The 72089-nt window shown below is 37.5% G+C and overlaps 1 protein-coding gene across 2 annotated transcripts; it reads left to right on the top strand.

Moving 5' to 3' along the window:
* Positions 1-17041: 17041 nt before the first annotated feature.
* LOC131049542 (tRNA (mnm(5)s(2)U34)-methyltransferase, chloroplastic) lies at positions 17042-68467 on the top strand. 2 transcript variants are annotated; one of them, XM_057983618.2, is made up of 6 exons: positions 17042-17179; positions 58947-59010; positions 65271-65463; positions 67270-67343; positions 67533-67688; positions 67953-68467. In XM_057983618.2, the coding sequence occupies exons 1-6, from the start codon at positions 17104-17106 to the stop codon at positions 68074-68076; spliced, it is 687 nt and encodes a 228-aa protein (XP_057839601.2). In that variant the 5' UTR covers positions 17042-17103; the 3' UTR covers positions 68077-68467. The 2 variants fall into 2 exon arrangements, with proteins under 2 accessions (XP_057839601.2, XP_057839600.2); XM_057983617.2 differs by having other exon boundaries at positions 67521-67688.
* The last annotated feature ends 3622 nt before the right edge of the window (positions 68468-72089 follow it).

The raw sequence follows: 72089 nt of genomic DNA, 5'->3' as shown, positions 1-72089 counted from the left end.
TTCGTTGTGTAAAGGGTGAAGGTGGCTTCCATGTCTTCTGCAAACACTACACACGTCAGGTGCATAGATGAAGAAACCTTCCAGATTTATGTAGGGAATGTTTTTTTAACTAACGAAAACTATATCCTACCAACACATTAAATAGCAACTTCACTACTTTAACTTACATGTTTTTTTAATATTTGCCTCCAGATTTATTCTCTCCCTCTGTCTTGTTTCATTTATTGAGTGATTAATAATCGTGTCCCTTCGCAATTGCAATGCATATAGAATTAATACATGCATAATTGTATACGAGGTGGATGCCAAATTTCACCCTTCACCATGTATACAACTGAGTTGGCTCCCTCCTATCAGCAGATGGGTTCCACATATATATGGGTTGTATATGTATGAATACCTTTCTATGGGGTCCGCATATATATGGGCTCCAATTATGTATTAATACCTTTAAGAACACACACACACACACACACACACACACATTTATACACACATACACACTCACTCACATGCATATACACATATATTTATATGTACACAAATGAGTATATATATACACATATGTGATTCTATATAAAGTCAAATATATATGCATACATTTATATATTGAAACATATTTGCATATATATGTGTCTGTGAGTGTGTGTGTGTGTGTGTGTGTGTGTGTGTGTGTGTGCATCACTATTCATAGATATATATGTCTGTCAATCTGTAGAATACGACTTACTGTGTACTTGCAAACCAATTCAATATTTGCATTCACAGACATGTACACGTGTTTAGCAGTTCCATACCAATCTAATCTTTGATTTCAAAGAACATGTAGAAATGCATGCCAATTACTCTACATGTATGTATATACATACGATAATGTGGATGTATGTATATACAAATTAAAGTAATGTTTTGAGGTCACATGCAAAGTTTGTAATATATTGCATGATGTAGATTGACAATGATACATTCCAGACAATGCACATGGATACAACAGAGTGTGGAAATCTCAAACACAGATCAACGCTATCAGATTGTAAAAAAATATCAATATGAGAGGCAAAACTATCTGAAGGTCCACAAGATTCTAACAAGTGAAGGTCTTGTCGAAACCCTATCTCCAGACGATGTTGATTAAGAAATCCTGAACTATCTCCGTGAAACTTTCCCCACCTCACACTCTGTTATTCCACCCATAGAATGGCCTGTTAACATCCCATATCCATGAAACAAAGAAAGAGAGAGCAAATAGAAGCAAACAAGTTTGTTGGCCAAAGAAACTAATGCAATTTTGAGAAAGGAGAAGGCGATCTTGCGGCAAGAAAAGGAAAGAATGGAGGAATTAAAGAAGAAGGAAAAGGCTAAAAAACAACAACGAGATAATGCAAGGATGGAACTTGAGGCCGAGGAAAGGAAAATCTCGGAGAAGGTCCATGAGTTGGCAAGAAAGAAGTTGTTGAACAGCGAGTCCAGCCTGTCCATGCCTTTGCCCAACTGACACCCTGTTATGTAGGATCTAATTAACACAATGTTGCCCAACTTTCCAACATGCATGAATTATTCACCTACTTCCCCATCGCCTACTTTTCCTGGTACTTAGAAATATATTGCAGGGGTGCCAGCCCCGGATATTGCAGCCCAATGCCACTTGAATTGAGTACTAGTGAGTCAATTGATGTTGATGAGAACATGACACTTGTTGCAGCACCGAGGCCATTAGGATCAGGGCTAAGAATTTTTTTGCCTCATTTTTTCAATTGAAGTTTAACAAGACATTTTGGATAATAGTTCTTGTTCAATTTTGATTGATACTTACACACAATGTGGGGAAATTGATGTAATAGAGACATTGGTAGACATATTGATTGGTGACATACAAGTAATGGGATGATTGATTATTTCTACCAATTTGAATACTTTATTATGTGTCAATGGTTTCAATTGTTTGAGGGTTACATGGTTTCAATGTTTGAATGGCTCAAATGCTTTCAATGGTTACATGTACATTCAATGCTAATTGGTTTGCATAGTTCAAGCGCTCCAATGTTTGAATGTCTCAAATTCTTTCATATGTTACATTTATATTCAATGCTTGAATGGTTTACAAAGTCCAATGGTTTCGGGTTGGAAAAGGAAGTTTGATATGTTGGTACAATTCACTGGTAATGGGATGATTGAGCAAAGGTGTGAACAACTACATGCTACAATTTTTGTCTGTTGAATGATGTTTATGGCAATAGTTTTGATGTATCAATTCAGCACAATTGAGTTGGATGCCCAACTCGAAACCTTGCCAATTGAACACCTCAAAAACCTTGCCATTAGTGTGAGGTGTCTAAATTGTGTCCTTTTGTACCATTGACTGAGGTAGCCACGTGGAATTTTTATACACGGCCACCCAATCCACCAAGCTCTCCCTCCATACTTCCCCCAACCACTTTGAAAATTTTCTTGCAGTGCCATTAACTACGCCTCACCTCACCTTCCATGCATTCAGGTACTCCAATGAGGACACACAAATGTTTGAAAATCTTAATAGTTTTGAATTCTGATGCACCCAATCCACCAAGCTCTCCCTCCATACTTCCTCAAGCCACTTTGATAATTGAAGAGTACAAAGGTTTTCAAACAATGACATGTCCTCATTGTTTGGGAGTAAGAGAAGTGAAAAACAAGATATAAAGGTGTTTTTGGTGAATGCAACACATAGAGGATCAAAGTTGTTTGAACTTAATTGTTCAATCCGCCTAAGAACTATTTCAAATTGAGTAAGGTCCCTGGGTTCTTGTACAATTTCTGCAAGGTTGGAGGCTTTGTGTTCCAATTGTTGACATATTGGCCCAATCATCACATTACATGTGAATGGAGATCAAAGCACACGATGACCTTGTTGTAGCCAGGTCAACGGAGTACTTGGGCAGAGGTCAAAGTTGGTCTCTCAGTCCACGTGGCATGACACGTTGTCCCCAAAGTTAGGGTGCGCACGTACTAGATCCTCACACCAATGTATATACATGTTCATGCACATATGTATATACATGTACATGCACATTCATATATACATGTATATGCACATATGTATATACATGTACATACATACATAAATGTACATGTCCATATAATGAATGTCTTCAAATTTGAGTTGTAAGTCATGTAGATTCATACATGTACATAGACATGTGTAAATACATAGACATGTGCAAGTACATACACATGTGCGTACACATTTCCACATACATGCCATTGTTCATGTTTAAGGGTTTGAGGGTTTCTAATTTATTGTTTATGTATTATTTGAAATAAACAATACTAGTTACAATGAAGCGTGACAAGTATTAAGTATTTCATTTGTGAACATTCAAAATTTAATTTAAAGCATCAGGGACATCAAAACATTGAAACTATTAAAACATGACAACCATTAATGAGCTCATTGAAAGAAGAAGACTAAAAGTATCTTCACAACTAACTTGCAATCAACCAAATAAAATTCATTTAATTGAGTGTAAACCCTCAGACATGTAACCATTCAAGCATTGAATGTACATTTAAGCATTGAAGCAATGAATTGAAAATTGTTAGAAATTGAGACAATGAAACCATTGAAACAGTGAAACTCTTCAAACCATTAAAAGCATTCAAACCCTCAAACCCACAAACCTTGAAACTCACAAAGACTCAAACATTCAAATATTCACTTGAACCATTGAAACCGAGAAACCCTAAAATATTCCAACATTCGACAAATTCAAACATTTGCACCATTGAAACATTTGACAAATTCAATTATTTACACCATTGAATAATTTAAAGCATTGGGGACATCAAAACATTGAAACCATTCAAACATAACAAACTATAGAAACTATTGAAACATGACAAGTATTGAAACTATTAAAACTTGACAACATTGAAACTATTGAAACATGACAACCATTAATGAGTTCATTGAAAGAAGAATAGTAAAAGTATCTTGACAACTAACTCGTAATCAACCAAATAAACTCCATTTAATTGAGTGTAAACCCTCAGACATGTAACCATTCAAGCATTGAATGTACATTTAAGCATTGAAGCAATTTATTGAAATTTGTTAAAAATTGAGACAATGAAACCATTCAAACAGTGAAACCCTTCGAACCATTGAAATCATTCAAACCCTCAAACCCACAAACTCACAAAGACTCAAAATTTTGAATATTCAAATATACACTTGAACCATTGAAACCTAGAAACCCTAAAAAATTCCAACATTCGACAAATTGAAACATTTGCACCATTGAAACATTCAACAAATTCAATTATATGCACCATTGAAACCCTAATCAATCTCTTAAAAAGTGAAACCCTTGGAAACTGAAGGCATTGAACTCTCCAAAGCATTCGAGCATTGAAACCATGTAACAAAGGAAACCCCGAAAACCCTATACCCTCAACCATTTGAGCATTGAAACCATTAAAACAATGAATGAATTCAAAAGCCTTCGAGAAATTGGAACATTGAAACATTGAAACCCTTGAACATTCAATCAATGAAACCCTTCCAACCGAAAACCATTGAACTCTGCAAAGCATTGTAATAATTCCAACATATATCAACTCAAATCCTCAAACCCTCAAATCCTCAAACAAAATTTAGTTCGACATCGATTAGAAGCCATCAATACAAACAACGATGCAAGAAATGTAAACTCGTCTTGTCATAGCAGTGAGCAAAAAAAAGAACATCGGACTTTGAGCAGAGGATTATGATTCCCTTTTGGCATGTAATTGTGTTCAAGAACACATCATGTCGTGCTAAAAAACACAAAGACTTGCGGAAAGACAGAGAATGGGAAAAAAATATCGAAATAGCAAAGGGAAGTAGCCTTCAAACAATAAATTGGAATTGACATGCCTTAGTGAGGACATTTCCTCACTTGGGTTGAAGGGGGAGCTGTCGTTAATTTGCTGCAGCCAGCGCAACACGTCCTTGTCACAGTCGAACCTTGCAAAAACCAAAGGAAACGTCAAACAGTCAAAGGAGAACAAAAAAAGCGAGCAAAGTCCAAAATTTGAAGGAGAAAAACAAATCCTTTTCTTGACCGAAGGTGTGCACGTTCTGGGTCCTTGTCAATTTGATTGCATGCCATGGGGAACGGGAGGTGAGGTGATGGAAACCTTTTAATCGCATGAGCGAAATATGAGGAGAGGAATGCCATGAAAGCCTATTTGCTCGAAAAACGTGATGGGGCAGCTGGATGTAGGGTGAGTGGATGCAAAGTTAATGCATCAGGTTGAAAAGTTTGAAAGTGTTGGTGACGTTTTTGGAGGGAGAGCTCGGTGAAGATGAGTTGCCCGTCTACAAATTTGCCACACATAAACCGCGTTCGAGATTAGCGGAAGATGTGGACAACTAATGGGGTGGGCCTGCCAACGTTCCGGTCGGGGGTACAAAACGACACTATTTCGCCACCTCAAACCAATGTGCACCGGACACGTGGCAAAACAAATGACTGACCTTCCACCTCACGATTTCGGGTTGCCAAGTCATCTATTAAGTTGGACGAAGGTCAAAGTTAGTCTTAGGTCCACGTGGCGATCTTTGAAATTAGGGTGCGTACATACTGGCGCCTCTCCCCTATTGATAAAAGCATGAACGATAAGACACTTTCATCCAATGTAGTTGGAAATGGTCTAGTAGACATGCATTCAAAATGGGGAAGCATAGACAAGGCGCGAGAGCTGTTTGACCAAATGGCTCAAAGAAATGTGGTTTAATGAAATGACAAGGTAAGTGCTATAGAACTCCTTCCATTATTTGAGTTACAACCTATGAGGCTGCATATAAGGACTGGATTATTTGGGCAGCTTCAGTTTGTTTTTCGAGGCTGTATTTTTTGGGCAGCTTCCGTTTGTATATCACCCGACGGCCCTATGAGCCTATGCTGAAGTCTGAGTAGCTGTCTATAAATTTGCCTCAAATCTTTTGTAATTAATGATAAGAGCAATCTGTAAATAGATCTACAAATGAATAAGAATATGAAATTACCTCGTACTCCTTCCACTCATTGATTGGTGTAAATGTAATACTTTTACGTTTACGTTTTCTGTTCTTAATGGTGGATGGTCATATCGGGCGTCCTCGAAACGTGGGAGAGAGAACGTTGGAAAGGGCGGTCATAATCGGCAACCGGATTTTGTCTTTAGACGCGTACATCTCAGAGAGGTCACCGGAGCGAGAGAGAATTGATAGGTTGCTGATGTTTTTGGTCGGAGCCATACTCCTTGCAACATTTAAGCTGCAAGTAATCGACCCGAAAATGCTTTGTGGAACGTCGTCGACTCTTTTTCCCCTAATCACTATTGCATATGTTCGGGTTGCAGCGGCAATAGCTTCCATGATCTATCACCAATTAATCTAGTTTGTTACCAGACAACGTCTTGTCCGAGAGCTTAATAGGTTTGTTGCAGACGCAGGAGATGATGAATAACCGTCGTCTATTACACCGCTTACTTAACATATATATGGAATTAAATCCTAGACGAGTGCAGTCATTAGGATTGTGGTGCGCTACAAGGGTTAGGTTTCTGTTAGGGTTAACAGTCTTCTCACTCGGTATTTGGATCTCCAGCAAACTTCTCTTCTGTTGAAATGGGTGGGGTTTCCGTTAGGGCATACTTGTTCTTTTGATGTCTTGTAAATGTCTCTTTTTGAAATAGGTTGGGGTTCCGTTAGGGTTAACAGACGTTTCGCATGCTCTTTCATAAACGTCTGTTTTGTTAAGGTGCCTTCCCTTTATTTTTTGACTTGAAAATTTAGACGCACTGTAGTCAATTTTGGTTAAATAGGTGCTCAATCAGGAGTTTAGAATTGTTGTAAACAAAAAATTTAATGGTCCATTTTATTCTGTTTGAACAGAGATTGTTATGGGCAAATTTTGTGTGAAATGATGTTCAATTAAGAGCTTGGAAATAATCGTATATAGAATGTTTTAACGGCCAAAATTTAGAATTGTTATGGACAATTTTTTTTGTGAATGAATGTTTCTTTAAGAGCATGGAATTAATTATAAATAAGAATTATAATAGACAAAATTTGAAATAATTTTCTTTATGTAAGATGTCTTCAAAATCATTGGCCTTATTTGGTTCCCATATTTTCTATGGAGCAGGTCTCGAATATTATGTGGTCATGGATGAACTCTGTTGGAAAATGAAATTTTTATTCTATTTTAATGGTTTTAGTTTAGTGATTTTTTATGCTGCAATCATTGCATTCCTTGAGACACATATCTTTGAGGCATTTTGTCAAATAGTTCTCTATGCTTTTGTCAGATAGTTTCCAACTATAATATCTGACAAAATTCCCCCTTGACGGACATCTATATCCTGTTTTAAAGCTCTCATTTTGGCACAGGTGGGGAGGGTGCTGGTTTTACAACCGTCAATTTTCATTTGCTCGAAAGTTTCTAAAGCCTTGTTAAGAAGTCAATTCTGTGCATATTCTGCAGTCATGCATTCCACGAAAACACAGTTTTTTTGTGAGGTATTTTGTCAAACAGTTCGCTTGCCTTGTCTATGCTTCGACATTTTGCATACATGTCTAACAGGGCAGTTGCATCTATAACATCTGACAAAAGTCCTCTTAACCTTTATCATTTGATGGATATCTATACCCTGTTCCAAAACCCCCATTTTCGCATAGGGAGGGAGGATGGTGGCAAATTTTGCGGAGTCTGGTCTTACACCTGGCAATTGCAATCGCTTGAAAGTTTCTAAAGCCTTTTCAAGAAATCCATTATGTGCATATTCTGCAGTCATGCATTAAATGAGAACACTTTTCTGGTGAGGCATTTTGTCAAACAGTTCGCTTGCCTAGTCTATGCTTCCACATTTTTGCATACGTCTAACAGGGCAGTTGCAACAATAACATCTCCTATTTTCGCACAGGGAAGGAGGATGCTGGTAAAGTTTGCGGGGACTGGGCTTACACCTGCCAACTGCATTTGCTTAAAAGTTTCTAAAGCCTTTTCAACAAATCCATTCTGTGCATATTCTGCAGTCATGCATTGCATGAGAACACTTTTTTTGTGAGACATTTTGTTTCGCTTGCCTTGTATACGCTTCCACATTTTGGAAGCATGTCTAACAGGGCAGTTGCAACTGCAATATCTGACAAAAGGCCTCTTAACCTTTATCATTTGATGGATGTCTATACCCTGTTCCAAAGCTCCCATTTTCGCACAGGCACGGAGGAAGCTGACAAAGCTTGCAGAGTCTGGTCTCGAAAAAAATCTAAAATCAACCTGATATTACTTTTGTCCATGTTAAATTTGTAAACACTAAAAAGATTCCAAAAATTATAAATTTAATTTTTAATCATTCAAGAGATCTTATTTGACTTACACTACCAACATTTGTGCTTTTGCTTGCTATCTTTCATTCTTATTATAAACTATTAAATCATAGGCTATATATTTATCAAAAGAGAGGATCTTTGCCCAACAAACTCTTAAAAGATATTTGTCAACATTTTCTATTATTCAAATATAAATTCTATACATCAACCTTGGTGAATTTTAGATCATTCGAAGTAATCAATTTTGTGCATTAAGATTAGTTTTGTAGGTGCAGTTTTAACCTAGAACTAAAAATAGTATAGTGAGTGTGTTAAGATTCCCACAGATACTGAGAGCGGGGGGGTGAATCAGTATCTAACCGGTTTATTGGATTTCTTAACTTAAAACATGTAGAACATATTATAACAGTGTACCGGTATGCAAAAAATAATGCAATAAACAGAATTAAAAACAACCACATAAGAGACACACCATAACACAATGATTTAACGAGGAAACCCAGTGAGGGAAAAACCTCGGTGGGATTTGTGACCCACAATATTCACTTACTGGCCAATAAGAGAATATTACTGCTACAAGAGGGGCCTACACATGTAGGAAGGCCAAGTGCCTAGAGCACATTGCTCAAAATGGAAGTCTCACTGACTTACAAAATGAATTGTATAAATCCAATGTCTTGTACTGCTTCAGAATAGCATCTATAATGTCAGATCCAGTACCGGTTTCTACTCTGCTTCTTACATAAACCCTTAACCTATATTTCGCATAATAGGTCTGCCTAATTACATTCCATATCTCGCATTTTTTTCTTCTATCTACCTCCCTTACAATGTTTTACAATGAACTCTTATATATATGAGTCATTTTACATCATGTCAAGTCGACTTACAAAAGATTTTACGATAATAAATAAAATATATTACAACAGAAATCATGATGGCCTCTGTGCTGGTATGCTTCCTTTCCCTACTGGTGCCGGTAGTCTAAGTGCTGGTGTAGAGTCTGCTTTGCTGGTGCCGGTATGATGTATTGCCGGTGTCATAGGATTGTAAGGTTGCCATCAATGACAAAACCTTTAATCACCTACAATGTCTCATTGGAGTGTGCATATGCCAACAATCTCCCCCTTTGGCATTGATGACAACACTCATGAGAAAATCCAAAAATGTGTCATCCAAAAAAAAGAGTGTCCAAAAATATGTGATCCAAAAATGTGTCAACTCCCCCTGAGAAGATGAGTCTTTACCTGATTATTTTCTCAAACCACTACTCCCCCTTTGGCATCAATGACAAAGGTTGTCAGGATGTCAATAGAGTATGGTTTTATTTCTCAACCCTGCAGCTGGGTGGTTACAATTTGAAAAATGTTTGCCAAAACCAAATTTATGCTTTCCATAAATTTCTTACTGTCTTTCAGTGCTACCTCTGTTCTTTGAACTGTACCGGTGAGTTGCTGCATATGCTCTGCCGGGTGTTTTCTAACCTTGTATTAATGTCTCAGAGATTTCTTTCCTCAAAGATGCTAGATAATCCAGTATGGGACTCAGTCTTAGTCTCAGATTCTTAGCCTTGTTTATTATTGTTTCCTTTTCTCTTTCTAACTTAAGTAATTCATCCTCAAAACTTGTTACTTTTTGCTCAAAGACTGATAATGTATCAGGTGAGTTAACAAAATTGTCAGTAAGTTTATTGATTTCATCCTGTACCTTGCTCATTTTCTTATCTATGTCAACTATCAAAAAGTTTGTTTTACACATGTCTCTGTATAGAGTTTTAAATTCCTTTAATGAGCTGCATAGTTCCGGTAGAAGTGTGTCAAATTCTCTGGTACACTTCTTTATTTGATTTTCAAAGAATTTCTGTTTTTCTTTTTCCAACTTCTCCTTGAGTGCATCTTCCTTTATTTGGTCAACCGTTACTGTGCGGTCAGTAATGTATTTTGACAATGTGTCAAGTTGACTTAAAGAATCCTTGTTATCTATATTACAGTTAGTAGCTATCAATTTCAAAACTGGAATTGTGTCATCTAGAGCTTTATAAGCTTGAGAACTGCAATCAGTTATTTTCTTCAAAGAATCCAAAAGAACTTCAGTTACATCGGTTGATTTGTAACCTGTTGAGGAGGAACCAACATTCTGAATTCCGTTGGTGGAGGAAGTAACCATGCTTGTAGTGACCTCTAGTAGGTCAGTCTGTGTTTCCATTTCCTTAAGCAAGGGTTTTTGTTTCTCTCCTGTTGTCGGTGGCTCTGTTTCCATGTGAACCCGTCCCTGTTCCAAAGCCTGTTGCTCTGCTTGACTCTTTGTTTGTCGATCTGTCTCTGTCTCTGTCTGAGTCTCTGCCTATGGACCTGTGCTATCATCTGCCAGTTTCTCTGTGTTATCAGCTTTGTCAGTCTTACCAGTTGAGTCCTTGTCTACTACAATGTTGATTGTTAGAGTATCAACATTTACTGTGTATAGTACCTCAGGATTAGGATTTGTATCCTCTATGTCCATACTTTCATCTGCCGGTTTATCTTCTGATGTTGTTACCAGTGGAGTAATCAGAGGTGGTGGGGATAAGTTATCTTTTATTTTTAAACTTGGGAGACCACCAACCTTTCCTTTACCCTTATCTTTGTCCTTTTGATAGACTTTGATAGGCTTGGGGTTCCGGTACTCTTCCTGCTTTTCTTTCTCAACAAGAAATATGTCCCATGCATTTTCTGTTTCCTTTGTTACTTCATTCACTCTTCCAACCATTAATGCAATATGCTAGTGTGCAGTAGAGAATACTGACCGATTGGCTTCTGCAATTAGGTCATCTATCTCCTTAGGTGAGTTTACTGGGTAAACAACAAGTAACTTTTCAATTTTGATTTTCTTATCAAGCTCTATAACAGCTTGTCTTCTTGCTTCCAATCTCTTATAAAGTTCACCCGGTATTTCATCGACAACTTCCATTAAAAACTTCTTATAGATGTCCATGTGTAAAATAACACCGTTTTCAACTTGTTCTTTTTCATCTATTGACAATGTATCATAGACCTTTCCTATGTTCTTGAGTTTCCCTTCCTCTGTGATTTCATATAGTAATTTGTCAAGAGGGGCCATGTTTTGTTTAGTCTTCTTCTTCTTTGGTGTCAAATTTTTCTTTGTTGTAGTCTTTCTAATCGGAGACCTCACTGCCTGTTGTTTTTGTCTAGTCCTTTTAGGCGAAGGTGTGGATGCCGGTGAAGGATCCCTTTTCCTTACAACTCTTTTGAAAGTTGCAGGCATGTCACTCTCCGAAGAAGTAGCTACAGGTGATAGGTGAGTCTCAGGCTGCAGAGTTCCTAACTCATCCTCAGTGATACCGGTTTGTTTCAATACATCTTCTTTAATAGCCTTAGCCTGTCTAGAACCTCTTCTCACAACTGCTTCAACCTTTTTCACTCTCTTCTTAGATTGAATTTGTTTTTCTATGGTCTCAGCAGTACCAAATACTTCTTCCTTTGGTTCATTTGGAGCTTCCAGAAGGGCTTTAGCATAAGTCTCAATTATATGATCATCAGTTTCATAACCCATCTCTATTACCCAAATTGTTCTTGGGATAACTGCTTCCATCCAGATCTCATCCTTTTTTATTACAAAACATATATCATCCTTGTACTTGTTGACAATCTTCTGTGATAGTCTAATTCTTTTGTTCATCCTAACCTTTAGTGTTTGAAAATAGTCATGAATGTTCTTTTCTTTGTTTTCACCCATGTTATTGAATAGGCGTGTTAACTGTTTTCCTACCGGTATATCAAATCCAAGGTTCTTATGGCCAATATCGGGAACCTGTTTAGTTATGTGTAGCATCAAGCATACAAGTAGATTTCCAAATCTAAATGTTCCTTTCTTATCCTTCTTGATTTTGCCTAAGTTATCAATCAACTCATCTTTTAACCATTCACATACATCAATTTTCACATTGTCTTTAACCATGTCATAAGCACTTTTTATGCATAAACTGGAAACTAAATTGAGTCTATTTGCATGAGTTGCTTTGTACCTTAAAATCATGCTGACAAATCTCACATTTATATCGGTCACATCATTAACCCTTAGAGACCTTCTATTTGATGTTGCACCAGTTAAGTTCATTACTAGGTCGTTGGAGACCTTCTTAGTTTTGTCTGGCCTGTTACCGCTGGAAGGTAACCCTATTCTAGCTTTCACAGCTTCCTTTGTGATTTTGTGGACTGAATCTAGCCAAAAGAAAGAACCATGTACCCTGCTTAAAACTATCCTAATCACCTCCTTGGGAAATTCAGGAATGTAGAGGATTTCGGTGAATCCTAGGGTTTCAACAATTTTATGTTCAGGCTTCACATTTCCGGAATCATCACAGATAACTGTTTTGTACATGTCCTTGATTTCTTCATCTCCTAGTTCTTCTATGCGACAGTGGATGTAAATTCTAGGGTCTTCTGCATAAACAACACCTTTGGGAATTTGGGAGAATGCACCTATGTTATCATCCTTTTTGGCTATCTCAGGAACTAACTGAATCACGGGCCTAGGGCGTTTGATAACCTCAACTATAGTAGGGTTAGCTATAAATTTAGGTGTAGAGGAGGATGCCATGATAAATACCTTTATCTACCTTTGGAAAGATGAATGCTAAAATCCTTTGCTTCTTCGCTCGAATTGCCTTTGTTTTGGAGATTTCGTGCTCTTTGAGTGTTTGAATTCACAATGAAGTGAAATGGAGCCAAAACCTCTGATTTATAATGCCAATTTCGCCAATTACCACAATTAATGCTCGTCGGTTAAGTAATCACTTAACTTCATTTTGTCGGTATAGAAGTAATTTTTACTTTTTACCATCAACCAAGGGAGTAATAGCATATGTCTCATTTGATTGCCAAACCCTCAAGAAAACATTCTTCAGATCGATGAAGAGCTTCCTGCCGGTGGAGTACTACTCTGTTCTGCCGGTGGAGTGTTGATTGGTTCTACCGGTGGAGGAGTATTCCCAACAATATTTAGGTCTGACTTTCTAATCCATTGTTTTGAGAATTCTTGCTTAACCTCTTCAACTTTTTCTTTACCTTTCAAGTTGGGACCATTGTTGTTTGCCGGTGAGGACTTGCTTCTACAAAATTTAGCAATATGCCCAATTTTGTTACATGCATAACACGTCACATTATTCTTCTGAATAGCTTTCCCATAACCTATGCCGGTTTGTGTTCTACATTGATTAAATAGGTGTCCAAATCTTCCACAAACATAACATCTAACATTCATTCTGCAATTTTCAGAGTTATGACCAACTTTGTTGCATTTTGAACATTGACCGGTGGGTGTATTGATGTTCTGATAACTTTCGGATCTACATTCATTTGCTCTATGACCATACTTATTACAGTTAAAGCATTTTCCATTAAAATTGTAAGCATTAGGTTGTCTTACCGGTTTACTGTGATCCTGTGTGTTTGCAGTACTGGAGCTTTCTCCAACTTCAAAGCCAATTCCAGAAGTGTCACCTTTAGGTTTTTGATTATTCAGCAAGTTACCAAGTTCCTCTGAACTTTTCTTGAATTTTTCTTTATGTTGATTTGCAGTATCTAGTTCTCTTTCTAAGACTTCTTTCTGCCTCATTAGTTCATTGGAGTCATTCTGAGTGTGCATCAGATCTGCCTTCAACAAATCATTTTCATAACTGAGTCTTGTATTTTCATTTGCTGCATCACTTAGTCTTCTGGTCAAATCTTCTTCATTCTTCTTTCTATCTTCAATTTCTTTACAAAATTTCATAGTCATATTTTGCATCTCATTCTTTTGTGACATGTTCTCTTATTTTAGCTTGCATATCTGCTCATTAAGACCTTCTTTTTCATCATCCTCAATTTGCATCTTTTCACAGAGTTCTCTTCTTTTGTTTCTTGCAATGGTAAGGTTTTCTTGAAGTGCTTGAATGATTTCCTGAGCTGCCTTTAGATCATCTTCAGGTTTGATATTCTTCAACTTTTTTGTATCAAAATTTGAGAGAGCTGCTTCCAATTGCTTCATCAAGTTTTCCATGTCTACCGGTGTCAAGATCTTCCTCAAGCTGTTAGGCTTTTGAAAATAGAGGACCAAGCTCTGATACCAATTGTTAGGATTCCTACAGATACTGAGAGGGGAGGGTGAATCAGTATCTAACTGGTTTATTGGATTTCTTAACTTAAAACATGTAGAACATATTATAACAATGTACCGGTATGCAAGAAATAATGCAATAAAGAGAATTAAAAACAACCACATAAGAGACACACCATAACACAATGATTTAACGAGGAAACTTGGTGTGGGAAAAAACTCGGTGGGATTTGTGACCCACAATATTCACTTACTGGCCAATAAGAGAATATTATTGCTACAAGAAGGGCCTGCACATGCAGGAAGGCCAAGTGCCTAGAGCACACTGCTCAAAATGGAAGTCTCACTAACTTACAAAATGGATTGTATAAATCCAATGTCTTGTACTGCTTCAGAATAGCATCTATAATGCCAGACACAGTACCGGTTTCTGCTCTGCTTCTTACATAAACCCTTAACCTGTATTTCGCATAATAGGTTTGCCTAATTACATTCCATATCTCGCATCTTTTTCTTCTATCTACCTCCCTTACAATGTTTTACAATGAACTCTTATATATATGAGTCATTTTACATCATGCCAAGTCGGCTTACAAAAGATTTTACAATAATAAATAAAATATATTACAACAGAAATCTTGTCGGCCTTTGTGCCGGTATGCTTCCTTTCCCTGTTGGTGCCGGTAGTCTAAGTGCCGGTGTAGAGTCTGCTTTGCTAGTGCCGGTATGATGTCTTGCCGATGTCATAGGATTGTAAGGTTGCCATTAATGACAAAACCTTCAATCACCTACAATGTCTCATTGGAGTGTGCATATGCCAACAGAGTGATCTGTCAAAACTTATTACTCTCAAATCTAATTATAGATTTAAAATGAAAATGATAATCTTCAATAAAAAACCTTCAAACCACAAATAAAACTAAGTCCTAAACCCTCTCCATTATTTTTTAAAAATATACTTTAAATATAATTTCCAATCTCAATTAATTAATTGTTTATATTACCTTTTTTATTAGTGAATTGTAGTCTTGGGGATCACTCCCATATATTAAAGTTAACAAAAAGAAATACATCATATTCTATGAACATTGGTGGAATAAAAAAATGGTTTCTTTGAGGCTAGCTCCACCTTCTTTCATATCACTACTAAACATTTGTAGCTATATTACATTACAAGTAAAAAATAGGCCATAACATCGCTGATTAAAATTTATTTGTAGTCAACAAAGAGTAGATGTCTTAGTAGTCATTCCTTCAATGTGAAGCTCTAAATTATTGTCCTTGATGTGTTAATGCCTACAATTTGTTGTATAAATGACACCACTTAAGTTGCTCACTTCTTATGCATCACATTAGAATGTGACTCTCCACTATGTAGAAATAGGAACCAAGCTTTTTTACAACAACTTTGATTAGGAGAGGACAATTCGACATAAGAAAACCACACCATAGAATTGCATTGATTAGGACATCTTTCATCCCTCATGAGAAATCACTACTAAAAAATGTCTTTGTTAAAATATGCACCACCTCCTCTTCCCATAATTCTAGCAATACTCCCACAAACATAAAGGCTATACTAGTGTTCATTAAATATTTGTTATCAGGTTTGTGAACTCCCTCGAATCCAATGAATCTTCCAATGAATCTTGAAAATGATGTTTCTAATCTTTGTCTTAAGGATTCTCTTCAATTGATGCTTATTACAAAGTCCAAATCATAATAGTTCAATTAATTGAAAGAATTGGGAGGGTGATAATATGTCCTTTCATTGTGCCATCCACAAGATTCAAACCTATCAAATCATGATGTAAAAAAATGAGGCTAGAATCATACCTTGAACAACTTTGACAAAGTACATACTACTCTATCCTTACTCTCAATAAATTAATAAAAAATAGATTCATAAATGATATAAAACGGCACTTTAAAAAATACTCAATACTAAATTTATTATTTTAGAGATTACTTTTGGAGGTTTCTTTTTATTTCTTTTCATGCTCATCCCTTTTGTGACAAATTCTCACAATGGGACTTGAACATCATGAAAGGCAATATTATTTCTATTTAAAAAGGAATGCCCATATAATTCCAGTGGTGAAGAAAGTTTCTTCCAGACATTGAGATTCACCGCCAAGGATAGCTGCCATGGCCCTGGCAAGTGCTAAGTTATTTCCGACCGTTTTATCGCAATCGAAATCCATACATTCACGATACACAAACAATCTCCATGGAAATACATTAAAAATGTGTCCAACAATCTTGCATAAATGTAGGAGCGTGGCTTTGAAAGCAAGGTGCGATACGAGGGCTATTGAAACAGGTAAGCTATTTTAACTGTAATGCACACAAACACATTTTGACCCATCGAAATAATTTGGAATGAAATTCATGAATATATGATTCTTGAGCGGCGAAATCTGGTTTTTGTTCATGGTTATGGTTCTCTTATGTTCACATGCACATTTTGGCGAGATTCATGAATATCAGGAGTTTTTGAATCGATGATTTTTTTGTTTGTTGAAACTGTTGTTTGCACAAGTATGTTTTGATACAGTCCACATAGAAATCTGTTTTTCGTTTTGATACAGTCCACATTGAAATCTGTTTTATCGCAATCGAAATCCATACATTCACGATACACAAACAATCTCCATGGAAATACATTAAAAATGTGTCCAACAATCTTGCATAAATGTAGGAGCGTGGCTTTGAAAGCAAGGTGCGATACGAGGGCTATTGAAACAGGTAAGCTATTTTAACTGTAATGCACACAAACACATTTTGACCCATCGAAATAATTTGGAATGAAATTCATGAATATATGATTCTTGAGCGGCGAAATCTGGTTTTTGTTCATGGTTATGGTTCTCTTATGTTCACATGCACATTTTGGCGAGATTCATGAATATCAGGAGTTTTTGAATCGATGATTTTTTTGTTTGTTGAAACTGTTGTTTGCACAAGTATGTTTTGATACAGTCCACATAGAAATCTGTTTTTCGTTTTGATACAGTCCACATTGAAATCTGTTTTATGCTTTTTAAATCAAGAAATCTGGTTTTTTCTTTTTTAACTCTAATTTAGTGGGTATTGTATCTGTCCCTGCCTCGGATTGGTTCGAAATATAACATTATAGTTAGAATATACAAACAGAGCATATTACTGAAGCTCAGTCTCTTGAAAATGGACATCTGAAAACTATGCCAAAGTCCTTAAACAGAGTTAAAAATGGATATAATTAAGACTGTGCAGCGCCCATTCAAAGACATCGACCACCAAAATAGCACGAAATCTGCCCAAATAAACAGTCTGTGACATAAAAACTGCTAGTCAGAGACAACTATTGTAACCTGGGAAACAGGACTAAGGCACTGAGGGCAACTGCATAAACAGAATTAACAAGGATATTTGCCTGGATAGGAGCTACCATTCTTTGCAGCCAACCCCTAGCTCCTCAGTACTGCCACGCACCTTTTATTGATAGCGCCATCAGTTGACGCAAGCCGAACTGCCATTTACTTGCGACAAACATCATCTGCGGCCACTTCAGGCCACAAAACCCCATTGCAAAGAACTCTGTCACCACCTTGACTGGCAACACAGCCTTCATATAGGGCGCATTCTTTTTTGAATTTGGCTGCTAGGAGAGCCTTTTCTCCTCTCAAGCCATTCTACGAAGAGTTTTGTTGGAAATGGGACAATCACGTCTGCGCACAGGGAAGACTTAGAAGGCAAACGTGCTCAGTTACATGTTTCTCACAAACTTGTAGTGCTCCAAGCACTCCTTAGGCCAGATATCCTTTTTAATTCTGAATTCCGTTGCCTTGACCTGAAACTAAGCTCTCTTGTCACCCACCATGACCTTGATAGCATTCCCTTGCAGGTCCTTAAGAATGATATTACGCAGAATGTCAGAGGCAAAATGTTGCTTCTTAGCTCGGCTAAGTTGTGAAAACATTGAAAACAGGCTTTGAAGCTGTAATGTACCTTTGCTGTACCTGCCTTGCCTTCCTGAGATTAGGATCAAATTCGTTACTCCAAAGGTTTGATTAGGGCAATAAATCAGATCTAGGGTTCCTGCAACATTATAGATATTGCAATATATATATGTCAGCAATAATAATAAATTATTTACATAACTGTTACATGAAAATAGATCCATTCTGGACATTGGGGACGCTCCAGGTTGGCTGGGCTACCCATCCAAACCCATCCCGTCTCTTAGGGCTCATAGGGTTACCTGAGGATTGGCCCAGCATACCCCTGGCTGGGACCCCTTATTCTGAATGTGCTAACAAACAGAAAACAGCAGGAAGATAACAAATGTCTACACAGAACAAAGATTAATGATTTCAGAATATGTGTTACTTGGTTATTATTTATTCATCCTGTTAATTGGAGAGTTGGTTCATTACATCTGGCTTAATTTCAGAAACATGGCTATCATTGATTATTGTTCTTTCCTTAATTCATATTATTGCTTGTGAATTATGTTTATCCTTTTCTGTCGATTACTAGAGTACATTTTTACGACTTATAACTGAACCTGATATTGCAGGTTGTATATTTGGCAGGGAAGATATCCTTTGGCACGTTATAGATTTGATTAATTCATGTGGCAAGAATATTTATTTATTTATCCAAATTTGTGATTGATTAGCAGTTAATCTGTACAATTACTTGGATTATGTTCATTCCCATTGATATAAAGGTGAGTTACAGAAAACCAGATTGAATACAATTTGCATATGGAAACACTTTCAATGAACGATAAATACATGGACGCACTGTGACACCCAGACGGACCGGCCTGGGAACGTACCAGACTGCCGGCGATGGGGAGGGGGCGCTCTATATGATTAGGCGCTGGTTCTTCATCGCTGGGAAGAACTAGTGACTCTCCCTCTGCATCGTACCAGCCTGATACATTCACAAGCTATCCTGTTGGTTGTTTAGGCATTGTAATGAAACTGAATTAATATTATGCTGAGTAACATGGTTACCTGTTTGCGGATTCTCCTTGTGATTTTCTCCTTGTCACCTCCTTCTCCCGTGCTTCCCTTGGTGTGCGTGGTTTATACCTTCTGAAACCACACGACCCCCTTGGAAGCATGGCGTCTTTTCCAGAGATGACTTGGAGATGATCACATCCTTTCCTTAATAACATTAGTTAATGAGCAAACACAATTAATCAATCATCCTAATTTTATTAATTTTATTAATTGAAATTTGAGAATATATATATACACAAATCTACTAATGTATTTCACAGTTAGCCTCTAATGATCCCGCTGTCTACATGGGGACATGACAGAAGCTTAACTACTGTGCAGAGAACTCATGTCGAAAGTGCCCAGACTCTTATGCACAAATCTGAGAGCCACGAGGTAAAAAATCTAGAAAGTGTTTTACAGATCTTCATTTGTAGCCATCTACGTTACCAGAAAAGCAATGGGGAACCTCAGTTTCCCATTATGATGGCCAAAATGCATTTCCCTTTGCAAACGGCTGTTTCTAAGCTGTTTCAAGCCAATTTGATACAGAACTAGTTGGAATCAGCTCAATGATACATTCTTTTGTTGGCATGATTTTCTGAAGCATTACTGTGGCCATCTAATGTGCCCCGGCCCTTAATACATGTGATTCTCGACTGTTTACCACAACCATTAAATGAAAAAGCAATTCAGTTTTAATGACTGACGGATCATACCCACTTTGAATAATTGGGAGTCTATCCAGCAGTCTGGAAGCATAGTTGATGGTATTTATTTCTTAATTATATTTTGAATTTCAATTATAATAATTACGAGTTTATTTATTCTGATTTTGTTCCCTTTGATAAAAAATATAAATTTATAATCTACCTAATTATATCTTCATAAAATTAGAAATACCATACATGCTACGGATTCTTGTAAAAGAATTATTATAAATAATTGTTATATAATATATTATTAAATAATTTATAATATTAAAACTCATTTCTTATATGAAACCTCTAAGAACACCATTTCTTGTCATGTTGCTGTTGCCGTTGGTTTCCATTTCTCAATTCAGGTAGCCACCAATTTGACATTGGAAGCGATGATAGCAATGTAAGAGGATTTCTAAGCATGTCCATAGCAAATGCAAAAAGCATAAATGAAAATCAAGGTTGATGGTGGTCCTGAAATAAGAAAACAGGTGAATGAACCTTGCAGAAGAGCTACCACATGGTTTCTTGTTTGAATAGTTAAACCATTTGATTTCCATGCTCTGAAATAATGCCCAGCATAGCCTGAATTATTTGCTTTCATCATGAATAGTATTTTCCATTCCTTACCACAAGGAAGGGTAGTTGCTGAAAAGAAGATCCTCCCTGGCTGAAAATGGTTGGCGAGCAAGTCCGCACCTTTGTTGGCCTCCAAAATTATGATCCCATGAGATTTGATCAAGGAAGTGATCAGAGAAATGAGCTTTATCGAGGAGAGGAGCTGATCTTTATAGTCCTTTAGCCATGATGTTAATGACCACTTGGGAATTGCCTTCAACCACAAGGCTTGGAATGCCAGCAAGTGAGCAACACTTAGATCTCGAATAAAAACATGAGCCTCAGCTTTGTTATTGGTGATCCTCCCAAGGGAAAGCAAGAAAGGTTGTAGAATTTTTCTCTTGGAATCTAAAAAAGCCACCCATTCTCACTGCCTTAGAGGCCTTTTCAAAGTTCAAGTCAATCTCATTGATCATCAAAGGAGTCCACTTAAGTCTGGTCCTTTTAGCGATGTTAGTTCTTTTCTTTCACTACTTTGGCCATTATTGTTTGGAAAAAGTTGTTTCGACCAGTCACCAATAGCGATGTTAGATCAGTGGTAGAGGATCCCAACAACAAATGGAAGGTCCTAGGTTCAACTTCTATCTAGTTGATGAAAAATATAATATGGTATTAGAAACCAGGTCAGCGGAGCCAGGCCAAGCTAAAATCCCTGAGCATCTGCAGTGTGGCTCAAGGGGGGTGTTCAATAATGGGCCACATCTGAACCGAAGATGGACCATTTTAGATGTGGTTCATTTTTCGATCTTTACAGTCCTTTAGCCATGGTGTAAATGACCACTTGGGAATGGCCTTCGACCACAAGGCCTTCAAATTCCAGAAAGTGGGCAACTCTTAGACCCTAAATTAAAACGTGAGCCTCAGCTTTGTTATTGGTGATCCTCCCAAGGCGTGATCTTCCCAAATCATAAATTTTCTACTTATTTGATTATCTCTATTATTTTGTATTTTTCTGTACTATGAACCAAAATAAAAATGAACAGTAAGTGGAAAACAATATGTACTGAATTGTAAACAGTAGATGATTAAACCCTCATTTCAGTGAATTGCCAAAATTAAATCTCAATCAATCCTTGATAGGGAAATGAACTTACATCGTATGCGACAGCACCATACAGGTTCAGCTCTGTCACTTAATTCTATTTGCAGTTATTATACTGCTGCTTTCATGCAATATTCAAAATTTATCAACTGGATTCACACTCAAAAAAATATAGAAATGATATAGTTTTGACTGGACTTCTGAATTGAGCAGATGGAGGTTGTAGCAGCATGTATCCGGCTTCTACAATGATGAAATTGCCTTCCTATATCTTCCGTATGGACTGCTGTATGGATTCAATACGGTTTGCCCTAGTACGAGTCCAAAGGATGACAAAACTGATGGAAGGTGGCTTGAACAGATGCGATTGCAGCAATAATTCTGTCCTTACACTTAGATCTGATCTGCCCTATGTATCTGTTGCCCCCCTTTTTAAATTTTGAGTCACCATCCAATTTTTCCTAAGTGCTCCTTATCGCTTCATGTTTCTAGCTTCCGGTTGTGGGTTCTATCAGTTTCGGAAGTCATGTCGCAAGATGTGTCCCTTTTCTAAGCTTGTCGTGGGGTTAGAAAGTTCTGAGAGTTTCCGATCATCCGACCTCCTGTTGTCTTGTGCTTTGGTCGCTCTAGTGAGGGTTGTGGAAAGTTTCTAAGTTCCGACTGTAGGTTCTTAAGTTCATAGTTTCTTGAGCAACTTGTCAAGTTTCGCCTAGGTTTTGGGGTGCCGCCTATGTGTCAAGTCTTTGTATGGACTAACGTTGTTTGCCTTGTTAGCAAGAATAAGCCGAATTAAAGGACCGTTTTGAAAGGCGAAGTAAATGCAACATTTAAGGCATGTCACATTACTCGAGGACACAGACGAGTTGGCGGATGATTTTTGAACCAGACTTCATTTTTGAGTTTTCACAAGGTGCATTATCTAGCTTGTGTCCATGCAGAGTGTGATACAAAATCACTAAGTAGGCATGCGAGACACGGAAGTAGAGGAATTGAACTTGGAGATTTTTTTGCAAGAACTTGAAGGCAGTGAGAGAGCTCCGTTGCGGGAAATAATTTTTCAGTGTGGCTTGGCTTTCGCAGCTGGTTTTCCGTTTGTCGTTCCTTGCATAGATTTAATTGTTGCATGCTCTGAAAGATACAACCTAGAAACGCAAGAAATTCGAGCAAAGGGTGGTAGGGTTGTCGCACACATTAACTCTGAAAGCGTCTCCCGTGAGTTGTGCCGTCCTGAGAGAGAAGCCTCTGAGAACATGTCTGTTCTAGCTCGTGAAGAGTATTTCTAAATGCATGGGGACTGGTGTATGAACTGCATTGCCAGGAATTGGTTAAAATCTGAAAAGTGAGGTAAGTCTCAATTGCTCGCCAAATTAAAAAGGATGCACTTTAAGGACGAAGTAGCAGAAATTATAGCCCTCTTGCACCGTGTTGTGGGAAATGCTTGCACTAATTATTTTGAGTTTTGGATGTGTCACTTCATTTTGGTAATTTGTGCTCTGGGAGTCTTATTGACTAGGCCTCTATTATTAGCTATCACTTGCATGGACAATTGCGAAATTTCCGTCAGTCCCTGGTTTTTCATGTGTTCATATCTGAATTTTATCCTTGCTAGTCAAGAGTCTGCTTTGTCGGGTTTGGAATTGCATCATCCTCTCCCTGCATTCACACCCATCTACCGAAAATTTCCCCATCTCACCATGCGTAAGGGTATGCAAGCTTTTTCCTGTGTCAATGATGTGTTCTCAATGAATATGGTTAGGAAACTAGAAGGAAACCTTGGCCTACGAATTTTTCATGAGTTTGCTACCTTTGTGACTAAATTTGGAAGTTTCTACACCCAATTCGACAGGGTCACATACCTTAGAGTTGGAGGTTTTGAGAAGGCCTTGCTAAAATTACCTCAATTCCCGTTTGATTATATTGTGTTTCTGGAAGTTTGTCACCAGATTATTGTTGTAAATATTAAATACCTGAACATGGGGAAGAAAGGATACTCCTTCCCATTGTCCACAACTCATTTCTCTTGCAAAACAAATGGCACTGCTAAGCCCGTTGGAACAATTCTAGAGAAATTTCATTTTCTCTCTCTGTCATCTAGAAGTAGTTTTGACAACAAGGGATATGTGAAACGACATTTGTATGGAGCCAAAGGTTACATGCATCGACCCGAGATCGAAGATTTCTGGGAGGATTGTCTAGACGATGCTGAAGTGCTTAAGAGAAGTTTCATGAGGCTCTCTCTGTAGCAAATTCACACTCTTGGTGTTCCCTTTAATGTTCTTGATAATGTGGTTGAAGATAAGGTCATTATTGACCCAAAGTATCATATGCTGACGCGGCCCCCACAGAAATTGATTGGTCTAAAGATGAAGTTTCATACCTAATGGTTCGTATTGCTCCAGGGTTGAGGAGGACATTCGATTGGTTAAATGGTAAGTGGAAACAATAGGTTGGCTCCTTGCAAAGCCAAAGTTGATCATCCCACAGAGAGCAAGGAGCAGTTTCCTCTTCCCTCGTTTCAGCATCAACAACTAAGTCTGCAGATAGGTTACTAAATCGAAGTTCTCAGTCAGGTGGCGATGGGGAGAGACCTGAAGAAACCCCTACCAGACTGAAATCAACCTGTGAGCGGGATGACGGGATTGTGCCATCCAAAGGGAAATCACCTCTTGTTGATTCTGATGGTATTTACCAACAAATAATTGATGATCATTCTTTTTCAGATTTGCTTGAAATTCCCTCTTCTCCTGTGCAAAATACTCCTAGCATTATTAATAAAGGGTCAAGACTTGAAACAACCTCTCCAACATGGCTGAAGATAAAGGTAGAAAAGAAAAGAAAAGTATCCACCTCTGTTTCTAGTGAGGTAGATACAGTTGCATTGTTGTTGCAAAGTTCTCTCAAGCCTAAAAAGGCTAAGCGAATGTCTCGGATCATTTCTGACTTTGTATCTGGTCATGAGCTCTTAGAAATTGCTGACCCTATTAGGGACATGATTGCAAGTGACATAACATAAAAGGATTATAAGATTAGTCATGTGGATATGGGACCTTCTACTTTAGAAGGAGATGTCTACCATGTCGACTTTTCAGTCCATGCACTGATTAAAAGGGCCCAAGAACAGAAGAAAAGAAGCTGGAGCTGCAATCCCAAGTGCAATCATTGAAGGATTTCTTTCATCTATCCTAATTCTTGCTACTAGGGAGGCTTCAAGTTCGCATATGCAAGGACTTGATCCGGACACTGTGAAAAGGGTCAAAGGTAATTTGGGGTATGCTAAAGATGTCACTGAGTGGATAGATGAAATGTATAGAGTTGGTGTCAGTTACATCATTAAATTCAATGTGTTATATGTGAACATTTGGAATAAAAGAAAGAAGTTATTGGCCGAGCTGCAACAGATCAGGAAAGAGCATGGAAGCATATTCGTTCTTTCAAAGGAGGTTGCAGAGCTCATTTCATTGATCATGCCAGGCTAATGACTGAAAAATTAGTAGAACATCCTATGGAAGTTGATCCTACCTGGCATGAAGCTTTAGATTGGAAGGAGAAGATCTATCGTGATTATATCAATGACATTGATGATGCTTTAAAACACTACTTGAATGATATGCTGAAAATAAAGAATAACCTCGGTGCTCTGGATGTTGATCTCATGGACAATTTTGAAGAAAATGTATAAGAACTCAGTGAAATGATGGGCCAGTTCAAAGATAATTATCAAAGGAGCGTCAAAGATCCTCAAAATATTTCTTTGGAATCCTTCAAAGGATTGTGTCACTTGCAAATGCATACCACTACCTTTGAGTCTGAGATGGATGAAATGCACAAGAACATAGCCACTACTAACGGGTTAATTTCAAAATGGAGAACAAGACTGCGCATCACAGCATTACTAGAGGACTCGAACATGGAGCCGATCGTGAACAGGAATCGAGAGTACAGGTAAAGACTCAAGGCCAAGAAGTGGCACATGCTGGACAGGAGGTAGAGATCATCGGCGATAATGAATTGGAAGCTGAGTAGGTAGTGGCAATTTCATGATTTTATTGTTTTATTGCTTTTCTTAATTATTGGTTGGGAGGCCTAAAGACTTATTTTTAAATAATGGTTGTCTTCAAGAAACCGTTACTCTAAATGTTTTAAATAGATGGACTTAGTTTCATTTCAGGATCTTTTTGGGCAAACTTTGTTATACTTTTAAGAGCATAAACTTCTTTAAGCATATTTCTGTTTTGACTATTTTGAATATAAAAATTTTGTTGGTGGCTTTCAGATATACATAATCTTTGAGTTATGGTTTGTGGATGCTTTCTGTTCTTTTGAATGGTTACTAGTGGATGAATTTATATTTGAGATGGTGAATGGTTTTAAATTTCCTGTTGCTGCAAGAATATTATTTGTGAATGATATTTTGTGGTAATTTGGTTGATTCAAAATCTAGAAAACCTTAAAATAGTGTTTTGTATTTTATGCATGCCTTTGCAAAGCTTTCTGGTTAAAAGCTCTTTCCTTATTTGCTTTTGGGTTAAAAGCATTTTGATTAGTTCTCTATTCATTGAATATCATACGAGGGTAGCTGCCACCTTGTAAATTAAGCAGAGAATCAGTCAGTAGATAGTGTGTTTAGACTGGTTCAACTGTGGTTACATTTGTCATCTTTGTGGGCATGAGAATATAGAGTTAAATGATAAATCTGTTAACCAACAGTATCAAACCCTTACCAACTGGTGTGACAGCTTCCCCCAATGCATCCTTCAACAAAAAGTGATGCAGCAGTGGTGACCAACCGTATCTATTGCCCAGGGAAATGGCAGCCAACATTGGCCTGTATGGTGGATGGACTCTGGTTGTTAGTGCACATAGTTTACAACCACAAATATGATGTGTTGTAGCCTCCAGGTGATGTGAAATAGCTCCCATAGTTATAGTGGTTCAATCCAGCCTTCAACTCTACAACTTTGAGGGGCAATCAACATCCTAGGGTTAGTTTCTGTTCTGAAATTTGCCTTTACAGAGATCTGACCCTTCAAGATGGCACTCTGGAATTACCAACACAACTTACAACAATGGAGACCAAGCATGTGCTTGAGGATTCAATTCGCCCTATCCTTGCAATTTACATATAAATGCCTGATTCAGTCCGACTTGCAACCCTTGTGTAGAATTGCCAAGTAAGAGGCAAGGGTTTTGGTCCAAACCATATAATGAAAAAATCGTGTAAATCGCGATTTTTTCCGATTCAAAACCCCAAATGATTTAATCGCCGGAAAAATCGGGAACAATTTTATGCAAAAAATCTGCACATGTTCGACTTTAAAAATCGTTGAAAATCCTGATTTAAACAATGCTAAATCGGCAGAAATAAAAAAAAAACAAGAAAAAAACCCTAACGTCAATCGCTGCATACTTTCAACCCGCGGAAATGACGTGGATATTTTCGCGTGGGACATAGACGGCAACAACGGGGATATTTTCTCGTGTTTTCAAGTTCTTCCTTTCTTACGTGATCTGCATCTAATGGTGGCTACTCTCTGTATTACATACTACAGACACTAATAAAATCTCACTTACAAAATGTTACTTTGTGTTACTTTTTTAAACTAATAATCAATCTTATTTATTGAAATGTATTTATTAACCTTTCCCTGTGTTAATTTAAAAAAGGAATCAATCTTATAAAATGTTACTTGGATAAATATATTTAAATCAGATCTATGGCACTTATAAGAGGTTTTTCACTTACCCAATCCTCTTCCCATTCAAGAAGTGGAGTTGATTGCTTTTTAAGTTTTACAAGCAAATTGGAGCTAAATTATATGTGATGGAAACCAGTGATATGTTATTATGTTCTATAAATTTAATGTATATGTGTTTTTTAGAATATTTTAAGAAATTATATATTTTCAAATGTTCGATAAATTTGCCAATTTTAAAATTTTTTTCAGCCAAAAGATTTATTGCCGATTAAGAGTTTTTCATCTTTGGTTGAAACCTCTCAATGTGTGCAGCTAAGGGTTTCCATCCTTAAGTGCAAAATTTAATTCAAACTGAAATTGAGGAGTACTCAAATGAAATTGGATGAGCAAATGAAGCTGGGTGCCATCTTTGAATACCATTTTTCAATTCAGGCTCTAGGATCCAAAATTCCCTCCAACTATTTTAAAGCTTTTATTTGAATTTTTATTTTAGTTATCTTATTATTTTATTATTATTATTTATTATTATATCAGTTGCCCCTTAAGTGAAGTTCGACAGGGCCCAACTAAAAATAATAACATAACACTTTCCCTTGCTCCACTTTTAGCCTAGGGGAAAGAGAAAACCTGCTAGAGGTCTTCTTACTGGTCTAATCCTGAGAAGGGGACATGACACAAGGGAAAGGCAGAAAGGTTGTAGAAATTTGTTCGTTGAATCTAGAAAAAGGTCCCCATTCTCTCACTACGTTTAGAGGCCTCTTCAATGTTCCATTTGATCTCATTGGTCACTGGAGGAGTCCACTTAACACTGGCCCTTTTAGCTTCTTTTTTTCTTTCGTGACCTTGGCCATTATTGTTTGGAAAGAGTTGTTTCTTATTTATGGTTGCAACAAAATAAATTGTATCAAAATGCATGAATTTTTGCTTTTTAAATTAAGAAATGTGTATTTTGTTAAGGAAAATTCATGGTCAGAAATTTAGGTAATTCATGGCTCATTTTTTGCCATTTATAAAAGATAAGCTATCTAGAATCTATATACATGTTTATGAATGAAAACTTCTAGTTATAGCCATTAAGTTAGCTACAAATCATTCAGGACAGTGTTAAATAACAATATCTTTCTGCTATTGGTAAATGCTATTTTTATCATCACCAAATGAGCTATTAGACCTTGGTTGAACTTGAACTACTTGATTTATTAGTTTACCTCCCTTTTAAACAATTTTCGGTGTTAGGTTTGCTGAAATTTAAAAGGCAACACCTTATGCCTTATGCCTTGCGACACCTTGTCCCAACTGGTCAACCTAGTCCAATGGACTGTTAAAAGGAAACTTTTTTACTGCTCCAATGTAGCTTAGCATGAAACTCAAGAAGTGTAAGGAGCCGAGTGCAGGGAATATTCGATGCATTGGTAATAAACTTTTGTTGCTATTCTTTACAGTAGGTCTTGAAAATCTCAAATTTGGTATTAACAAACTCTATACTTAAATTTTTATGCAACCCTCAAACACGCTGATGTTGTTCACATAAAAGCTGGTTACTATTGCTTTTCAATGTCAAGAATGTGCTCCCCTGTTATGATCATTGATTAGACTGGTGTCAGTTCAGATGAGAGCCAAGCAATGTGTTGCTTACCTTTAGACCGAATGGACCTCAAGCATAAATAACCTGGGGTAACAATGAAATGGTTCAGCTCTTAGCCAAATCAATGCCACTTCTATTCAAGTATCATAATGGAGGGGATGTGTCTTTGACAGTAAAAAGAATTCGAAATGAAGTTTTGATGTATGCACATTTGACTTGGCATATATGATTATATCTCAGTTGCATGTGTAGACACCTAAAATCATTTACATGCTAACCACTTATCTCGAGTTATCCCTTCTAGTGTTAAATTAACCTTCCCAATCATCTTTCTAGCATTGATTAAATAAAGGCCAATCATTTATTTAATTACTTTTTTATTTTGGCCCTTTCCTCTATTTTTTAACCTGAATTAAATAAATTCAACATTTCGCTAATTAACGGCTTGAGGAAAAAAAAGGGAATTAAATAAATAGTCTGTATTTATTATTTAACTAATAATTTCATTTGCACATTCCTAAGCATGCTCAAGCCATGGTTAAACTTGCATATGTCATGTATATACATGGTCCATGCTTCCCATTTCTCCATAAAGTGCTCTCTTCAAATCTTGTCCATACATTCAATCAAGAAGATATAAGCCTTTCAAATAAATCCAAAAAATATTCTTTGGACTTCCAAAATGTTTCTTTTGATCCTTACCATCCATCTTCTCCCAATTGCAAGGTGCCACTTGAAAGCTTCTCATGGCTACAATTCCTTTAAATAACCTAATGCATTGATCTATCCAATCAATTTCAGCCTTTGATCAATCATCCTCCCAACCTATAAATACCACATTGTATGGGCTTTTTTTATAGGCGTATGAAATGCAAAGGAAACCCGAGGACATGTCCTTGTTTCCTAGACATTTTGGGGACAGGGGACAACTAGGGGACATCCCGGTGATGGGCCTTTTGACACACTCAACAAAGTCTAAGTGTCTCCACTCAATCTCTCCTAAAAGAGGTAGAAACTAAGGTATTTCAGACCTCCCAAGGTTTCTTTTGTTGGGTCACAACAGTGCAAGATAACTAAGTGTTCATATGGCTTGTTTAAACAAGGGGCATTGCTGGTTAACAAACTGAAGTATAGATTTTCCAATCTCCCTAACTTAAAAGTGGATAAATAAATAGCAAAAGATAGAACAAGGCTACAAGAAAATGAATGATCAGTATTATCAACAAAACCCAGAAAGTATTTTGTATGTAAATCATTTAACATGTCAAAATTACTAATTCTAACATGGAAATGAGATCAAGGAAAGCTTCAGAACAACAACTACTATCCATCCATTCACACGTTCATCATTAACCTTCACCACCATGAAAGATGCACAGATTGATTATAATAACGAAGATGTTTCATAAACTCAAGATCAATTTTGGATTAAGGAAGTTGAAAGAGAGAAAATAATACCAAGCAATCACAAAAGATATCCAACAGAGCTGCAAACTAAGAACTTCATTTCCATTGTTTCTTCAGAATATACCATCAAAGCACCAGTGTTTAGTTTACAACCTCCTTGCAAAATATCTCTTGAAAGAAACTAGAATGCTGAAAAGAAAGAAAACTAAATGCTGCTACTAAGTTTGGACCTGAAATCATCAATTCTCAGACACTCAAAATGAGTTATGAAATTACATTTATAGGAAGACTCTTCCTAAAAATGAGAGATTAAAATCCTGCTAAAGTCCTATCAAACTAGGAGGCGCAACTAACATACAAGTTGCTGGCCTGAAACTGACGTGAGAACTACAATTTCACTGCCCAAAAGGAAGGTAGATCCGTAGGAAACAGGAGAGGAGGGCTGTCTAGTGCTGGAAGCTAGTAGTTGTAACTCGGATTGTTAAGAACAGATACTTTAGAACTTAAGTTAAATTAAGACATTCAACCCTTGTGCCTTGGGAAGAGAATCTTAACTGCTGATTAAAGAGGAGCCTCTTGTTTTGAACTGCAGTTTACTATTGTGTTGATGGCACAACTGTTGAGTTGGGTAGAGTTCGCCAAATCAGAACTGAAGTTAACTATTTTGTCCTCATTTTATTACACTTAGCCGCTACAGCAATTAAATGAAAGAATCTTTTGAAAGAATAAAATAATATGCGTTGGAATTTGAATTCAAAAATGTAGTTTATTGCTTATTGCTTCTTTTTGTATTCTCTGCAACTCACTAAGCAATAATCTAATGGCTTTTTCTCGGGTCCATCCACCCATTCTATCCTAAACTTGGCCACCCTTAGAGCTTCTTTCAACTTATTCAAGGTGTCTTCCAAGGATGCGATACTTTTTGTTGCTTGTTCTACTGATAGAATTAACTCCAAGCATTCATTTAAAACCTATTCATCAAATTTCTGACTGGAGCTGAAATTATCCTCAACTAGCTTGTCCTAGTGAGAGAGTATTACGTCTTTTCCTTCCAGCTGACCTAAGTCTTCCCTGTGTAGATGGACTCCAAGGTTACTTGTTATAAAGCCTTCATAACTTCGATATTCTTGGAGCATGCTGCTTTATCATTTCATTCCTATACTGCTCTGTTACTGCCAATTTGAATTCCAGCTTATCCAAGCTACTTTGAATAAAATCAAAATTTTCAGCCCCTAGGATGTCTGCTTCCTTGATCTCTTCTTCATTCAATTCTTTAATCTCTTTCAATAAATCGATTTGCTTTTGATACTTTTGGGACTCTATCCTGTTGGCTGGCTGATGTGGCCATTCCTACCTCTACCTTACATGCTTCTTCATAAACATCAAAAGAATTAACCAAAAATGACCTTATCTTACCCAACTATTGGGTGGCCTAGGAATTTATGATAGATGCCTTATTCTTCATTGCATATAATGAATCTATCTCTGCTTGTGGAATTAAGGAAGGCACTTTTGTCCTTGCAGCTTGAGAAGTCAAGGAAGTAATCAAGTCTTTAATAAATTGCCTATAGTGGGTCACTTGTCCCTATAATTCCTACTTTGATTGATGCTCCTTTTGGATCCCTGACTTGATTGTTTTAGTGACAACATCAATTGTGGCAAGCTTTCGCCATTTGGTTTGTCTCCCCATGTCAACTTGGGTTACTTGGTGGTCTAAGGGAGATAGTTCTTGTCATCATTATCCACACCCAGGGGAGCTGCACTTGCCACCATCTCCCCTTTGTCATTTCTAGAAGTGGCATATATGGTCCTTGCCCTTTTGGATTTCCTTGGGGTGTGTAATGTCCCCTTTGTAGCACATATTGTATGAGGTTGTCGTTAGCCTATTTCTCCATAGTCCTGTAGGCTAACCAGGACATTTAATGGATCTTGAGGATTAGCCTAGACAATTTTTGATGTAGGCGATTTTGAGGTGTTTTGATGTGTCTTTGGGATATTTACTATTTATAGTAAGTCAGTTGGGCTAGGTTTGGATCAACAGAGAACTCATGAATAATATCCTGTTGATGATAGTGTTGATTTTGACTGGAGATTTTAATAATTGCTTGTGATTATTAATTTATTTAACAATAAAGCTAAGTTATAAAGTTAAATTAAATATTTAACTTTATTAATGTGGGAATTTAACCAAAGAGAGAAGTTATTTAAAAATAAATTAAAAGTTCCCTTTCACTAAAGTACTTGGAGACTTGAATATTAAAAAGAAAAGTATATCTTTTTATCCCACCTTGGCTAGAAAAGTGTGTGAGCTCTCCCAAAAAAGTTATAAAAGACTCTTAAGAGTTCATTTTTAGCATGCTTGGTTTATTATTTCCTCTTGGAGATTTTGGGAGCTTTGGCTTTCAGCAGGTTTGAAGACAGAAACCCTCGAGCTTGGAGGTAGTGGACGGAAACCCATTGTCAGTTGGAGATATCATTTAGGAGTTTCGATGCCAAACTCATTGAGCTGCATGTTGGACATTGTTGGGGGCTCAGTGCCGTGAACAGTGCATGAACAATGTTGTGAACAGTGACATGAACTGTGCGTGAACAATGTTGCTACAGTGACATCAGTTTGTTGTCCACAGGATTTTGATGATCTACTTGGCACTTCATTGACACATCTTGCATCTAGGGTTTCAACACCCTATTCCTAGGCTTGGACACTTATCTTTGGAGGAGTTTGGGATTATTTTTAGTTGTCATAATCTTCAGACAAAGGGCAGAAAATATCAGACCTTCATAAGGAGTTTCAAACATTATCTTCAGCCATTCATGTCATCAAATTGTGCCTAAAGGACACATTGAACTTCAGTTATGTTGATGATCCATCTATGTAATGCATTTGCATGTTGTTGACACATTTCTATAGGTACTATATGTCTGAAAATTACTGTAACAGACCTGATAAATATTGTACTCAGATCTGATATGACGATAATAAAGTGAAGTTGATAGTGAGAAATTGTTGTTTTGGTTTATGCACTTTGTATTATCAATTCTGTATGTTTTTCTATGTTTGGCATTGTAAACATACATCAAACACAATCAAAATTCAGAAATCAGACATCGGCAAGCTAGCATGCCAAGTGTTTGACAAAATGTCAAATCTACTAAACGAAAAAAAAATCATACCCGAATTAGATGGGGTTCTAACAATGGTATTAGAGCTAAAGTTTGTGCCAACCTTTGGGTGTTTTGGGAAGTTGGATTTCAGTCTGGAGCGTGGCAACAAAAGATAGGAAACAATTGTCAAGATCACTTTATGAAGTAGGTAGCAAGCTTAGTAATCAATTTCATTAATTGGTTGATGTCTTGAACACTCTTAAAAAGGTAGAAGAATGTTTGATCCTGGTTGGGAATTCACCTTGTGAAGTGATATAGATAGCTCTAACTCCTCAATTTCAATCAAGGGTTGATGTCTTGAACACTCTTAAAAAGGTAGAAGAATGTTTGATCCTGGTTGGGCATTCACCTTGTGAAGTGATACAGATAGCTCTAACTCCTATAGTGACCTCCCTGAATTAGCACAAGTGGTTGAGACATCTAGATGATGAGATGAAGTTGGTGGTTACTTCTTGCTTAACTGAGATCATGAGGATTATAACACCTCTAGTACCTTATGATGATGATATGATGAAAGAGGTAATGTAGATGGCTCTGGATAGATTCCAAGAGCTTAGCGATATTAAAAATTCCTATTTTTCTAAAAGAGTTGCCATACTAAAAGCATTTGCAGGAATCGGATTGAGTAATCTCATGATAGATTTGGAGTTGCATGGTTTAATGTACAACATTTTTCACCATTTCCTTGCTTCAATCAGGGAAGATCATGATAATGATGTTATTGCAGCAATACAAACTATTATGGTTTTGTCCATTAATGAGAGCTATGATGTACCTCAGTCTTTGTTCTCTATCTTATCAGCTAACTGGAAGAAGGGAATTCTTGGACTCCTATTGGTAAAAGGGAGATTGGTTAGGAGGGTGATATTTTGTTGTGAAGAGAAATTGAAACCTTTCTTGGACAAAGAGAAAGAAAAAGTTAATGCAAAGGACTTCTCCATTCACAAAAATTAGGAAGTTAGCAAGAATGATCTAAGAAGACAAAACCTTTGCTTCTCTTGTGTTTACTGGTTGATGTCTTGAACACTCTTAAAAAGGTAGAAGAATGTTTGATCCTGGTTGGGCATTCACCTTGTGAAGTGATACAGATAGCTCTAACTCCTATAGTGACCTCCCTGAATTAGCACAAGTGGTTGAGACATCCAGATGATGAGATGAAGTTGGTGGTTACTTCTTGCTTAACTGAGATCATGAGGATTATAACACCTCTAGTACCTTATGATGATGATATGATGAAAGAGGTAATGTAGATGGCTCTGGATAGATTCCAAGAGCTTAGCGATATTAAAAATTCCTATTTTTCTAAAAGAGTTGCCATACTAAAAGCATTTGCAGGAATCGGATTGAGTAATCTCATGATAGATTTGGAGTTGCATGATTTAATGTACAACATTTTTCACCATTTCCTTGCTTCAATCAGGGAATATCATGATAATGATGTTATTGCAGCAATACAAACTATTATGGTTTTGTCCATTAATGAGAGCTATGATGTACCTCAGTCTTTGTTCTCTATCTTATCAGCTAACTGGAAGAAGGGAATTCTTGGACTCCTATTGGTAAAAGGGAGATTGGTTAGGAGGGTGATATTTTGTTGTGAAGAGAAATTGAAACCTTTCTTGGACAAAGAGAAAGAAAAAGTTAATGCAAAGGACTTCTCCATTCACAAAAATTAGGAAGTTAGCAAGAATGATCTAAGAAGACAAAACCTTTGCTTCTCTTGTGTTTACTGCTACAACTGGTAAATTAAATGCAAAAAATAATAATGTACATTACAATGCATACCAAACACGGCAGTAAAATATATCTTTATTGGCACATGCAATTATTACAAAGAAGACTAGAGATGGTCGGCCAAGGATTACAACAGATCCGACAATATTGTACTACTTGCTTGGCGGTACACAATATATTTAAAGAACCCGATGGTTGCCAAGAGGTACACAACTGTCGACCAACCGACACCTAACTACTCGAGAGTGACAACTCAATAAAAATAATTAATACTTCGGTAGATAACAAATATTATTAAACATAACAATATGCGTTTTATGCCAACTACATTATCCCCCCCAAAAGAAAAAAATCGTCTTCCAGATGACAAGTAAACATCACGTAATATTTGGAAAGACTAATGACAAGAGTGTAGGCCAAGACTTGTATTGGACAACTCCAACATGTAGTGTACTTGCCAAGTCAAAAAGGGGGTTTTGGGGGCAACACCCCCAACGGGGTCAAGGGGCAATGCCTCTTGCTCATGTTGCACCTACAATGCTCTTCCTAATTTTTGTCCCCTAGATGGAATTTCCATCCCAAAATGGAGCTCCGTATCACCAAACGGAAGTTCAACTCTGCCAGGACTGCCAGATGGCAATTCCATTCCACCAACTCCACCACGACTTCTAGATGGCAGGTCCACCATTCTGCCAACTCTACCAAGACTACCAGATGGCAGTTCCATTCCGCCAACTCTGCCACGACTGCCAGATGGCAGGTCCACTCCACCATGTCCAGGACCGCCAACTCCGCCAAGACCGCCATGTTCGCCAAGACTGCTAACTCCGCCATGTCCGCCAAGATCGCCAACTCCGCCATGTCCACCAAGACCGCCACATCCGCAGAGACTGCCAACTCCATACGGTCAGTTCCAAACTTCGTACAGATGTCTTCATTGGTTGTACGAATTTCTCCTATCTGTCCGTATGGGAGTTCTTGTGGCTGGCCGTACGAATTTCCTTGCGTTTGGCCATACGGATTTTCTTGTGTCTAGCCGTACGAATTTTCCTGTGTCTGGTAGTACGGATTTCCTCCCGCACGACTTGTTTCCTTTGTTATGGTACGGATTTCGTACGAATTCAATCTTGCAACTTTGTGTACGGAGTTCCAAATTTCTTTGAATTTGTCTGCCAATTTCGTACGGACTTCGCCAAAATCCCTTGTCAGCTCTGTACAGACTCCCTTGAACTTCATGCAAATTTTGGTACAAATTTTCTTGCATTTCACCGTATGGATTCCTTCTGCCCTTGTACGAAATTCTACACATCTCTTACGAACTCCTCAATAGAACTCTGCATACCCCGTACAAACAACTGATCCTGCCTTTGTACGGTTTGTTTCACCCTCCGTACGGATTTCTCTTCCTTGTGTATGGATGTCTTCTATACGGTCTTTTAATCTCCTTGCGTTGACCTGTGTGGTTTCGTATGGTTGTCCTCCCCCTTTGCTCAATTTTGCCTCCGTCAAAATGTTTTCTTCCTCGCGTATGGGTTTGTACGGGTCACTTTCCCCTTGCTGTACAAATGTGTATGGACTTTTGCTGCCTTTTGCTGCTCGTATGGACTGTGGAGATGTGTACGGTGCTCCTTCTTTGGACCAGCTTCGATTTTTCCCTGCTTCTTGTCTGTGTACATGGCTTTGGATGGCCTTCAAGGTGCGCCAGTACTTGACAACTTGTAATTCCTTCTGAGTGCCTTGTTCGTACTGCCTTTGTTCTTCCTTCATGGTCTTTTCCCTTCCACTTTCCATCTCCGTACTACCAGATGTATCATTCATAACTTTACATGCTTTCATCAGTTGCTTTTCACGAAGAGTGGTAGGCTCAAGAAAATTGCATGTTGGTGAAAATAACTCATAGTCCTCCATTTGCTAGTGGAATAGTCCATTCAAGGAACTCATCTCATCTTCAGAGCAATCTTCCACTTCATCGTTAGGTTCCATGTTTCCACCCTTAGACTTCGAGTCAGAGGATGCCAGCTCTTCACTCACTGCCTGGTTCCTCAAGTCAATGACGTGCTTCCTCCTATCACTCTCAATTGAGAGTATGTTGCGCTTCCAATTATGATTTGCCTTGGCAATAATCAACCATCCCCTCCCGAGGAGTGCATTGTACGCCTTCTTCTGTAATGGGATGACTACAAAGTCCAAAAAAAATTGTTGTGTCCCAATCATTACTTTTTTGTGCCATCAATGTTCCCAACGACTGGATGCTGTGTTGGTTGGCACCTACCAAATGGAAGGTTGGCGGCCAAAGCATCGGCTTCCCCAAACATTTCCAAGTGTCTTCTAGTACTACATTTACTCTCGAGCCTCCATTGAAAATGGTGTTTATCAACTTCTTCCCCATTATTTCCATCTCGACGACCGTCGGCTTCCTCCTGATGCTCGTTGTCAACAACATTGGATCACTGGACTCATTCCCTTCGGGTGATGGTTTTCCCGTCAGTTCCTCCTCGTGTGGCTTACATTGTTTCTGGATGACTGTGTCGTCATTGACTGTGTTGGCAATTGCCATTCTCAGTTGTGGCATAGTTTGAAGGTCTACCATGGGTACGGTTGTTTGTAGCACCTACCGGACTATGTTCTTCTCTGACTCCCGCAATGACGTACTTGTAGTTCCATTGGAAGTTACTCGTTCCTTTGCCAACACTTTTTCTACTTCGTCTCGTTCCTTTTCCGTACCAAAGTTTGAACTTTGAATACATTGCCTTCTTTGTTTGTGCTCTCGTGATTGCCAAAACTGCATCCTCTTGTTCCTCCACGTCAAACATATTAATACCCTTCTGCTTCGGGCAGTTGGTATCTTCATGGTCACTCGGTCCACACCATTTGCACAATAATTGTATGTTGTCTTTCTTGTTATGGTAGTCTCTCGCAAAGTGTCCCCATTCACTACATTGTGGGCACTGTATGATAGGACATCCTCTGGAGTTGTACTGTATTTGGTTTCGCCCTTGTTGATTTCCATAACCACTTGGCGATACATTCTGTGGTTTCGATGGGCTGGACTCTCCTTGTGTGAAGAGTAATTGTGTACTTCTCATCTTCAAATTGTACGGGCACTCCTTGATTGAATGCCCAAGCACTTGGCAAATTTCACAAAACATATTTCTAGGACAATTACCTTTTGTGTGCCCCTCTCTTTTGCACTTAGTACACCATAGTTCATTACCTTCTTTGTTGGTTCCTTTCTCAACCTTCAATTCTTTCATCATTCTCAACATACGTTGAAGGGCTTGTACGGTTTTGGATTCTTCATCACTGCTACCTTTGGTGCTCTCATCATTATCTGTCTTCCTCTTCTCTTGGGAGGAGGTTTTGTTTTCACTCTCGATGTCCATCGCCCGATTGTAAGCATCGGCGTATGAGGATGGAGGCACTACTTTCATCTTCTTGCCTAGTGAGGGTATCAATCCCTCCATGAACCACCTCTTCTTCAACCCGTCGACTAGTTGATTCTCCATCTTGTTCAACAGTTCTTTGAGCCTATGGTTGTAAGCGCGTACACTCTCATTTTTCCCTTGCTTAGTATTATAGATTTCAGCCACGATCTCATTATCATCCCTCAAGAGTTTGAATTTCTCCTGGAACGCCCTCTTCAGATCACTCCATCTTGTCTTGTACTGGGCGTCGAGGTTTGTGTACTAGTCAATGGCGATCCCCCGAAGGGTGGCAGGAAATGCCTTCAGCTAGTAGTCCCTGTCATCTTGGCCATTTGCCTCCCAAATGGTTATGCATATTTTGCAATGCCATATGGGATCCTCCGACTCGTCTCCTGTGAACTTTGGCAGTTTTTGCTTCTCTTGGGTGTTCAACATTGTTTTCACTTGGAAGGTACGTGTGTATTTGCCTTGTGTGTTAGACCTGGGTGGGCTGTTTCGATCGCTACGGTCCAATGCTTCCCGACACTCTTGCCCACGCAGGCATCCTCTACATACCCACCTTCAGCATCCCCAACACTTCGAGTACTTCCAGTTGTGCGTGACTAGGGTGGACTGTTCCGACCACTACGTTCCGGTGCTTTCCTTGCACTCTCGGCCATGCGCATGTCCTCTACACAACCACCAGCGTCCGAACACTTCGGGTACTTCCAGGCTCTGACTCGTCTTTGTGCTCCCTCCGGCCAAGGGTCAGCAGATCACCTAATTGCTTGGTCTTGACCACCCTGTGGCCTCTTCTCACCTTTAATGGGGTCTACGGACATGAATCACTCAAGGCTGACCCGATTTCTTTCAAGACAACGACACCAAAATGTTTACCGCTACAACTAGTAAATTAAATACAAAAAATAATAATGTACATGACAATGCATACCAGACACGACAATAAAATATATCTTTATTCACATATGCAATTATTACAGACAAGAAGACCAAAGATGGTCGACCAAGGATTACAATAGATCTGACAATACTGTACCACTTGCTTGGCGGTACACAATATATTTAAAGAACCCGACGGTTGCCAAGAGGTACACAACCGTCAACCAACTGACACCTAACTACTCGAGAGTGACAACTCACTTAATAAAAATAATTAATACTTCGGTAGATAACAAATATTATCAAACATAACTATATGCGTTTTATGCCAAGTACATCCTATAAAGGACTTTGGGAGCCCAATCACAATTGCTCAAGTGGAATGGTGAAAGTACTGGAAGGACAAGAAGACACAGAGGGAGAGACTAGGAAGAAGGATCAGACAAAATGTTCCATTGACAACCTGGACAACTCTGTTGAGCATGCTAGGAATTCCACTATTCCTACACCATCATTTCAGGATGGAATACAAGTGAAAGGAATGACACGTAATGGTGGTGATATTGCAGAAGAAGTTCAATTGAAGGAGGAGCACAATTTTCTCATGTCAAATATCTTCAATACGTGAGGAGTCCAATACAAGTTTGTTGCAAAATGTAACTTATTCTTCATGTGCGTCTACTGTGGAAGATGATTACAATAATGTTCAACCTGAAGATGCAAATAGTACCTTAACTCATGAGGACTTGGTGATAAAGTTACAAGGAGCTGCTGATGCTGAATTGGGGCACAAGACAACAGCCCTGAGTACTCCAAGGTATGTTGAAAACAAGAGCTTCAAATCTGCTCATGATTCTTTCTTTCACTTCAATGATAGGGGAGGATTTTGGTTTGACTTTCAGAATAAGCTTATTCCTTTGGATTCTAATGCTACTATTGCCACAACTCAAAAATCATGTATAGAAGATGACATAGAAGGAATTAATTCTTTGAAACATAAATTAGATTTTCCTTTGATTGAAGCCGATCGAGAGCATAGACCTAGTGACTTCAATGATTTGGGTTCTCAACTTATTGTTGAAGATGAAAGGGAAGAGGCATCTGAGAATTGTAGCAGCCATGGAACCATAGTTGAAAGGAATTTTGACAGCTGTTCATCATCTTCCTTTGATCATAATTGGAGAAGGGAATATTTACTAACTGCTGAAAATGAAATACAAGTTTTGACTAGAATGGATGATGCACATGGGTATGTGGGAAGTGTAATTCATAGTGTGCCAAGAGGTCAAGAGGAGTGTAATATTTCCCTTGCTGATCTACAAAACATGAAGAACACTATAGAGGAAATCAAGACAACATTCTTGAATGTGATCCATGACAGAGATATGGCTTCTAAGGTTGTTGACGAGGCCATAGATCTATACCAAGGAACGAAGTCTAAATTGAAAGCAGCAGAGATTCAGATTGCTATCAATAACCTTTTTAGGGAGCAGGAGAATAGAGAAAGAGCCGAGGAGATTGAACAGGTATCAGAGGAGATTGATTCCATTCAAGAGAAGTATGGTCTAGTCCATTGTCCTAAGAAATTAGGAGAAAAGAGTCTAGATCAGCAAAAGGATAATCTTCAGCTGGTTGACAATCCTTTGCTCGAGGTAGATGCTGATAAGTCTTATGATAATCCACTTTTTGAGTTAGATGAAGGTTCTGGCATCACCCATACTCGGATGATTTTGTATGTTGATAAGGATTGGGAAGAACATCAAGATTATGAACTCTTGAGATTGGAGGAAGAAGTCTTACAGGAAGGTTTAGATTGCAAACATGGAAGTGCTGTTATAACAACTTATGCAGGCAATTTTCAGAGGGATACACCTGATAGAACATCCACTTTTGATGAGCCAATAAAACTAGGGGGTGAATGGCATGAGTACTATGAAGTTACCATGAAAGGATTTGAAGAAAATGCCAATTCCATGACGATGAACAATAGTTCATATGCTTTGGTTTGTCATAAGATGTCACATATGAACTTTCAGGTTGACATGAGTTTGGTAAATCACATTGCTAATGCTCGAGATTTCAATTTTAGGCATGAGGATGTCTTCATTGTTTCAAGTTTCTCACAAGGTATGAACTTCTTGTTACAAGTGCGATTGCCGTTTTTCCAAAAGATCGACTTGTTAATGCCTGATACAACCACTAGACTTATAGAATCCACAGGAGGTGGTTAAACCATGTCACAAACCCGAGCGCTACATTGCACAACACAAGGAGACCAAGGGTGCACACCTTGCAACAATCCCCCCCAATGCAAGTGAGGGGTTTGAACTTGTGACCATGCTTTGATACCACTTGTTACAAGTGCGGTTGACCTGTTAATGCCCGATACAACCACTAGACTTATAGAATTCACAGGAGGCAGTTAAGTCATGTCACAAACTCGAGTGCTGCACTGCACAACACAACGAGACCAAGGGCACACACCTTGCAACACGTCCCTTGTTATTTGAAGACTTGCATTATGAAGGAGCATGACGTATACACAACTCTTGTTTGTATTGATATACCAAGAAGTTTGAATGAACATGGGAGTTATAGCATTCAAGAGTTGACAGTTAAATGGTTAGCAAATGATCACACTCTCTCTAACCAATGAGAAAGCATTATATTTGTTGAATGAGCCATATTCGAGCAGCCTACAACCAATTGGGAATGAATTTTCAGATCTGGTTCCTTGGCCTCCATCTCACTTTTCAATGTATAAAAGTTCTCCTATGATGCTAATCATTGAATTTTCAGATCATGCAATGATGATAACAATTGGTTGTATGGATTTGAGTGCACATAATGATTTTTACAACACTTGGGAGTTGGATGTTGATGAGAATTTACCAATCAATGAGAGCAAAGGCATTCGGGAAGTGAGTATAAATCAGATTTTCAGATTTGTTGCTACTAAAAATTGTGAAGAGATGTGTGTGATTACATTTGGAGATATGCTGAAAACTATTCCCCATTTCATGTTGAGTATGCTTAATGACATAAGAGATTCAGGTACATACATGGGTGACAGGGTTGCACATGATAGTAGAGTTTCAGTTTGGGATTATATCAAAGTGGTGCAACAACAACATGGTGGTTCCTTTTTGAGTTTGATTTGGAACCCTGGAATCACTTGGGTTTGCAGTTCAATAGTTGAGGGTGAGGAAGCCAATGTTGGGTTACTTGGGTTTACTCCCATGGTGTTCTAGTTTAGTTTTTTCAGAGAGCAGTTTCTTGAGGAGTTGATAGAGATGGTCCAGTATTTGATTGATCTACTTACTAGTTGTTATTAGGAGGTCTCTTGTGTTGGCATCGAGCAGGGCAGTGCTTTCAGTGATTGGTGCTATGGATCTTCTCGGTTGACTTGGGACCCTAGGATCATACTTTGTTTCAGTTTGGTTCAACATAGTGATCTTGGGGCTGCATTGGAATTGCTCGAGGACAGACAATTTTGGGAATGATGGACTGTAATGACCCCTTTATAGCACATATTGTATGAGGTTGTCGTTAGCCTATTTCTCCATAGTCCCGTAGGCTAACCAATTTATTTAAGGGATCTTGAGAATATTTGGCCTAGACAGTTTTAGTTGTAGGAGATTTTGAGGTGTTTTTGGGATACTTACTATTTATAGTAAGTTAGCTGGGTTAGGTTTGGATTGATGGAGATCTCACGAGTAATATCTTGTTGATATTGTTGATTTTGACTGGAGATTTTAATAATCGCTTGCGATTATTAATTTATTTAACAATAAAGTTAAAGTTAAATTAAATATTTAACTTTATTAATTTGAGAACTTAAGTAAAGAGAAAAGTTATTTAAAAATTAAAAGTTTCTTTTCACTTAAGTACTTGGGAGACTTGAATATTAAAAAGAAAACTATATCTATTTATCCCACATTGGCAAGAAAAGTGTGTGAGCTCTCCCAAGAAAGTTATAAAAGACTCTTAAGAGTTCATTTTCAGCATGCTTGGTTTATTATTTCTTCGTGGAGATTTTGGGAGCTGTGGCTTTCAGCAGCTTTGAGGGCGGAAACCCTCGAGCTTGGAGGTGGTGGACGAAAACCCATTGTTAGTTGGAGATGTCATTTAGGAGTTTGGATGCCAAACTAGTTGAGTTGCATGTTGGACATTGTTGGGTGCTACAGTGACGTGAACAATGCATGAACAGTGCTGTAAACAGTGACACAAACATTATGTGAATAGTGTTGCTACAATGACATATCGGTTTGTTGTCCACAAGATTTTGATGATCTACTTGGCACTTCATTGACACATTTTGCATCTAGGGTTTCAGCGCCCTATTCCTAGGCATGGACACATATCTTCGAAGGAGTTTGTGATTATTTTTAGCTGTCATAATCTTCAGACAAAGGGCAGAAAATATCAGACCTTCATAAGAAGTTTCAGACATTATCTTCAGCCATTTATGTCATCAAATTGTGCCTAAAGGACACATTGAACTTCGGGTATGTTGATGATCCGTCTATGCAATGAATTTGCATGTTGTTGACACATTTCCATAGGTATTATATGTCTGAAAATTACTGTAATAGACCTGATAAACATTGTACTCGGATCTGATATGACGATAATAAAGTGAAGTTGATAGTGAGAAATTGTTGTTTTGGTTTATGCACTTTGTGTTATCAATTCTGTATGTTCCTCTATGTTTGGCATTATAAACATACATCAAACACAATCAAAACTCGGAAATCAGACATCAGCAAGCTAGCACACCAAGTGTTGACAAAACGTTAAATCTACTAAACAAAAAAAAATCAATACCAAAATTAGATTGGGTTCTTACAGGGTGTCCACTTTTGTAATAATTTCTTGTAAGCTTACCCTTTTCAACAGTGTCTTCTTCATTTTCTCAAAATTGAATTTTAACCAGGTTGAGGCGTCAGAAGAGATTACTTGACCTTTATTCATCCCAGTATCTTGTTCTCCAGTCATTTCTACTTCATCTCTTGGAGGAGTATCCTTAGGAGATGGTTGTTGTTGTGAGGAGTCTTCTTGAATTTTTGCCAATTCTTCCCTCTTTTTCTTTTCTTGTTCCTCTGCAGATTTTATTAGGTCGTCTTGATCCTTTTGTGTAAGCACCATCCTTGAGTAATCTTGATCTGTATCCATCTCTTCTCCTCCTTGTTCTTTAGGACCTTTACTTTTCTTCTGTTCACGAGCATCTTCAACTTGGGGCTCAACAATTGGAGCTTCCACATTGGATGTTATCTATATATTTTGTTCTGTTGAACCTCCTTGTGTTTGTTCCTTTTCAACTGCATCAGGATTCTTCTCTACCTCTTCGCTGGGTATTGACCCAGTTATAATTGTGGGGCAGAAGTCTTTGGCTTATTGGTTTCGGGAGCTTGGCTCCCCCTAACTCTTTCATCTGATTCTGTCTCACCAATGTTATGAATCTCCACTTATCTTTGAGGGGGTGGTTGTTGTGAAGAGATTGTTGCAATAACATCAGTATCTACTTCTTCTTGGGCTACTTCTCTTGGAGTCATCCCAATTGCTGTTCCCACAAGTGCCATTGATGCTTGTGCCACGGCAGATAATCCTACGGCAACCCCTGCATCTGCAATCTTCTTAAGGACTCGCGACTCCTCATTTTCTCATCCAACTTTTTAATCAAAACTGCACCTTTCATCAGACCTATTTGTTCTTCCTCTTCATCCTCTTGTGGCTTTGGCCTTTTGTCATGTTTCTTCTTTCTTTGATATTCTTTGATGGTCTTGGAAGACCGAGGATTTCTTGTACTTATCTCCTTATGTCTCCACTTGTCTTGTGTTTTTGGCAATCTCAAACTGATCCACTGCAAGCTTCTTTGGATAACTTTGGCTGTGACTTCTTCAATGTTTTTATTTTCTTTCTTAGACCATCTTATTGGGGTAAGAGGTCTTTGATCAATGTTTTGTTCATCATAGATTGGGTCAAGCACTTCCCATCACCAAAGAACTTATTAGGGATATCTTCCTTGACACCATAGGCTTTCATTTGAAAGTCAGTCAATCTACAATAACTTATATTCCTTACATAAAAATCATCTTGTAAGTTGGCCCAAAAGTCTTCTAGTGTAGCTTGATGACATGGGAAGGAATTTGGCTTTAGGACCTTCAACTTACCCATAGGATCATAGCTCCTTCTCTTCTCATATTGGCTGAACTTCATAGCTATGAATCTCATGAATTGCAGTTTTGGCTATTAGCGCATTGGAGTATTCATACAAACCTAGCCTAAAAGGGAATTCACCCCGGACTTATGTTTTAAGGTTAGGAGGGCTTGGACCTCCACAATTTGCCTTATAAACTCCAAAAGAATCACTTTGTCATTGCAGCAATAGGGAAAAAGGAATGGCACTCCATGGAAACCACTGAGCCTTATGTAAGTTAACCTGGGTTTTTGGATAAATCTATGTTCCCCAAGTTGAGATGAGCTGCATTGCATCTTTTGATAACCTATATCCCACATCTCTCGTTAATCTCTTGATTATTGTATATATGAAGGCATCATTTACTCTCTTAAAGTGACTTTCTACTTGCTTTGATGGCAACTGTGTGAAATGTTCCCACACCTTGATCATTTCTAGGCCTTCTCTCTTGCCTTTAGTATCTAAACCAAACAAGGAAGTTGTCCTCACCACCATCTGAATCACATAAGAGGTCATTAAGAACCTATTAGTTGTTGTCACCTTACACATCTGCTCATTTATGTTATTAGGAATCAACTGAGCCCAATCAAAGAAGTATTCACCATTCAAAATTGTGGCAATTTAATAATACATCTAGTGGTAGTAATTCTTGGAGTCTTCTTTACCAAATTCTCTACAGAGCATTGTTATCAAGTCAGCCATTGCATCCTTGAAATCTAAGTATGAACTTTGTCAGGAACCTTAGCTGCAGACTTTCTTTCTTCTTTGAGCCATACCCTATTGAGATGTTCTTTATTCTTGTCCACACTTCTTAAGTATTCCTCTAGAGTTTCATTCGCATTAGTCTGAAGGACAATGTCATATTATGGTATCTCAACAGTTTGTGCTAGCATGTTTGGAGAAAGACCCACTACTACATTGCCCTTGTCATCTATATACTGTCTGGTAGCTTCGTTGTAATGTTGGGCAATGGTCTTGATTAAATTTGGACACTATATTGCTTGAGGAAAGGTCGCAGCATGTCCCAACCCCGACCTTTCTATCCTCTTATACTTGTTAGTTGATTCATGGTGGAATATTGCTGTCCTCATGGCTTGTAGGTCAAAGTGACCTATTTTGGTTTTTGTGATCCAATTGAACTTCATTTTCATATTTTGACCAAGTCACTTGTCCTTGGTACAAGTATTTGATTGTGATTGGTGATTTCTCGAGCTTGAGTTCAGCTTTGGTCTTCTTTTTGCTAGTTCCTGCGATTTCACCTTCCTCAGACATTTGGTGTTCCTGAAGATCAAAATAAAGAATTACTAACACCAAATTAGCCTTTGAAATGTTTTCTTTAATCAAATTTTACCTTTCTTGAGAGTTTTAATATTTTCGGGATTTCGGGTTTCAGAAATCCAGGAACTTTGGGGATCGGGACTCAAGAGGACAGTTGTTTTCATGATTTTGTCGTTTTATCCACTCGGGGCCTAAGATCCCGAAATGATAATTCTATCGCTCAATTCTAGGGTCTAGGGATTAGGTCCTCACAAATTTTGAGTTTTGGAAGTTCCAAGTCTTTTGATCCTTGGGGTTTGAGGTTTTGAAGGAGATCACTCTTTACTTTATACGAATACCCCAGGAAGCAAGGTTTTGGGTTTTTTGATACTCATTGGGTTTTGGTCTTTACCATCCTTTGGGTCTCAAAATCCCAAAGCAAATACCCTTAAGTCTTTACCAAGTGCAGTTTTTGGGGTTTCGGATGTTCGGAGCATAGAAGTCTCTTTACTTTTGAGTTTCACTAGGGATCGAAGTCTTGCTATAGAAGTGTTTATGTGAGACCTTTGGGTTTTGGGAGTCTAGGAATTAGATGGTTCTATGTTCTTTGGTTACATTGGGGTCCAAAGTCTTGATAAACTTGTTTTAACAAAATTGTCTTAGGGCTTTGGGGAACTTGGAGTTTTGAAGCAAAAAGGATTAAATTTTGTCTAAGATCTCGAAGTAGACATTTCTCTTTGTATTTTTTTGTGACCTTAGAATTTTCAGGCATTCAAGATCTTCGAGGGTCATTTCTTTATCATTCGTTGATTCCTTTGGGGTTTGATCTCGAAGTTTCAAGGCGTTAAGTGATGCTGTCAATTCCTCGAGACTTGGAGTCCCGAAGCATGTCTTCTAGCAGTTTTGGTGATTGTAACTAAGGTGATCTTGGGGATGAGGGATCCGAAAGGTTTCTAGCCTTTGAAGTGTGAGGTTCATTGAAATCTCTGGGACTTGGGATCTCGGAATAAGGACTATTTAGTACATTGAGGTGGAAATGAGGCTACATGATAAGAATAGAGGCTACATCTTTGATCATTTAGGACATGGAGGTGGAAATGAGGTGTGACAATGTTAGTACATTCTTCAAGACAATCATCTATGCCTATGCCATCCATGGTTGGTAGTGGTAGTAGTGATATTGCCATGAGAGGAAAGAGGAAGATTACTAGTAGTGAGAAGTTATTGATTTTTGCAAGTATGTTTAATGTGCAAACACATGATGCAACAAAGTCTTCCATTGCCAAATATTTTTATGCCCATGCCATTGCATTTTATGTGGCATGTTCATATTAACTTTAATAAATGGTCAAAGATGTAGCCTCTATTGGTCCTTGATTTGTACCCGCTGGAGATCATAAAGTACACGCTATCCTCTTAAACAAAGAATTTTTTAAGATTAATTTGTTAATGGAGGATATGAGGCAAACATAGATTAGGTTGTGTTGTTCTAGTAATGGATGGGTGGACCGATATTAGACATCAACCACTCATCAATATTATAGTCACATACCCAATTGGCTCTTATTTTCTTAGAGCCATGAATTTTTTAGGGAAGTGTAAGGATGCAAACTTCTAGTTTACCATTTTGAAAGAGGTCAGACAGGAGGTTTGGGCCTCATATGTTGCACAGTTAGTCATTGATTTAACACGTGTGTGCAAATTGGTTGGTATGATGGTGGAGGGTGCTTACAAGCAGATCTTTTTGGACCTTGTGTTATTTTTATGCATTGAACAATGCTTTGAAAAACATAGGGAAAATAAACTGGATGAAGCAAGTGGTAGCAGAAGTTAGAGATATTCAAATGTTCATCTGCAACCACTATACCTCGCTCTCTTTAGGATGTTTTCAAAGAAGGAATTCCTCATACTTGTGGAGACAAGATATGCTAGTTACTTAATTTTGTTAGAGACGATGCTTGAGGTGCACGAGCCTCTACAATCAATGGTGGTGAATTCAAAGTGGAGTAGGTGGCCTGATTCAAGCTCTATTGAAAGAAAAGACATCAAACAAAGGTTCCTTGAAAATGATTGGTGCTCCATTGTGAGGTAAGGTATTGTTGATTTTTTTATTAAATTGCTAGATTTATTAAATATTAAATTATTGATTTTCATATTAAATTTTTTATTTTAATATTTTAATTTTATTCTTCAATGTTTCAATTCTCAAAGTTTCTAACTTGTCAATTAATTCTTTTGAAATTTTGTTAGCATTTGGCAGATATGTTTCACCTATTGTAAACGTCACTAAATATGTTGATACAAACTCTCTTAATCTTGGAGAGATATATGGGACATTTGACAGCATGCCTGGAAAGGTAAGGCAAACAATTTTGGCTAAGGATCTTAATTTGGGATTATATGAGCAACATATTAAGTCCATTGTGATGTGGAGGTGGAAGACAATGAACACCTTGCTTCATATGGTAGCCTTTGCTTTAAATCCTAAATGGTATGCACCAAAGCTTGGAAGGTTGCTTCGTTGTGATGGTGAAGAAGTGAAAGAGGGTCAATGAAGGCTTTTTGAACGATGTATTCAATTGAGAAGTCTACAATACTTTGTACACAATGGCTTGCATTGACAATTGTTTGTGGCCCAACATTCAGTATATTGGAGGCAAAGATAGATAGAGCTACATCAGCTCAAATTAACTTTGTTCGATGGCGGACATGGCATGGGAAGGATACACCATAGTTGGGGATGCTTGCCATTTGCCTCCTTTTGTAGGTTGCCAATTTCTCTACTGCAAAGAGGAATTTGTCCACATACAACTTTATCCACTCCATCAAGAAGAATAGATTTATCTCTAGATGAGTGGAGAAGCTAGTGGCTGTGCATAGTGCTCTTTGACTTCAGGATTGTTAGACTCCAAATTTATGGTGGGATGTTGATCTCGAAGATGCTGCCCAAGATGATGAGGAGGAGGAACATGAAGGATTGGTTGGAATTCCATTGGACGAGGTGGACCCTCACAGTGGCAATGACTCAGAGGAGGAGTATGATTTTGATGCAATGTTGGGAGACGCAGATTAGGGGTAGTAGTAGTTTACCTTTTTTGTATTTTCATATTGTAATTGAAAGTGAAACTTGCAGCTTTGGGGCATTTTGTGTCAATTTTTAATCACATCCATATTGACTATGGATAATGAATGCAAATTGAATTAAGTTTTGACATTTGTTAATGTATTCGACAACTTTGACTCTAATGTGAACTCCGAATTCAACACAAATGTTATTTATTAAGGATCTATATTGTATATATGAATGCTTTATCAATCTAATCATACACATTTAAAATTTCCTTTTGTATGTTGCCAATTTCTCTACCGCAAAGAGGAATTTATCCACTACATCAAGAAGAATAGATTTATCTCTAGATGAGCGGAGAAGCTAGTGGCTGTGCATAGTGCTCTTCAACTTTAGGATTATTAGACTCTAAATTTATGGTGGGATGTTGATCTCAAAGATGCTGCCCAAGTTGATGAGGCACATGAAGGATTGGTTGGAATTCCATTGGATGAGATAGACCCTCACAGTGGCAATGACTTAGAGGAGTCTGGTTTTGATGCAATGTTGGGAGATCTAGATTAGGGGTAGTAGGTTACCTTTTTTGTATTTTCATATTGTAATTGAAAGTGAAACTTGCAGCTTTGGGGCATTTTGTGTCAATTTTTAGTATCACATCCATATTGACTATTGTTAAAATATAGTCTCAGTCGTAACACACTGAAAACTAATTCTGTTATTTGTGATTTAACTAAGATTGGAATTTAGTTAAGAAATAAACTAACAAATCTGTTATGCAACGTCTTCAGTTTAATTAAGGTTATAGCCAGTGTAGAAGGATTGTGGCTCCACACAGGGGTCACGACCCTATGTGGAACCACGTGGTTCCACATAGGATCGCGACCCCCTGTGGAGGCACGATCCCATGGAAAACAAAGTATATATATATGCCACCCTCCCTGATAAATATAATACAAGATACACAGCGATCGGTGGTAGAGATATTCAGTTGCTTTTCATATCTACAGAGGCAAATCGATAAAAGACACAAATCGGTTTTACATTCCTTCAATCATATGCTAACATTCTAAACTTGACGTCACAGCAAATCAAATTGCTCTGTAAATCTATAATAGTCTATTTACATTTACATGGTATCAGAGCCTAACTACTTAAGATCCAAATAGACTAAAAGCGAAGTTTACATATCAAATCGAAGATTTCTAAAATGGCGAACACAATCAGATTCGAGGACAGACTCGAAGGAGCAGCAAATTTTGTGGCTTGGAAAGTCAGAATTATGGTAGTATTAAAAGAGAACAAAGTAATCAAATTCATAAAAGAAGACAAGCCCAAACCTGCAGACGAACCTGAGAAAATTGTGTGGAATGAAGGAAATGATAAAGCTGTAAAAATCGTGATAGATGCAGTAAGGGATCACATAATACCACTTATATTAAAATATGACAACGCCTATGAAATGTTCAAAACCCTTGAAAGGACGTATGAGATAAACAATCTGAGCAAAACCCTAGCTCTAAAAAGACAGTTGAACCGCATAAGTATAAATAAAGGTGAAACAATAAACTCATACTTCATGAGGATAGGTTCACTCAGAGATCAACTGCAAAAACTTGATTATCATGTCGAGAAGCAAGAACTATCAATGATTACCCTAGATGGATTACCTGAATCCTGGGAATCATTCAAACAAGGCATAAATGCAAGGGATAAATTTACAGAATTTGATTGATTAAGGGATGATTGTCTCCTTGAAGAATCAAGGCAATTGAAAGGGGGAAATCACAAAACTAAAGATGAGGACCTCCACATTCTGAATACCGACTCCCGTAAGAAAGGCAAGAAGAGAAACTTCAAGAAGAGAAAATCCCATCATGGGAAAAGCTTTCATAAGAAAGATATGTCAAAAATCCAATGTCATAGATGTGATCAGTACGGACATCTGTCATTTAATTGCCTGACAAAGTAAAACAACAGGCATCATTCGCCAAAGTAGAGAGGAACACAAAACTTGAATCTGAGAAGTTTGTATTATATTTAGCACTATCAAGTCAAGCTTCAAACAAGTCTAACACTTGGGTGATAGACAGTGGATCGTCAAGACATGTCACTGGATTCAGAGAATTACTAGACTCAATGGAAAAGGGATCAAATGAAGAGGTGACAATAGGGGATGACTCTGCACATCCTGTAAAAGGTGTCGGGACATGTACAATCAGATTGAAGTCTGGAATCTCAATCCAACTCACCGGGGTACTATTTGTACCAGGCATAAAAAGGAACTTAGTCTCTATCTCTGCACTTGAGGACGACATATATAGAGTCTCATTCATAGAAGGAAAGGTAATGGCATGGCCAAAAACAACCACCTTCAAAAGAGCACAAGTGATTGGTTACAGACAAGGGCACCTATATGAATTGTGTAATGAGCCAAATCAAACCTTACTTCATGAAGTCATAGATCAAGTAGAAATTTGGCATAGAAGACTAGGGCACTTACATTTTCGTGCTCTACCCTCTATGGAGAAATTAGTCACAGGACTACCTAAACTAAAGCCAATTCATTCAGATGTTTGTAAAGGATGTGCACTAGGGAAAAACACTAAAAGCTCTTTTCCCTGCAGTTCTAGAAAAACTAAAGGAGTACTAGAACTAATTCACTCTGACTTATGTGGGCCTATGTCTGAACCATCACTAGGAAACGCATTATACTATGTAATCTTTGTAGACGATTTTTCTAGGAAAACTTGGATTTATTTCCTTAAAAATAAAGAATCTGAAGATATTCTTAGGAAATTTAAAGAGTTCAAATCTATTACAGAAAATCAATCTGGTAGGAAAATCAAAACTCTTAGGACTGACAATGGTAGGGAATACACATCAGAAGTATTTAAAGAGTTTTGCAAAGATGTTGGGATTAAGAGGGAGTTCACTGTACCCTACAATCCTCAACAAAACGGGGTTGCTAAAAGAAAAAATAGAACAATAGTAGAAGTGGCAAGGGCTATGTTGTTAGATCAAAACCTAGAAACTGCACTTTGGGGAGAAGCAACTAATACCGCTGTATACATTCAAAACATATGTCCTCACTCTCATATTGGTGACAAAACTCCTGAAGAAGTCTTTACTGGAATTAAACCTTATATTAGCCATCTCAAAATATTTGGATGTCTTGTTTATATTCATGTACCTAAGGAGAAAAGAACTAAATTAGAACCTACTGGATAGAAAGCGATTTTTGTAGGATATAGTGAAACATCTAAAGCCTACCGAGTATTCATCCTTGGTCAAAGACAAATAGAATTAAGCAGAGATGTCATATTTGAGGAAGATATAGCTATTAACAAAACAAGGAGTTCCATCACACCTGAAATCCCCACTAATTCCATTAATTTGGAAGAAGATTCTCTTTCTGAAACTCAGAGGGAGCATCCTGAGGATAACACCTTGGAACTTGAGAACACTGCAATAGAGAATCCCAGGAAGAGACCACTATGGGCCACTAAAACAGTACAGGAAGCAGAATCCTTTGCAGCACCTAGAGGAACACTTAGAGAAAGCAAAAGACCTTCAAAGTTTTCTAGCTATGTTACTCTAATGACAGACCTCATAAATGCTGAACCTTCAAGTTCCGGAGAGGCTCTTAAACAGCAAGTATGGAAGGATGCCATGATAGAGGAATATCAATCTATCTTAAAGAATGATGTGTGGAAAATTGTGTCTAGACCTAAAGGAAAATCAGTTGTATCTTCTAAATGGCTCTTTAAAATTAAGCATGCTGCTGATGGCAGTATAGAAAAACATAAGGCAAGATTTGTTGCTTGAGGCTTTTCACAGAAGGAAGGAATTGACTATGAAGAAACATTTGCACCTGTTGCATGATACACTTCTGTCAGAACAATCCTGGCTATAGCAGCGTCTAAAGGATGGAAAGTTCATCAAATGGATGTAAAAACTGCATTTTTGAATGGAACAATTGAAGAAGAAGTATATCTAGAGCAACTTGAGGGATTTGAGGTAAATAATGCTAAAACACATGTATGCAAGTTAGAGAAAGCACTGTATGGATTAAAACAAGCTCCCAGAGCATGGTACGAAAGAATTGACCGTTACTTATTAGAGATAGGTTTCTCTAAGAACATTGCTGATCCAAATCTGTATTTCAAAATAATCAAAGGTGAAATGTTGATACTCATATTATATGTAGATGACTTATTAATTACAGGCGAAGATCATCTCATTGCAAAATGCAAACAGGAACTAGCTTCAGAGTTTGAGATGAAGGATTTAGGTCTACTCCATTATTTCCTTGGATTAGAAGTATGGCAAAAACCAGATGGTATTTATCTAAATCAAGGTAAATACACCATTGACATTCTGAAGAGATTTGGAATGATGAATTGTAAGCCAATGTCATCTCCTATGGAAACAAACCTACATAAACTAAAAGAAGCTATAGCAGATTCCAAATTTGCAGACCCAACATTATATAGACAGATTATTGGATCATTAATGTACCTAGTCAATACCAGACTTGATATATGTTGTGCAGTAAATGCATTCAGCCAACACATGGTCGAACCCAAAGAAATACACTTGGTTGCAGTAAAGCATATATTGAGATATCTACAAGGTACCTTGGACTATGGACTGCATTATGAACAAATTGCATTGAACCTACATGGATACTCTGATTCAGACTGGGCTGGAAGCGTGATAGACAGGAAGAGCACTTCAGGATGCTGTTTCAGCTTAGGGTCAGCTATGGTATCTTGGATCTGCAGAAAACAATCTTCCGTAGCTCAGAGCTCCACAGAGGCTGAATATATAGCTGCATCCATGGCAGCTAAGGAAGCCTTATGGTTGAGGAAATTGATAGTAGGACTGTTTGGTGAAAGTCTGAAGCCTACTATCATTTATTGTGACAATCAGAGTTGCATTAAACTTTCAGTGAATCCAGTTTTCCATGATAGATCCAAACACATTGAGATCCCATATCACTATGTAAGAGGCATGACAGAGAGAAAGGTAATAAGACTGGAATATGTCAATACAGGAGATCAGATAGCTGACATTCTCACCAAACCCCTAGCAAGAGTGAAAATTGATCACTTTAGGAGGTATCTTGGTATGGTTAAAATGTAATTGATGTCTAAAATTTATGTAAACTTCTTGGTCATATATTTGAGTATATGAAGTATGTAACCTTTCCCTGTGTTCACTCCTAAAGGATGACGATTCTTTAGTTAATGAACACTTGTATTTTAACATTGTAAGGTGACGATCTTATAAATGTTTAGAAGATCATATAAATTGAAAATCAGACAACTTGAATATCAGTAATATGATAAGTTATAGTAGACATTATATAAGCGGATTAATGTCAATGCACATACTAGAACAGGGATATCAAAGTGAGTATATCCTTAGTATCACAGGCTGATACTTAAACTTGGATATCAAAGTGAGTATATCCTTAGTATCACAGGTTGATACTTAAACTTGGATATCAAAGTGAGTATATCCTTAGTTTCACCTAGGTGATGTGATTCTCATGAGCTCAGTTAAGTTTTAGGTCTATACTCCTAAGACTAAGAGGGAGTGTTAAAATATAGTCTCAGTCGTAACACACTGAAAACTAATTCTGTTCGCAAATTGTCTCAGCACACAGAATAATAATTCTGTTATTTGCGATTTAACTAAGATTGGAATTTAGTTAAGAAATAAACTAACAAATCTGTTATGCAACGTCTTCAGTTTAATTAAGGTTATAGCCGGTGTAGAAGGATTGTGGCTCCACACAGGGGTCACGACCCTATGTGGAACCACGTGGTTCCACATAGGATCGCAACCCCCTGTGGAGGCACGATCCCATGGAAAACAAACTATATATATATGCCACCCTCCCTGATAAATATAATACAAGATACACAACGATCGGTGGTAGAGATATTCAGTTGCTTTTCATATCTACAGAGGCAAATCGATAAAAGACACAAATCGGTTTTACATTCCTTCAATCATATGCTAACATTCTAAACTTGAGGTCACAGCAAATCAGATTGCTCTGTAAATCTATAATAGTCTATTTACATTTACAACTATGAATAATCAATGCAATTTGAATTAAGTTTTGACATTTGCTAATTTATTTGACAACTTTGACTCTCATGTGAACTCTGAATTCAACACAAATGTTATGTATTAAGGATCTATAATGTATACATGAATGCTTTATCAATCTAATCATACACATTTAAAATTTCCCTATATATTTAAGATTTTCCCTATTTTTTATATAATCGTCCTCAAAAATGGCCCCAAAAATCCGTCTCCGAGACTCACCCCTTGTCTTTTGTTGCCCCCGTTTCGGAAACTTGGGGTAACATAGATACGAAGTCATATTGTCAATTTGAGCAACTACATTACATCTTTCAATCACGAATCCATTGGAGCACATCCACCTTTTGGTGCAACAAGGAGTTTTGGGTTAGAGAACTCTTGTTTCTTTTATTTTTTGCCGATTCTTAGCTTGATTAGAGGTGACAATTAAGTTTAGGATTTGGATTTAGATCTAACAATTTGAGTCCTTATTTTATGCTCTACATTTTCTTGATCACAACACGCATGTGTGTCTTTTGTCCTATGGCCCAAACATCTTGAGCAAGATCTAGGGAAGAATGCTGGTAGTTTCTTAAGTTCTGTAACTACGTACACAAATTGTCTATGAAAGGCATTCCATATGGTCAAGCTGAGGATAGATATATTTCATACACACCTTCAAAGCAATAGGGCTGGGAACCTGGAGAGATATAAAAAGCACAGGCATGGAGGGGTTCACTACCTTGGCAATCTACTGTAACTCTTCTATGGCAAAGAATGATTGCATTCCATGCTCTTATACACAGGTTTGTGATGCCTTTTATTTTAATTATGATGTAGTGATAATGATTTACATTGCCAAGCACATCCCTGTCCTTTAATTCCCTAATGACATAAATATCTTCTTTCCTTTATTATACAACTAGGTGGATCACAATGAATGTCTTTAGCAATTTGAAGGATTACTGAAGTTGGAGGATAAAAGATAATGAGCAGAAACTTCTTCAATGTAAATAACAATATATAGAATATAAGTTAAGGTAAAATAAAATATTAGTAGGAATGAAATGAGGTGGTCGAGAAAGCTCTAAATTTCAGGGAAAAAGATGTAACATACACCCTTGTTTTTTTTTAATAGTTTTTTTCTGTTTCGAAGCATTTGTCATTGTGGAAAGATATGCAGAATATTTGTTTCACAATAATAAAACTTGCAGCAATATGATAACTCAGGAAATTACAATATACAGAAAACTCCACAGGAAGATAGAACTCAGATTTATTTTCCAGAATAGAGAGTACAATATATCATCAAAATGGGCAATACCCAGATAGATAAATGTTTTACAAATACATTTCAAGCATACCCATTAACTCCAACAATATAGAAGTGTGATTTGGCATTGAGATCTGCAAATTGGCATTGGTGAATTGAGATGCCACTCTCCAGAAACACCTCTAAAGTTTACGAAATGAATAAGACTGCTGGTGCAGGCTCAATCATCTCCAAATAGCCACAAAAACCTTCCCAAAACCCTATTGGTTACTCCTCACCCAGCTCTCATGTCCCTCCTAGGGCCGTATGGCAAGCAAAAATAGAGTACGGGAAATGGCCTCTATAATTTGCAAATAACTTAATGTCTCTCCTGAATTTGCTTCTACAAACAATCTCTGATAATATGCAGCTCTGAAACTGAAGAAGAAGAACAAATCCAACTATCATTAATGCTCCAATGTGATTCTTAGATGAAACCACCAGAATTCTCTAGATTGGGTCTCTCATTAACATGGAAGATGTTCCTTGCAAGGGATTTCGTCCTCACAAAGCCACAAGATGAACAAGTTCAAATAGCAAAGAAGATTTCCAAAATTCAAAATCAAGCATGAGAAATGAGCTCTTGAAGCTCACTTTTTATATCTTCCCAATTTTTGCTTCTGCCCTTTTATTTTAGTTTTAAATCACTTTTGTTTCCCCAAGGTGGCATCCAACCTCAAAAAGGTCCCATTCATTATATTTTAACACTTTCACTTCAATATTGGGTGCCCATATGGTCCTTTATAAAATAACAATAAAGTTAAATTAATTTAACTTTATAACTTAATAACCTATTGTTACTTAATTTAAAAGAACTGGACTATATCAATTAGCAAAATATCAACATTTATTCAATCCAATGACTATTCTAAAAATAGCAATGCTAACAACTGGCTTAGTCGGTGCCTGGAACTGACTTACTAAAAATAGAAGTGTGAGAAAACCATCTAAAACCACTTCAGAAAAGGGCATTACAAACATCTCAACTATCTGAACTCAAAGAAATACCTATCTCTGCTGGAACAAACTGTTATCATGAGTTCCCTACCCAACTTAGTAGCCTATGGGAACCCGCTGAATAGGCTAATAGTCCATCAACTGACAAAAGGGACATTACAAAAGGATTTTTCTTTCTAATTCAATCGTTGACTTTGACAAAAATTGCAGTTGTCTGTCTCGGTGAGATGTGGAACAAGACTCAAGAAAATTGGTGTTTGTCCTAATTAGATTTGCATATATCATTTTAAATTATTTACCCGCTTTACTTATCTCATCAGTAACTCTCATTGGATATTGGACTGATATGGCTGTGTTACTGACTTTTTAAACCAGGAGTAGTGGATGATATGACTGGTTTCATGTTTGGGAAAATGAAAGCAACTGATATGGCTCATACGTAGGTAAATCCATCCAAGTTATTGCGGTTTTGGTTAGTGTTAAAGATTTATCTGGAGTGCTAAGATGTAGTTGTTGGGTTCCTATTGGAGCCTTTGACATAAAATATTTAGGTTCTTCTACGGCCCCTGATGTATGATATGATTCTGTATCTACCAACTTGACCTATAATTCATAATGTTTAAAATTCTATTTCATTGTATTTCACATCCAACCAAGAGATGTGCTCTCTAAAACAGAAGAAAATTGCAGATAGATCATACTCTTTATGGAAACACTGTCAAGCATCAGTATATCTTTGTTGTTTTTAAAAATGGCGAACTCTTTTTTATCCAATTAGCTACAAACCTGCTGATTCATATTAATAGTCACCCACCCTTTTTACCTGGGGAGGGATAACTGTTGACAATACACAATCATACAATACCACACTTTTTTTTCCATGATCTGGGCACAAGGGAGTATCCATGGGGTTCAAAATGGGGACCTCTCTCTTAACAACATATTATTAAAGTGGAGAACTGATTGCATATATGATATTATTGAATTGTTTTTTACATAGTATGATGAAATGCTTCTATGTCATTGCATTCTTGTGTAAAATATTTCAAACTACCCTACAGGAAAAACTCCCAACTGATTTCTGGATATATACTACCAACAATAACTAAAGACTAACAAGTTAATAAGGTTAATTTACTTCTAATGTATTTATTTATTAAACCAACATTTATTTATTATTTTCTATACTAAAGATGTAGTATAATTCCAACATTCCCTCCCTTACTACATTAATCTGAAGAAAGGATGAATCACTGCATGGACTGAACAAAACAGTCCATCTGGAAACTTGATGAAGTCCTTCTACCAAATCTCCTCACTCACGCAAGTTGCACCAAAATGAATCCATTAGTGGATGTCTTGATTGTCAAACCTGCAAATCCTCTTTACCACATGAGAGAACATTATCTCATTCTCCATGCACAATGGAAGAACAACACTCCTCTGAGAGTCTGTCACTCCTCTGAGTGTATCAAAAACACTCTTCCAATGCTATGATAACCAAATCCCTTCTTTGATGTACAAAAGGAACTGAATTAATGTAGATACATTAATCTCACTCTCTATTTTAGAGATTACACTATCTATAACTATTACCAAGAATTGCCAAGACCCCCCTTTAATAAATGAAGGGACACAGATTGAAATTGGTGCTTCTCATGCAGGGTATCATTTTCAAGTGAAGCTAGTTCAAGATGATGAAAATCCTTCAACCTCTAATTTCAGAGTTGTGAGCCCTGAAGCCTGATATATTTTCTTTTCTCGTTATGTCTTCTCCGTTATCTTCAATATGTGCTTCATAATTATTTTTAAGCTTTCATTTTTTATATATTGTGTGACAAGAAACATCAAATAAAATGTGATCAAGCACACCATGTGCCACAAGGTAGTCAAAATTTGAAGGCCTTGTTTCTTTGAGAATGTCACACAAAGCAAAATAGAAACCATAGGTAGACATTAGTTGTTGGTTTCAATTGAAAATGCGCCTTTTACAACGTCCTCTCCATTTCTTTTCAAAAGATTAGAAAACCTCCAATGCTACACAAAATCGTGTATTATCATTACAACATTTAACCTTATTTCTTCTAATTCAATTCCTTATTATTTTTTCTAATTCAATATATGAAAAATAAACCCTTCAAATATTTTAATACCCTTTCATACCTCATAATTCAAAAGCAAAACCTTATCATTTCAAAATATGTAAATGAAAATAATTGAAAACAATTGTCCATAATAAAATTATCTGTATCACTTATTCTTTCTTTCATTTCAAAACAAAGAATTATCTGTGCTCACCAAACACTATTTTTTAAATGCAGCTGTGTATAAGATTCACATTATTATTTTGCTGCTGTTTTTTCCACATCAAACTGCTCATTAAATATTAGTAGCATTGTCAAAACATTTTTGGGTTTTGCTCTCTTCATTAGCCTTCAAAAATATTCTTAAATTTTTAAATTTTGTTGTAATACTGAAAGAAATCCTATTTTGAATCCTCTAGCATGAGTTCGAACATGCAGCAGAAGGTTTTAAATGCCCAACAGTGAATTCAACTTAAAACTACCGAACAATATTTTGAATGCCTCAACATCAATTTGGAACACCCAAGCATGAATTTTAGCAGCCAACTGATGATTTCCACGCCCAACAAAAGTTTTGAATGCCCAGTACAATAGCAAATTGAATATGTAAAATATTACAACGTTTGATAATCTTAATGGAGATTTGAGAAGACTCCAATCCAGTCTCAAATGCAATTCGTCCTCTCCATGTATCAATTAATTACTTTAGACTTGGAAATAGCATCATTACGGGAACTAAAAATATGCATAGGCACAAGGATGGTATTTGCTCTGATACCATATTAAAATTGAGAGAAGATTGCATATATTATTTTATTGAATTGTTTATAACTTTATTACATAGTGTGATGCAAATGCTTATAAAGCGTTGAATTCCTGTGTACTACCTCTCAAACTACACTACGTGAATAACTCCTAACTAATTTCTAACTATATACTAACAATAATAATTAAATAAGAACAAATCCGTAAGGTGACTTTATTTCTAAGGTTTTTATTTATTAAACTAACATTTATTTTTTATTTTTTATATTAAAGATGTAATATAATTCCAACATGTATTACTGCTGCACCGCAGGTGCGATCCCATTGGTTTTTTTATTTGCTGATAGTAGGTACAAATACACAATTTCTTGGAGAGCTGAACCATTGATCTACATAGAAACTGTATATTGATGTTGAAAGATTGGTCATCTAGGTATTGTAATCTGGGATGGCTTGATCAACTTTACAAAGATCAAAGATCTAATGCTTTTGTGGAGTCTAACTTTTTTAAATCCAAGGAAATATATAAAGCTTCTAGGCTTATAAAAGAATGACTGTAATGATGCAAATTGTACAAAATCACATATTGTACAACATATATAGAAACGATGTACTGGATTTGCCCAGGAAGAAGTAACCACATGATGCACTTGTGACTAGAAAGACAAAAAGAGAGCAGCGTGAGAGAATAACAATTATCATTTAGCCTGAAAGTTTTCCGGGCTTGAAGAGGTATCTCCATGGCAGAAAAAACCTGAAGCACACAACCTTGATGTTGCGGCCTTCCTAAGCCCTATCGGTCCTTTACAGACCACATCACTCTTCATTTCAGGTTTTTATCTGTTTAGAATGTTTAAGAGTGTTGAATGTTGAAAGGAAGTCAGTCTTCCTCCCAAACAAAGTCTATCTAGTGTTGAGACATGGACCAGCTAGGACTCGAATCCAGGACCTTCCATACGCTGCTGGAGTGCTCTACCACTGAGCTACTGGCCCCTCTTGGACCAGTCCATCGTCGGTCCGGGTGTCGCTTATTTCCAACACCATCACCCCCCCTTAAGCCACACCTCTTGTGTGCTTGGGGCTCCTAGCCTGGACCTGGCTTCCATATGCTGCTGGAGTGCTCTACCACTGAGCTACTGGCCCCTCTTGGACCAGTCCATCGTCGGTCCGGGTGTGGCTTGTTTCCAACACCAACATCTAGAAGCAGATCTTCCTTAATCTCAAGTGGAAAAATCCAAAATACTCACACCTAAATCATGGCTTCCTTAAATGAAGACAAATGGTCTGTGATTGGGGATTGCAGGGTAATTATTTCTAGTCCTTCTTTCCTTAGGTGTTCGTAGACTTGACTGTCAAAATGATGGTCCTCTTGGGTCATAGCCAGCAGTAGTGTTGTACATTTTTCTTGCTAGAATTACAATGATGAGATGTGGTCTTCCCCATGTATCTTCCAGGATGTTGTTGCTCACGAGATCTATCTTTCTTCCCTATGCCTATAAGAGCTGAAGCTGGCTTTCCCTCCAAACATGCTACTTTTGGGTCTAGAGTTTTCTGTGTGTGATTTGTAGATCAGGGGGTGCTTGTCATTTTGAGTTGTACTTTATATCATTCTTGATCATCTTTCATCCAAGGTGTCATCGTTGGCTACCAACATGCGTTTTAGATACATTTGGATTCAATTTGGAAGGGATATGACTCCTCTATGGGACAGCTTTGTAGCATTATGTTGTGCCCCTGGATTCATTGCCCTTTGATGTGCACAGTAATGCTTATCCATATATCAAACTTTTTTTCGAGATTGTTAATTATTCCTCTTTTGTTAACAATATTGAATAGGGGATTTTAACTTCTGTTCTTTGACCCACTATATGCACCTACATGATTACATGGAAGAACAACTCTGCCTCCAGGAGATACTTGGAAAAGTTTTACTTACGGAAATTCTTTTGATGTCTGGATAAATCTTTCAGAACTTATGGAAGACAACATCTCCTTTTTTGTAAGCCACATGGTCTTGTCATTTTTTAATATGCTACCTTGTTTCTTGGATTTTATAAGACATTCTTACCTCATAGTTGGAATATGAATATGGTTCCTCTATGATGCCACATCGAGTATTATGACATCAGAATGAAGTCTTTGATGATGTTGCTCCCGGTTTTCAGAAATTAGTGGTAATTTTCCAATTTTACACTACACATTTTATTATGTTGTTTTGAGGCTTGCAACATTTTCATTCCACCATCATATCTGAATATATTTGAATCTTCAGTGATTGTATTTTTGGTTGATTATCCTCTCTATTTCCACAAATTTCTCAGAGTTCTTATCTCATTGGTTGATAATCATCTATCACACTCTGCCTAGATCACTTAATTATCACATTGATTGTCTAAATTTGTTGCTTTTGACATTTTATATTCTTCTACAACTAAGGATTTCCATTGCCAAAAAATCATTAATCCTAGTAATTTGATGCAGCTATCAATAAAGTTCATTTTGTTCGTTCTGCAATATTTTTCATCAAAGAATATAAAATAAGAATGTTCCAAATGCTTTTGCTATGCTGCCTAGCACCTAGGGTCAACCGACGAAACTTTAGAATTATGTATTGAGATGCTATCCACTGTCAGAAGAAATGTTGCAGAATTTTCCCATCAACAAGAATTATAGAAGTATCAGTAAGTAGTTTAGCTTTGAACCCTAGGATTTGATGGATGAGAAACCATGCAAACACTCGTGATTAAAAAAATGTAATTTTCAAATAGCTAGTTATCTTTTCACCCATCAATTCTTAGTGTCTTGTAGTCCTCATCTTTTGGTCAGCTTTGGGTGTAATAAGGAAGCTAGAATGAATCTTCTCATACAAGTAACAATTCTTATTTCAAAAAAGTGGAGAACTGAATTTTGATCCTTAATGGATGACAAAAGATGGGATCTTTGGCAAGGTATCCACTTCTATTAGTTGGTCCATGCAAGGGCACCTTTTAGGAAACTTCTCTAATCTTTCTTTAGGAGTATTTGAGATATTCATTATCAACTCAGTGACTCAGGTTTCTGCTAGAATTGATCTTCCTAGCAAAGAGTAATATCTTGGATCTGAAGCCAATGTTAATGATTCGTCCCTTATTTCCTACTTTGAAGGTATCTCTATGGTTGCTAAGTTTCTGTTTTTGTATGTGCTTTTATTGACATAAGATGCATGATTGAATTTGAAGATGTTTTTGAAAGAATTTTAATAGGTATGAAACCCATCAAGCATAAGTGAATAGGTATTAGTTGCCGAGGATGCTAAAATGAGAAGATAAATGTACCTTGGACATGTTTAATAAGTAAAATCTAGTTGATGTATAATATCCATATATGGGTGCAAATGATAGTGAAATTTGAGTTTAGAAAAAAGGTTTCAGCAATCTCTTATGTGTAAGCGATCCATGTGTTCAGTTGCCCAGTTAATGACATACCGTGGATTTGTAGAGATAAAACATTTGGTCATCCTCCAAATTTGATGCAAAAGGGGATAGCAAAATATTAAAATCATCCATAAACATAAAATAATACCTTATCTGTAAGGAATCCATGTGGTCATTTGCCCAATTAATGACATACAGTGGGTTTATAGAGATTAAACAATTCGTCATCCTCCAAATTTGATGCAAAAGGGGATAGCAAAATATTACAATCATCAATAAACATAAAAGAATACCTTGGATGCATATCATGAACTTCTAAGATTTTGAGCCATATACACATTTGCTTTTGGTTAATTGGTTGGAATTGTGAAGTTTTATGAACTTTAGTAAAGAGATGAATATTTCTCACTTTTACTAACCCTCTTAGCAATATGCAGGGTATGGCGGCACATTGTTAGAGGAGGAGATTTTGTGATTGATGCCACATGTGGCAATGGGCATGATACCTTGGCACTGGCAAAAATGGTACGTGAAGAATCGAGAAAGGGGCTTGTTTATGGGATGGATTTGCAGCAATCTGCCTTGCAAAATACTTCTGCGTTATTAGATTCCACACTTACACCCATTGAGGTATCTTGTAATCCATATCAGCATGAATGGACAATTATTTTTGGTATGCTTATAAATAGAAAGGTTATTTTGCAATTTCAATATTTTCTATAATATTTTTGTTAGATAATCTGTAATTTAGACAATTCCAATGCATGCATTCTTCACCACTTAAGGTACTTTAGTCTCGAGTCTTGACTATCTTATTCATTTTTTCGTCTTTCTGATGTTATTCTTAGGGAATTGGGGTTTGCAATCTAGAAACATAGATGAAACATTTGATGTGGATGCATAAATTTACATTAGGACAGTTAAAGTATATTCATGGACTTCATACCTATAAAGTAAGGAATTATTTATACATTGGAAGAATATTTCGTAGAAATCTGAAGAATGGGTCTGGTTTCATCATACATAAATGCAATACACATTGTCCCTGCATATATTGCTAGGGATTTCTATCTAGGGAGAGTATCTTGAAGTGTCAATCAAAGGGATACAAGCATAATGCAATTATGGCAAGTATGGTGTTGAGACTTTACGGGCAATTATCTGTACATAACCATGTCACTAGTGCTAATCTCAAATGAAAAAGGGTCTTGATACATTAAATTTTGTCACGACTTTCCTTTATTAAGGTAGGCACGTCACTTATTAATACACATCAATGTAGCAACGCAGAACTAAAATCCCACCTACATATAACCACCTCTCCAAATGAATTGCCATCTCATCTACAACAGTCAAAAACCTAAGTTATCGGGTATGCTCCTCTGGGGTTCTGGTCTTGTACCAAATGGGTGCAGGTATTGGTCCTACAACGGGAGCGGCTTGGGTATGCCTAGGGTCTCACTTAGGCACCTAGGTGTACCTAGTTGCTCTTGGGCGAACAAGGGGACCCAAGGGCCACCCAAACCAATAAATAAATAAAATCATTAAAATTTTTTTTTCTGTAAACAAAAATCTGCCAAATACCTAATTTCACCATTAAGTGACAAAATTGTGAAAATAGTGTGCGCCATGAAGGTTTGTATGGTTTCAAAGGCCTTAATTTGGGCTTGGTGGCTGGAGCTCTACCTCTCGACCCTATTGGGGGTGTTGCCCAAGACCCCTACAAGGGGTGTTGTCCCTTGACCCCATTGGGGCTGTTTCCCCTAGACTCCCATGAAGGGTGCTGCCCCTCGACCCTATTGGGGGCATTGCCCCTAGACCCCTACAAGGAGTGCTGTCCCTTGACCCCATTGGGGGTGTTGTCTCTAGACCCCAACGAAGGGTGCTGTCCCTCAACCCTATTGGGGGCATTTCCCCCCAGACCCCATGAGAGCTGTTGCCCTTTCACCCCATTGGGGTCTCCACTCCCAACCCACTAGTTATTAGGATTCCTTGTCACAAAAAAAACTTGATTACAATGAGGGATTTTGGGAGTTGAGACCGAAACTGACAACTTAGTTACTATCAAAATATTGTTGATCAATGATGAAGTGTCATAGTATCAAAGATTCAAATGTCATAAAATATAATATTATATGATATATCATATGTTTTGGCAATTTTGTAAATAAAAAATGCCATCAAATTTATACGATTGAAATTTAATCCAACTTAACCTAGAATATCATCTTTAGTAAATCGAAAATGCCATCAAATTTATACTACCTAGTTTATGTTAAAAACCTGTTTGGGATTCAAAAGTGTAGAAAAAATTCTTGTTGGATGTAGAAAGACAAAATGTCTGCAAATTTGTATTTTGTTTGTGTTGATTTTGAATTTAGGAAGATCATATATATTGGTGACATTGGTTACATCTTTGTTAGGGTGTTTGTTCAGAGGGAACAGGTCAAACTTTTTCCTTTGTGCCATAGCAAAATGGAAGAGCTGGTGCCTGAAGGTGTTTCTGTGAGGTATTTGTTAAACGTTATGTCTTCCATTCTTATGCAATTCCAAATTCACGATGATTGAGAATCATACTTGTGCCCTTGAATAGAGAATCTTTAGTAGGTTTTTTCTAGTTAGTTTTTACCATTTAAATTGCATGATATCAAACTTACATAAACTGGACAAGATTTTGACAATTCCAGGCTTGTTTTCAGGCTTGTAGCTTTCAACTTAGGCTACCTGCCTGGAGGCAATAAAGAGATAATTACAACATCTAAAACTACATTGCTAGGTTTGGATGCTGCTGCCAGGGTCTTGAGTTCAGGTGGACTAATCAGCATCATGTCATATGTTGGGCACCCTGGAGGCCGGTAATAGCTAGTTTATACCTTTTGTATTTTAATTTCAGATTTGAAGGCATTAAACATGAAGTGATGGGTTTTAATAACTATATTACTGTAATTTCAGAGTCTGTCTTTCTGTTTCTTTCAAATAATACTTTTGAATTTAACATAACAATACAGTTTTTGTTTTCAGATTTTGTGACCTGCTTAATGTTAACCCTCCTGTATACAATTTTCTGAGTTCCTTTCATTATGGGTTTTGTCTTTGTCTGATATCTTTATGTCATACAGGGAAGAGTACGAGGCTGTAAGAAGTTATGCTTCTAATTTGCCAGCAACAATGTGGGTTTCTAGTGAGCATGACATACTAAATCGTCCTTCTGGGCCAGTGCTCATCTTTTTGTTCAAAAGATGACAGATGTTAGCAATGCACTGTGGGTAAAATTAGATTCACTGGGTTCGCTGTCACCAAAAGGAAAAAAATATTTGTTTCTAGCAATTTTTGTATGTTAAATGGGTATGGTATTCTAAGGTGCTGCTTATATTTCTACTGAGGAGATGAAATATGCAGATAGTCGTTCAAGCTTTTAATCAAGGTTGCCAACACCTCATCTATTCACTTGGGTTGTTTCACAACTGCAAGCAAAAGTACATACCTTTTGTTTCTTATGATGCCTGTGATTTTCTTGAAGTTTGCTAGGATTTAGTAGAACCTATCTGAAGGTACTACTACCATCTAGCATTTAGCTTTAATCTTGTACCCAAAATCAAGGGCTAACCAATTGGAGATCTGTTCAAATTTTTTATGTACAGAATAGACAATAGAATAGAGAGTGGGCTGGAATCTGAACAACAGTTGACTGTATGATGCAAAACAATAAGGTACAGAAGTCTAAAAAGAAAACATAAAAACTAATCCACATTCCCCATGGAGCATGCAGCCATGCAATTATCCATTGGTTTGAATGGCCAAAATATGGCTTTTGAGAGCATACATACTTTAAATGTTGATCTCTAATGATCTTAGCTAACCCAGTTTTGGATCTAGCTAGTATGCCAATGTCATTTTCCTTAAGCAGCTAGAATTTGTTTTTGATTAGGTAATCAGGGATCTTGAAAGGGCCCAGACCCTTGTATAGAGAGACAAACAGCAGGAATTTTTTATAGAGAATTTGCCTCTACCTTTTCATGCATATGCTCTCACCAAGAGGGTATTTTAAGGGGTATTCACAAAGAGATCTACAAAGGTTATTCTGTGGTGGCATGGATCAAGCTGAAGAACTATCTATCTTGTAGACTTATCCACTGCTTCTGTTTCAATCTTTATTTTCTTGTTAAATCTCGTCTCAGTTACAGAGGGGTCCTTTTGGTTCAGCTTTGGATTGCTTCCCAACACTTTGCATGTGACATCATCTATTTCAAAGAGAGTAGAGTGTTTGCAAATTTTGTATTGTGGAGCCAGAATGTGAGGAATATTTTATGATTGGATGCCCCCTTATTACAAGATCCTTGGATGGTATCATTTCTTGTTCTGGGCTTTATTTGTAATTGAGCAACTTTGTATATCATGAAGACCAGATATGCTTTGCTTCTACAAAAGATACTAAATAATCAACAAAAAGAGGCCAATTGATAGATCTTTTTATATTGCCAGCTCTAAACTCATGACTCCCTCCTATTTCCTTTGGATCGTTCATGTCACAAGAAGCCTTGGGATTAGCCAATTCCTATGATATAAGTTGGGAGCTATACACCTTGTATGCCTCAAACAACTGCCATTAATTTCAACATGAACGTTGTGTTGTCCGATGATTTTGTGTGAAATGCTAATACAACATACCTTGGCCACATGAAACAATCAAGAGGGATAAACAAAGTGTAACAAAGAAGGGAAGTGATACCAGGTAATTGCAATTGATGCAGGAGCATCCTCGGTTCACAACAATCTTGCATCAACCAAAAACAGATTCCTTTCTGTTTGTTTTCTGTTTGCGGTTTTAGTTTTCCTTTCTGTGTGTCCCGGTTTTGGCTCACCAGATCCTGTGGAGTTGTATTCTACTTGAAGACTTGATCATCTTTCTTTCTTCCAGACCACATCACACTTGGATCATTTTTTGGCAGGATATTGTTACCGGTTTTCATGATAGTTTCTTGTTACCGGTTGGTAGTAATCGAATTTCATGCAATAAATCAATCTGTTATGCATTGCCTCTATCATATCTTTGTGTTTCCATTGTGTTTACTCTTGCTGATCGGTTCAAATTGATCTCTTTGAGGTCCCTCCTCACCGGTGACTGCTTCAAGTGGTATCAGAGCGAAGTTTCATTCTAGAGGTTGTGTGTCCTAAAATTTTGTTGTAGGGTGGCGGATTGCGGATCCGACTTGCAGCTATAGAGGACTAGCATGAACAATGGTGTGAAGAGAAACTAGGAATGGTGGAGCGCGTGGGAATGCAAACCCTATTGTGATGGAGATGTTGCGAGGAATAGCAGCCTTGTTAGAAGCCGTGGAGACACCCCAGAGGAGAGGCTGACACATTGAAGATGTAAGTGAAGATGAAGGAGAAGAAACCCCGACAGAACAAGCAAACCTACTAGCGGTTGAGCTGGATGAGGAAAGGTTTTTGAGGGTTTTGAGTAGGGCGAATACTAAACCTCATTTTACACCATCGGAATATGATGGGAAGTTAAATTCAGATGAATTGATGGATTGGATCTCGGAGATGGAGAAGTATTTCGATTTTGAAAATACTGTAGAAGACAGGAAGGTAAAGACAAGTTGATAAACATAGAAGAGGTAAAGACAAGATTAAGACATGGGATTGAAAGATTGCTAAGTTGAAGTCAAAGTTTGTGCCGACGAATTATCAAGTGGATTTGTTCCAGAAGTTGCAAAATTTGAGATAGAAGGAATTTAGTGTGAAGAAGTACACCAAAGCATTTTACAAGTTGAACATCAGATCCAAACATGTTGATGATGAAGTTGAACAAGTTGCAAGATATTTGAATGGATTACGGGTGTCTATACAAGATGAATTGAGTATGATCAAATTGGAGAGTGTTGAAGAGGCTTACCAATATGCCCTAAAGTAGAAGAGAAGATAAACAAAAGAGATGAGTAGAGATAGAGAGGTAGAGGTGGAAGGTTTACCAGAGGAAGATTTCAAGGAGGAAGAGAATATATCGGAGGAAGAGGAACCAATACAGATCAGAGAAAGGACAAGGAAGTGAGCAAAAAAGGTAATTCATACTGGAAGGATGATAGAAATTTCTACCGGAGGAGAGAACCAGATGGTTACTAGAATGAGAACTTTGGAAGACAAGACAAGAGGACATTCAAAGGAACCTGCTTTAAGTGTGGAGGAGAAGGACATCGTGCATTCAAGTGTAAGAAGACAAAAACTATCGGAAGAGCAACAATGATGGAAGAAACCCTATTGGATCAGATAATAAACTGGAAGATGGAGAACTGTTGGTGATGAAGAAAACTTTGTGTCATATCGGAGGAGACAAAGAGCCCTTGCAAAGGAAGAATATGTTCAAGACCAGATGTAAGGTATTCGATAAGTGTTGTAAAGTTGTTATTGATAGTGGTAGTTTAGATAATCTTGTTTAAGAAGGAATGGTGAACAAGTTGAAATTGGGGATATTGAAACACCTTAAGCCTTATCAGATAGCATGGATTCAGGATGAACATAAGTTGTTAGTAAGTGAACAATGTTTGGTGAAATTGAAACTTGGGAATTATCATGATGAAGTCTTGTGTGATAATATGCCTATGGATATTTGTCATCTTTTGTTGGGTAGACCTTGACAGTTTGATAGATAGGCAGTACATGATGAGAGGAAGAATACATACACTATTGTTGCCAATGGGATGAAACAAACCTTATTACCTTTGGAGGAACCTTTGAAGAATGAAGTCTGTACGAATGCTAGAATCTTTTTAGTAGATGGAAGAAAATTCATGGATGGACTGAGACATGAGAATGTGTGCTTTGCGAAGATTGAGAGACCAAAACCAGAAGAACACCCGAAAGAAATAAGAGATTTGCTAACAGAATATGAGGACATCATTTCAGATAACATACCTCATAGATTGCCACCCATGAGAAGTATTAGTCATTGCATGGACTTGGTTTCTGGAGCTAGTTTGCCTAACGAAGCTGCTCACCGATTGACATCGACAGAGAATGAATAACTAAATAGACAAGTGCAGGAGTTGTTGAAGAAAGGTTTGATCAGGGAGAGTCTGAGCCCTTATGCAGTACCAACAGTATTAGCTCCTAAGAAGAATGGAGAGTGGAGAATGCATACTAATTCTAGAACAATAAACAAGATCACAGTGAAATACCAGTTTCCTTTTCTTAGGATGGATGACATAATGGACTATTTGAGTGGAGCAAAATACTGTACAAAGATAGATTTG

The sequence above is a fragment of the Cryptomeria japonica genome, chromosome 11, assembly GCF_030272615.1.
Source record: "Cryptomeria japonica chromosome 11, Sugi_1.0, whole genome shotgun sequence".
Lineage (NCBI taxonomy): Eukaryota > Viridiplantae > Streptophyta > Pinopsida > Cupressales > Cupressaceae > Cryptomeria > Cryptomeria japonica.
The sequence above is the reverse complement of the archived record's forward strand: the minus strand, read 5'-3'. Positions and strand labels throughout refer to the sequence as shown.

Bases quoted from the DNA above. Each gene is read 5' to 3' on its own strand.
- LOC131049542 (XM_057983617.2), top strand. From the start codon at position 17,104: ATGTGTCCAACAATCTTGCATAAATGTAGGAGCGTGGCTTTGAAAGCA. The intron at 65,464-67,269 runs GTATCTTGTAAT...GTGTTTGTTCAG, and splicing joins CCACACTTACACCCATTGAG to AGGGAACAGGTCAAACTTTT. The intron at 67,344-67,520 runs GTATTTGTTAAA...TGACAATTCCAG, and splicing joins CCTGAAGGTGTTTCTGTGAG to GCTTGTTTTCAGGCTTGTAG.